Source organism: Gossypium hirsutum, chromosome A11 (assembly GCF_007990345.1).
Source record: "Gossypium hirsutum isolate 1008001.06 chromosome A11, Gossypium_hirsutum_v2.1, whole genome shotgun sequence".
Classification (NCBI taxonomy): domain Eukaryota; kingdom Viridiplantae; phylum Streptophyta; class Magnoliopsida; order Malvales; family Malvaceae; genus Gossypium; species Gossypium hirsutum.
The window spans coordinates 34,234,145-34,306,233 of record NC_053434.1 but is presented as its reverse complement, the minus strand read 5'-3'; positions in this window follow the sequence as shown (position 1 = coordinate 34,306,233).

Sequence of the window (72,089 nt, the reverse complement as noted above, 5' to 3'; positions counted from 1 at the left end):
TCCTCCATATTAATTTCCCAACTCCATGCAATATGGCATGTATATCATGCTCAATCATCACATGTGTATGCAGAATGGCCATGTTCAGTAACAGTCATTTAAACATATATTAAAAGTATATCAGTTTTACAACCATAGTCAAGTCAGTTAAAACCCAGTCATACAATCACAGTCAAATCAGTCAAATACATAGTCTAAGCCGGTCATTTACCCACAAGGTCAAAACAATCATTTTACCTTATAGGGGTATTTCAATAATTTTACACAAGGGTATTTCGGTAATTTTACACTTCAAGGGTATTTCGGTGATTTTACCCTATAAGGGTATTTCGATAATTATACAAATTGAGGGTATTTTGATAATTTTACATACTAGGATATTTTGGTAATTTTACAAATCGAGGTCTTAACGACCCAACTAAAGGTCCATCGTTGCCTCGAGTGACTTAAGTAACCTAAACAGACCTAATGGTGTAAATGGGCCTAAGGCCTATACTTGGCCCAAGTGGGCCCACACACTATTATGGCCCATTTAGCCCAGAAATAGCCACAACTATGCAAACGTCACAGTCCAAACAACATTTACCACATCACATACATTTTATCCGTGTGGGCCCACAAGCCCACTAGGCCTACTAGGTCCATTTCGGCCCAACGAGACCCAGAATAGCCCAAGACCACGAGAGCGCTCATGGTGGCCTCTATAGTCTAACGCCTATGTTCGTGGGCTCGGTTCACAACACGTGCGATCGCATGCTCATGTGGCATCATACATCATATTTTTAGCTTTTTGACATTTTACCGATCTACAGTCATGTAAACAACACATACTTTCGGCTTTTAAACGATTATCGAAAACCGCATACAAATACACACACTTTTAGCTTTTCAACCGATCATCAAACATAGCATACGGGTACACACCTGATCACGTAGAGTACTAAGAATTCCTAAGCGCCGGAACCTATTCAAACATAACAATGGTTAATCACTTATCAACACAGTTAAAAGATTCTTAACCAAACTCCTAGCCGAAGGATTGACTACCACTTGCCTTGCCTCGAACGATCAACTGTGGTTTGCCTACTTAATCCAAAGTTTGGTGCAATCACCCTTCCGTAACTTGGCGAAAAGTCCCAAACCGCCGATACCCTACGTGGCTTAAACTTAAGGGTAGAGGCTACACGTCCACTCCCAGTCGGCACCATTGCCATCACTTTATTGCTAGAACCCCCTTTGCTCATCGTGACTTTAATTAACATAGATTACTTGCTAAATTGAGAATAGAAATGGAGAGAGTATGGGATGTAGAAGTAGAGAATCTGTTAAACCAAGGCTAAACCGAAAGGGGTTTGAGAGGGGAAAAAGAAGAAGAAGTATTCGACCAATGATTGAAAAGGAAATATCAGAGGAGGAGGAGAACAGAGATTCAACAATTAAGAGAAAATATTGAGAGAAAGAAACCAAATTTGGCTCAAATAAAGAAATAAGAATACCCAATATGAGAGTGCCTACTTGGCCAAAGCAAGAAAAAAAGTCAATATTCGATCCCAAAAATTGAGTAAGAAACACAAGAGAATAGGCAATAGAGAATTCGACACACAAGGAATAGAAACCAAAACTAGATGTCAAACACCACCAAAAACTCGAAATTGAGCAAAGAAAAACTGAAATGAGACCACAATTTCTGTGACAGCCCTAAAGTGACCCTGGTTGGAAAGCAGTTTCGAGACCGCTAAATCGAGCCACCAAATTATTTGAATGTGATAACTATTGTCTAAAATATGTGAATATGAATGTGTGAAAGATTTAACCTTCGATTTAGTTAATTGCATGTGAATTTAGTTAATAGGACTTATGTGAGAAAATTTAGAAATGTGCTAGGCAAATGTAAGTGGCCTATTAGTGCATGTAATCAAAGGGGTGGACTTGCATGTCAATTTCCCCCATTTAATTACTAGTGGCCGGCCATGACAATAAGGGTGGACAAAGTGTGATGGGCAAAACATGTCATAAACATGTTGTGTTAATGGTTTATGTTAGAAATGATAAAATAAGGAGCATGGTAATAAAATAATGAAAAGGAAAATGATGAAGAAAAAAGAAAAGAAAAAAAAAGGTTCTCATGTTGTGAACTTGGCCGAATAGAAGAAAGAAAGAGGAGGAAAAGAGCTTGGAGAAAATCGGCTATGGTGGTTCACTAGGCTAAGGTATGTTGATGTTGTTCCATGAGATTCATGCATGTTTTAGTTGTTAGCTTGAGTTCTACCTAGCCCATGGTTTAAATCCTTGCTATGCGATGGAGATGATATTCGGCCATGGGTGTTGTCTTCTTGGTTGGTGTTTGAGGTTGGTGATGATGCATGAAGATGAGTCAAGTTTCGGCTAAGTCATTTGCATGCTAAATGTGAAGCTTTATAATGATACATGTGATGGTGGATTGATGCCTCTTGGATTCTCTTTTTAGCATTTTTTTTGAGATAGACATTAGGTTCTTTGTTTAACCCATGACCAAAATTGAAATGGTATGGTGTCTTGATGCATTCGGCCATAGTAGGAAATATGGTTGTTGTTCATGTTATTTGCATGAGAAATGGTAGTAAGGTGAAGTGCAAATATTAGTATTTGATTACTAGTGTACATACGTGTATTAGCCGAGTTTTGAACTTGAAACAAAATGGTATGTAATTAATACAAGTAACCATATTTGTAGGAAGTATTAAGCATATAATTGGCCTCAACATAGACATGCATATTCGGCCACATGAGATAGATTGGTGTTGCATGTGTTCGGTTAGGGGCAAGCATATTGATGCTTTTATCTTGACTTAGATAATCGGCTCAAGGAGAATTTGTTAAAGTGCTTAGTTAATTGATATTAGGCTAGTGATGTGTGTATTCGGTCATGAAGTTGCACATAAGGAAATGTTAGATTAATTGTATTAAATTGCTCAATGTGATTAAAAATGCGTATGACCACTTTGTATTTGAGTTAAAGGTGGCCATATGACCTATCAACTCCTTGTCATATTCGGCCATAAGCTAGCATAATGAGACTTTAATAAGTTAAATTTGCTTGAATTAGCTCAAGAGCTTAGAGGACCAAAGTTGGACAAGGGAAAGGAAAAAGTGATCGAATAGCCGTTGAAATCGTTCGACAACATCCGAGGTAAGTTTTCGAGTAATGAAACTTAGATTATGATTCGATTAGATTATGTTATAAGCAAATCAAAATCATGCCCTTTGTATGTAGCTTTTGAGCTGAAAATGATAATACTTGATAAGTGACTTGTGTTTGAATTCTAGTTACGAAAATGAAATATTGATGTGTCATGATTTATTGATATGTGCATGGATATTCGGATTGATAACCGGGCTAAGCCCGAAGGCATTCATGCGAGTTACTATAACCGGGCCAAGTCCCGAAGGCATTTGTGCGAGTTACTATAACCGAGCCAAGGCCCGAGGCAATTGTGCGAGTTACTATAATCGGGCTAAGTCCCGAAGGCAATTGTGCGAGTTACTATAACCGGGCTAAGTCCTGAAGGCATTTGAGCGAGTAGCTATATCCGGCTAAACCCCGAAGGTACTTGGTTTGGGAATGAGCGATCTTGCTGTAATAATTTCAATTAATACGCTCGTAAAATCCCAACGATAAGGTACGTTTCGTATATGCATTGGAGTAGTGATTTCGTTTAAATATTATCCGCTCAGTCGATTAGTGAGCTTTCGGGCCTTTGGTTAAGTTGATCCCTTATGTATGAATATAAGGGTTGGAAATGTGAAGTAGGACTGATTTTTGAGAATATGCGTATATGAAATTATCCGTTTAGTTATATGAATGCTATACTTCAGTTGCGCCTAATTTTATTGCTCAAAACTTACTAAGCATTAAATGCTTACTCCGTTCTTTGAATCTCTGTTTTATAGATTTTGGTTCGTCAGCTATCGGGCTCGGGATTGTCGAAGTCAAAGTCATCCACACTATCAAAGCCCCTTTGGTACACTTTTGGTTGAACTCTGAAATGGCATGTATAGGACTACCCTTTTTGATGTTGGTCATGTACCTTTCGGTATTGTACGAATTTGGATAGCCATGCGAAAATGGCTTTTATATATTTTGAGCATAATGTTATAATCATTTTGTATGTATATGGTTATTGAGAGGTGTGGATAAGCTTGGCAATGATTTGCCATTGGAATGGTTAATCACGATCATACTTTGTGCTATATATGCTAAAGGGTTGGGTGAATCATGGAAACTATGTAATAGGTAAAGTCTAGCTTAAAGGCAGATGCTGACAGCAGCAGTGGTGTGAATTTGAAAAATCACTAAAAATATTAGTGATGGAATTAAATAGTAAATAAATTATGAAATCGAACCTTGATGAATCTACTTTCATATGGAAGAAACGAAACAGTCATATGAGTCGTATTTTAAGAGATATTTAAGTTTTCATGGAACAGGGCCAGAACGATTTCTGGATCCCCTGATCCGACTTTAGAAATTCAGTATAAATTAACCAGAGATAATTAGAAGTCATGCCCTATATGTAGAGATTCCTTTTCGAGTCTAGTTTCTTTAGAAACAAACAGCATAAGTATTCAAGCCCTGTACAAGGAGTTATCTAAGTCGCAATGCATGAAGGTCAGAGTAGTCGAACCCTGTAACAGGGGAGAATTTAACTATTAAACTGTACTGATTGGCACGACCAAAAATTCTAAAAAACAATTTATAGATGGATATATGAGTCTAGTTTCAGGGAAAATTTACAAAACTGATTTTCAAGTTTTGGAACTCAAGATATGATTTTTAAGGTGACAGTGACGCAGTTAGCCAGCTAGTCTGAAAATTTTTAAAATGGACTGTGAAAATAAGTGAATTAAGTCTGTTAACCCCTCGTGTCCGACCCCGGCAACGGTCTCGGGTACGGGGTGTTACAATTTTATTGGTATCAGAGCTACGGTTTAGTCGATTCTAGGACTACCGTATTACGTTTGGGTCTAGCTATACATGCCATTTTGTGATTATTTGATAGTGTGGTGATTTCTGACATTTGCAAATGTGTTTATTTATACTAATGGATCCTGATCCCGACCGAGCGGTAGCTGATGATATTGAGAGTGTAGCGCCTGCTCTCGCACAAGGGACAGCGCCGGCGGACTCTCAACCTATTGCTAGCAATCCGAATGATGAGGCTAGGCAAGCTTTTCCACAACCTCCATTCCCGACTAATACGGCTGTTCCACAACCTCCATTCCCGACTAATACGGCTGTTCCACAATCTCCATTCCCGACTAATACCACCCCCGCACCTACAATACCTCCGGCAACCGACCAAATAAGGTCAAATAAGCCCCCAGTTGACAGAATCTGAAAACACGGGGCTACTGAATTTAAAGCTACGGACAGCGATGATGCCGAGCAAGATGAATTTTGGTTGGACAACACTATTCGAGTACTCGATGAGCTATCTTCACACCCGATGAGTGCCCAAAGTGTACTATCTCCGTGCTACGTGATTCTGCCTACTATTGGTGGAATACGTTGACTTCTGTTGTGCCCAGAGAGCAAGTAACTTGGGAGTTTTTCCAAACCGAGTTTCGGAAAAAGTATATCAGTCAGAGATTCATGGATCAAAAACAGAAGGAATTTCTTGAACTTAAACAAGGTTCCATGTCAGTTACCGACTATGAACGAAAGTTTGTAAGGCTTAGCCGGTACGCTCAAGAATGTATTTCTTCAGAAGCCGTGATGTGTAAACGTTTCGAGGATGGACTGAATGATGATATAAAGCTGTATGTTGGCATTTTGGAAATCCAAGAATTTGTGGTACTTGTCGAGCGAGCTTGCAAAGCCGAGGAGCTCAGTATGGAGAAAAGAAAAGCTGAGGTGGGAGCAAAGGAGTTTCTTAAGAGGTCTTCGGGGAAGCCCTTCCAACAGTCATCGAAGAAATTTAGAGATGACTTAGGCCGGTCTAGAGACACTTCGGCTTTTTCTAGACGAGATCGCGGTCGACCCCCTGTGAGTACACGAGTCACTTCGGTCGCCAGTGTTGGAAACGATCGTCGAGACAGAACGGAGTGCCAGTATTGTGGTAAATGGCATTCGGGGAGTTGTGGATTCCATGACCGCTCCTGTTATAAATGCGGATCAGTTGACCATTTTATCAAGGATTGCCCGAGACTGTCTAAACAAAATGTGAATCAGAGTGGGAAACCAGGTGCTACTACTGCTCGGGGTAGACCTTCTAGAAACACGGGCAATACTAGTGGCAGTCAGAGAGGATCTAGAGATGCTACAACCAGATCTGAGGCTCGTGCTCCTGCTAGAGCTTATGCCATACGCGCACGCGAGGATGCTTCTTCGCCAGATGTTATTACCGGTACTTTTACTCTCTTTGATACTAATGTGATTGCTTTGATTGACCCTGGTTCTACTCATTCTTATATATGTGAAACCTTAGCATCCAGTAAGACTCTACCTGTTGAGTCTATTGAGTTTGTAATTCGGGTGTCAAATCCTTTGGGTCGTTACGTGCTCGTCGACAAAGTGTGCAAGAAATGTCCCCTAGTAGTCCGAGGTTCCTGTTTTTCGGCCGATTTGATGCTTTTACCATTTGACGAATTTGATGTTATCCTCGGTATGGATTGGTTGACCGTACATGATACAATTGTAAATTGCAAAAGAAAAACCATCGTTTTAAGGTGTGTAAATAACGAGGTAATTTGAGTCGAGTCTATTGACTTGAATAGGTTGCCAGCTGTAATATCATCGATGTTGGCTCAGAAATATGTAAGAAAGGGGTGTGAAGCATACCTTGCGTATGTACTTGATGACAAAGAGTTAGAAAAGAAGCCTGAATCTGTGCTAGTGGTTTGTGAATACCCGAATGTTTTTCCCGAAGAATTACCGGGTTTACCACCTATTCGGGAGGTAGAGTTTGGCATCGAGCTTGTACCCGGGACTACACCGATTTCGATAGCTCCGTATCGTATGGCACCAACCGAGTTAAAAGAGTTGAAAGCTCAGTTGCAAGAGTTGACGGATAGAGGTTTCGCTCAACCAAGTTTCTCACCTTGGGTTGCACCAGTATTGTTTGTGAAAAAGAAGGACGGAACCATGAGGTTGTGCATCGATTATCGTCAGCTGAATAAGGTGACAATAAAGAATAAACATCTGATACCGCGTATTGACAATTTGTTTGATCAACTAAAGGGAGCCTCAGTGTTTTCAAAGATAGATTTGAGATCGGGTTATTATCAGTTGCGAATTCGAGATTCGGATATACCCAAAACTACTTTCAGAACGAGATACGGTCACTACGAGTTCTTAGTGATGCCGTTTGGGCTCACTAATGCCCCTTCGGTATTTATGGATTTGATGAATCGGATCTTTAGACCGTATTTGGATCGGTTTGTAGTTGTGTTTATTGATGACATCTTGGTTTACTCAAGAGATGAAACCGAGCATGCTGAACACCTGAGATTAGTGTTGCAGATTTTACGAGATAAGCAGTTATATGCTAAGTTCAGTAAGTGTGAGTTCTGGTTAAGAGAGGTTAGCTTCCTGGGTCTCGTGGTATCTGCATCGGGCATTCGAGTCGATCCGAGCAAAATTTCAGCTATACTTAACTGGAAGCCTCCGAGAAATATTACTGAAGTTTGGAGCTTTTTGGGACTTGCCGGTTACTACCGACGGTTTGTAAAAGGTTTCTCGATGATAGCCACACCAATAACGAAGCTACTTCAGAAAGATGTTAAGTTTGAATGGACGGAAAGGTGTCAGAAAAGTTTCGATCAATTGAAAACCCATTTGACGGAAGCTCCAGTACTAGTGCAGCCCGAATCAGGCAAGGAGTTCATCATTTACAGTGATGCATCCTTACTTGGGTTGGGTTGTGTATTGATTCAAGAAGGTCGAGTTGTAACTTATGCGTCGAGGCAACTGAAGCCACATGAGAAATATTATCCAACCCATGATCTCGAATTAGCTGCCATTGTATTCGCTTTGAAAATATGGCGACATTACTTATTTGGTGAGAAGTGCCATGTATTTTCGGATCACAAAAGTCTCAAATATTTGATGACTCAAAGAGACTTGAATCTGTGACAAAGGCGTTGGCTTGAGTTGTTGAAAGATTATGAGCTTGTCATTGATTATCACCCGAGAAAGGCTAATGTGGTTGCAGACGCCTTAAGCCGGAAATCACTGTTTGCTTTACGAGCGATGAATGTACACTTGTCCGTTCTATCCGACAATGTGTTAGTGGCAGAATTAAAGGCCAAACCATTGTTGATCCATCAAATTCGTGAAGCTCAGAAAGTCGATGATGAATTGGTTGCAAGACGGGCTGAATGTGTTCCGAATATGGAATCAGAGTTTCAAATTGATGATGACGATTGTTTGAGGTTCAGAAGTCGTTTGTGTGTTCCAAGAAATTTAGAACTCATTTCGATGCTTCTGAACGAAGCTCATTGTAGCCGAATGTCAATTCACCCGGGGAGTACGAAAATGTACAATGATCTAAGACGTCAGTTTTGGTGGCATGGTATGAAACGAGACATTTCCGATTTTGTATCGAAGTGTTTAATATGTCAACAAGTGAAAGCGGAACATCAAGTGCCCACAGGTTTACTTCAGCCGATCATGATACCTGAATGGAAATGGGATCGAGTCACGATGGATTTTGTATTTGGGTTACCATTTTCGGCAAGTAAGAAAGATGCGATTTGGGTTGTTGTGGATAGACTGACTAAGTCGGCTCATTTTATTCCCGTACGTACGAATTTTTCATTGGATAAACTAGCTGAATTGCATGCTTCTCAGATTGTGAGATTACACGGGGTGCCCATTTCTATTGTGTCGGATAGAGATCCGAGATTCACCTCACGATTTTGGAAGAAATTGCAAGAAGCTTTGGGTACCAAGTTGCATTTTAGCACCGCTTTTCACCCCCAAACCGATGGTCAATCCGAGCGGATAATTCAGATACTTGAAGATATGTTGAGATGTTGCATCCTCGAGTTTAGTGCTTCATGGGAGCGGTATTTACCTTTGATTGAATTCGCTTACAACAATAGTTTTCAGTCAAGTATTAAGATGGCACCTTACGAGGCTTTGTACGGTCGTAAATGCCGTACACCATTGTTTTGGACCGAGCTCGGTGAAAGTAAAATTTTCGGAGTTGATTTGATTAAAGATGCTGAACATAAAGTAAAAGTAATCCGTGAAAGTCTGAAGGCAGCCACAGATCGTCAGAAGTCGTACGCGGATTTGAAACGAAAAGACATTGAGTATCAGGTGGGAGACAAAGTGTTTCTTAAAGTTTCACCTTGGAAAAAAATACTCACATTTGGCCGTAAGGGCAAATTGAGTCCGAGATTCATTGGACCGTATGAAATCTCCGAACGAGTTGGTCCAGCTGCATATAGGTTGCTTTTACCCCCTGAACTTAAAAGGATTCACAACGTTTTTCATGTTTCGATGCTTCGACGATACCGATCTGATCCTTCGCACGTAATAAACCCCTCCGAGGTTGAAATTCAAGCCGATATGAGTTATGAAGAAGAACCAATTCGTATCCTAGCTTGTGAAGTGAAAGAGTTGCGAAACAAAAGGGTTCCATTAGTAAAGGTGTTGTGGCTCAAACACAGGATCGAAGAAGCTACTTGGGAAATCGAGAATGCCATGAAAGAATGATACCCAAACCTATTTACCGGTAAGATTTTCGGGGACGAAAATTTCTTAAGTGGGGGAGAGTTGTGACAGCCCTAAAGTGACCCTAGTCGAAAAGCGGTTTTAGGACCGCTAAACCGAGCCACCAAATTATTTGAATGTGATAACTATTGTCTAAAATATGTAAATATGAATGTGTGAAAGATTTAACCTTCGATTTAGTTAATTGCATGTAAATTTAGTCAATAGGACTTATGTGAGAAAATTTAGAAATGTGCTAGGCAAATGTAAGTGGCCTATTAGTGCATGTAATCAAAGGGGTGGACTTGCATGTCAATTTCCCCCATTTAATTACTAGTGGCCGGCCATGACAATAAGGGTGGACAAAGTGTGATGGGCAAAACATGTCATAAACATGTTGTGTTAATGGTTTATGTTAGAAATGATAAAATAAGGAGCATGGTAATAAAATAATGAAAAGGAAAATGATGAAGAAAAAAGAAAAGAAAAAAAAAAGGTTCTCATGTTGTGAACTTGGCCGAATAGAAGAAAGAAAGAAGGGGAAAAGAGCTTCGAGAAAATCGGCTATGGTGGTTCACTAGGCTAAGGTATGTTGATGTTGTTCCATGAGATTCATGCATGTTTTAGTTGTTAGCTTGAGTTCTACCTAGCCCATGGTTTAAATCCTTGCTATGTGATGGAGATGATATTCGGCCATGGGTGTTGTCTTCTTGGTTGGTGTTTGAGGTTGGTGATGATGCCTGAAGATGAGTCAAGTTTCGGCTAAGGTGGATTTGTGTTGATGTCATTTGCATGCTAAATGTGAAGCCTTATAATGATACATGTGATGGTGGATTGATGCCTCTTGGATTCTCTTTTTAGCATTTTTTTTTGAGATAGACATTAGGTTCTTTGTTTAACCCATGACCAAAATTGAAATGGTATGGTGTCTTGATGCATTCGGCCATAGTAGGAAATATGGTTGTTGTTCATGTTATTTGCATGAGAAATGGTAGTAAGGTGAAGTGCAAATATTAGTATTTGATTACTAGTGTACATATGTGTATTAGCCGAGTTTTGAACTTGAAACAAAATGGTATGTAATTAATACAAGTAACCATATTTGTAGGAAGTATTAAGCATATAATTGGCCTCAACATAGACATGCATATTCGGCCACATGAGATAGATTGGTGTTGCATGTATTCGGTTAGGGGCAAGCATATTGATGCTTTTATCTTGACTTAGATAATCGGCTCAAGGAGAATTTGTTAAAGTGCTTAGTTAATTGATATTAGGTTAGTGATGTGTGTATTCGGTTATGAAGTTGCACATGAGGAAATGTTAGATTAATTGTATTAAATTGCTCAATGTGATTAAAAATGCGTATGACCACTTTGTATTTGAGTTAAAGGTGGCCATATGGCCTATCAACTCCATGTCATATTCGGCCATAAGCTAGCATAATGAGACTTTAATAAGTTAAAATTGCTTGAATTAGCTCAAGAGCTTAGAGGACCAAAGTTGGACAAGGGAAAGGAAAAAGTGATCGAATAGCAGTCAAAATCGTTCGACAACATCCGAGGTAAGTTTTCGAGTAATGAAACTTAGATTATGATTCGATTAGATTATGTTATAAGCAAATCAAAATCATGCCCTTTGTATGTAGGTTTTGAGCTGAAAATGATAATGCTTGATAAGTGACTTGTGTTTGAATTCTAGTTACAAAAATGAAATATTGATGTGTCATGATTTATTGATATGTGCATGGATATTCGGATTGATAACCGGGCTAAGCCCGAAGGCATTCGTGCGAGTTACTATAACCGGGCCAAGTCCCGAAGGCATTTGTGCGAGTTACTATAATCGGGCCAAGTCCCGAAGGCAATTGTGCGAGTTACTATAACCGGGCTAAGTCCCGAAGGCAATTGTGCGAGTTACTATAACCGGGCTAAGTCCCGAAGGCATTTGAGCGAGTAGCTATATCCGGCTAAACCCCAAAGGTACTTGGTTTGGGAATGAGCGATCTTGCTGTAATAATTTCAATTAATACGCTCGTAAAATCCCAACGATAAGGTACGTTTCGTATATGCATTAGAGTAGTGATTTCGTTTAAATATTATCCGCTCAGTCGATTAGTGAGCTTTCGGGCCTTTGGTTAAGTTGATCCCTTATGTATGAATATAAGGGTTGGAAATGTGAAGTAGGACTGATTTTTGAGAATATGTGTATATGAAATTATCCGTTTAGTTATATGAATGCTATACTTCAGTTGTGCCTAATTTTATTGCTCAAAACTTACTAAGCGTTAAATGCTTACTCCGTTCTTTGAATCTCTGTTTTATAGATTTTGGTTCGTCAGCTATCGGGCTCGGGATTGTCGAAGTCAAAGTCGTCCACACTATCAAAGTCCCTTTGGTACACTTTTGGTTGAACTCTGAAATGGCATGTATAGGACTACCCTTTTTGATGTTGGTCATGTACCTTTCGGTATTGTACGAACTTGGATAGCCATGCGAAAATGGCTTATATATTTTTTGAGCATAATGTTATAATCATTTTGTATGTATATGGTTATTGAGAGGTGTGGATATGCTTGGCTATGATTGGCCATTGTAATGGTTAATCACGATAATACTTTGTGCTATATATGCTAAAGGGTTGGGTGAATCATGGAAACTATGTAATAGGTAAAGTCTAGCTTAAAGGCAGATGCTGACAGCAGCAGTGGTGTGAATTTGAAAAATCACTAAACATAGTAGGGATGGAATTAAATAGTGAATAAATTATGAAATCGAACCTTGATGAATCTCATTTCATATGGAGGAAACGAAACGGTCATATGAGTCGTATTTTAAGAGATATTTAAGTTTTCATGGAACAGGGCCAGAACGATTTCTGGATCCCCTGATCCGTCTTTAGAAATTCACTATAAATTAACCAGAGATAATTAGAAGTCATGCCCTATATGTACAGATTTCTTTTCGAGTCTAGTTTCTTTAGAAACAAACATAATAAGTATTGAATCCCTGTACAAGGAGTTATCTAAGTCGCAATGCATGAAGGTCAGAGTAGTCGAACCCTGTAACAGGGGAGAATTTAACTAATAAACTGTACTGATTGGCCTGACCAAAAATTATAGAAAACAATTTGTAGATGGATATATGAGTCTAGTTTCAGGGAAAATTTACGAAACTGATTTTTGAGTTTTGGAACTCAAGATATGATTTTTAAGGTGACAGTGACGCAGTTAGCCAGCTAGTCTGAAAATTTTTAAAATGGACTGTGAAAATAAATGTATTAAGTCTGTTAACCCCTCGTGTCCGACCCTGGCAACGGTCTCGGGTACGGGGTGTTACAATTTCCCCTGGCCAAAATTCTCCCTTTCCACCATCCCAATTCGGCAGAAACAATCCTCCTATGCAACTCTCCTATTTCAAATTCCTTGATTTTCTCCCCGAATAACTCAACATCCAATTCAACTTTCCTTGAAACACTCATGACTAATTCAATGTAACACCCCAAATTTGGGCCTAGAAGTATTGGGCCTTGAGTGGGGGTCCGTAAGGAGGTTGTATATAGGTATTTAATTGTGCAATGAAATGAAACAATTAAATGTTTGCTTTAGTGGTTAATGGCTTTGAGAAGTGTTGGAGAAATCTTGGGTTTAAACTAGGGCTTCAGCAAAAATTTTGGTATTAAGTGAAAAAAAACTTGGATGCTTGGATGAGGGCCTTTTAAATTATTGTGGTAAATAAATGACACAAGGAAGCATGTAGTCTAGTGGTTGTGGCGTCATTAAGGCTGTATAGGAGCCTGGGTTCAAGCCTTGGCTCTTGCAATTTATTTTGGTTTTTTTTAGGGAACCTGGACTTTGGCCTTTAGACCTTATAATTAATTGGGGATAAAATATAACACAAAGAGCCTTGTGGTTTAGTGGCAAGTAGCATGTGGAGCATCTGAGGGGAGGTATGGGTTCGAATCCCATGGCAAACAAGGAGCATTTATTTTGCTAACAGGGGGCGGCAAGAGTTGGTGTTGAATTTAAACTCTAATGTTGGAAGGATCCCACATCGGGAAGCTAACATAAGAGTGGTTGCGAAGCTGGCGTTAAATAGAGGGAACCATGAGGAGAGTAAAGGTACCTTTTCTTGGCTGATCCCTTTCGCTGTATGGCGTGTTCCTTTGCGTTGGGCGTCGGTTAAGAGTGCTCGGAGCGTGGATTAACTCTAGTCTCCTATCAAGTGTGTATTTCTCACTACTCTAGCTATAGGATGGCTACTTCGGGCCGCGATGGGTCGAAAGGGGTCATGTGGGCCCAATGGGCCTACGGGCCCAATTGGATAAGTTGTTTGATTGTGTAGTAAATATTGGACTAGGCTAGGTGAATCTCATATCTGTGGCTAGATTTGGGCTAAAAGGGCCACGCAAGCGTGTGGGCCCATTTGGGCCGAGAATAGGCTTTAGGCCCATTCGTATTGTTATTCCTGTTTAGAATACTTTAGTTTACCAAATTACCAAAGTACCCTTGATTTACAGAATTACCATTCTACCCTCGATTTATAGAATTACCATTTTACCCTCAATTTATAAAATTATCGTTTTACCCTCGATTTACAAAATTACTAAAATACCCTTGGTTTGTAAAATTACTAAAATACCCCCTAATTTGTAAAATTACTGAAATACCCTCAACTTGTAAAAATTACCAAAGTACCCTCGATTTATAGAATTACTGTTTTACCCTTGATTTACAGAATTACTATTTTACCCTTGATTTACAAAATTACCGTTTTACCCTCGATTGTGAAATTACTGAAATACCTTCAATTTGTAAAATTACCAAAATACCCCTGATTTACAAAATTACCCTTGATTTGTAGATTTACCAAAACACCCTTGTAGGATGAAATGACTAAAATACCCCTAATAGGTAAAAAGACCGTAAAGCTCCTGTAGGGTAAAGTGACCGTAATACCCTTGTATGGTAAAATGATGAATACGCCCTTATGTTCCGCATGACTGATGTGCTTAGGATTTACATATATTGATATTGGAATAATTAAGTTTGAGTGACAGGTGGTGGTTATCGTAAGTGATTGATTATGGAAACATTTCAACTTCAACCCGTAACAGGTGTGTATTAACACACGTAATAGCTTAGATTAATATTTGCTGAGAAGCCGAAATGCTAAAATACAGATATTTCGGGAACTTGTGATTTTGCCTTTGCTTAAAGTGCGATAGATACGATATGATCGGTGGTTGGATCGATGGAATAGGTAAGAGCACAATTTTGTGCACGATGATAAGTTGGGCCTCAATTGGCTGAAATTGGGCCCAATGGGCTTTCGGGCCCATTTGAGTAAAATTGATAGAAAATGGAATTTGGATTAAGCAGGCTTAGTGGGCTAAATCGGCATTCGTAGGGCCCATTAGAGGTTTTGGGCCCAAAAGCTCGAATTTGATAAAGTGGGTTAAAGATCATTGTTTAAACACTCAGAAATATTGATAATTGCTGATGAACATGGAAAACCCTGATATTTGGTAAAATTATGAAATTACCCTTATAGTATGAAAATGACTGTTTTGCCCCTAGGTAAAAATGACCATTATACCCCTAAGGTTTAATTATAAATCTGATACGTGGGATATGATATACATGATTGATATGATATGTACATGATATGTATGAAATGCACATGATATGTATGAAATGCACATGATATGTATGAAATGCACATGATGTATTCATAAATGCATTGGGTTGGGTTTTTATATGGATGGAGGAAGTGCAAAAGAGCTTATGCCCCAGTTTATTGAAAAGGGCTTATGCCCCAGTTTACCGAAAAGGGCTTATGCCCCAGTTTATTGAAAAGGGCTTTGCCCCAGTTTACCGAAAAGGGCTTTGCCCCAGTTATTAAAAGAGGCTAGGCCTCCAGATACATGATAAAGCAGCTATGCTGCCAGTGGTGTGTTGGTTGGGTGGGTTGAATCATTCCCCACATGGTGTGTTGGTTGGTACGGGTGGAGAGTAGCAGATGGTGGGTCGAGTAGTCTCCCCAAATGGGCTTGCATACATTCATTGGTATTTCATATGATATTGAAATGGGCTTGCATACATCTACACCATTGACATTACATGTGATATTGAAATGGGCCTATGGGCCATACCGTTTACAGTAAAGGCTTCGGCCCAGTGATATGATTTATGAAAAGGCTTCGGCCCAGTTATATGATTTATGAAAAGGCTTCGGCCCAGTAACCGTTAAACGAAAGGCTTTGGCCTAGTATATGTCAAGACTAAATAGGGCTTTGGCCTAGATTGTACTAATACTGTGTTTTCACTGTTTGTATGTTATTGGGATTACACACTGAGTTTTCGTAAACTCACCCCGTTTCTAACTGTGCAGGTAATCCCTGAGCTTAGATGGTTTGGAGCTGCGAGGGACTCGGAGATGGCCACACTACTGTTTCTGTTTCTTTTAATCACAATAAGTAGCCGATTTGTTTCTTTATAAGTTTTATCTTATTAATATTATTATTTGGTTTTAGGTTGTAATAAGGCCATTTTAATTATTTTTCTGGGATTATTTTATCTTATACCCTATATTTTACTGATAACAATCCAAAATGGGTTAGACTTAGGGCGCGTTTCCAAAATGATAATTGTTTTCAAAATAACGCAACGATACAATTAATCAGTTTATCAAAAATATCTACTTAAATAAATTCCAACTCGTTTTTCTCAAAACCTAACCTCGCACCAAAGTGTGGCAATTGTTGTGGGCATGTCTAGGATTGGATCCATTCGAAGAGCTTGGTACTTAAGCAGCCTTCATGGCTCACCTCCTCTGTTCTGGATTCCTACCTGATGCCCAGCTTCCATTCACTTTGTTAGCTTAACAAAAGTCGGGTTATTTTTAACGCTAAAACGAAAATGGATTTGTACTTCAATTGGCATGTCAGATTCGGCCATAACGTCTAGGCCGGGTTTGGGGTGTTACATTTAGTGGTATCAGAGCCAGGTTGCAAAACTCGGCTATGGTATGGGTAGCAGAAAATTATTATTGTTTTCCTTTTTTCGAAATTGGGGTTTGAAAAGGGTTTTTCTAGAATTTGTTTTGAAATCTCTCAACGAAACTTGACTTGTTTCTAAAAAGATGTTACTGGAGGTGTGGCACACCGAGTCTCCGGCACCAAATTTGTAAGTTCCCTAACTCTGTTTGTAACACCCCGAACCCGAGACCGACACCGGAGTCGGACACGAGATGTTAACAAACTTTGAAAAATTTTTCCAGACACTGCCCAGTCTGAGTACTAGTCGCTTCAAAAATCATATCTTGAGTTTCACAACTCAAAAATCAGTTTTGTGATTTTTCCCTGAAACTAGACTCATGTCCCCACCTATGGATTTTTTTCTAGAATTTATGGTCGGGCCAATTAGTACAGTTTATTAGTCAAAGTCTCCCATGTTACAGGGGTCGACTACACTGACCTTTTCCCATTACGAATGGGATATCTCTCTGCACAGAGCTTCAATACTGATGCCGTTTGTTTCTATGGAAACTAGACTCAGAGAGGAATCCATACATATATGGTATGACCCCTAATTATCTCTGGTCAATTTATAGTGAATTTCCAAAGGCGGAACAGGGAATCCAGAAACTGTTCTGGCCCTGTTCCACAAGAACCCGAATATCTCTTACTGTACTGTTCCTATAATTGTTTCGTTACTTCCATATGAAAGTAGATTCATCAAGGTTCGATTACATAATTTATTCACTATTTAATTCCACTCCTACGAATTCTTGTGATTTTTCCAATCCACACCACTGCTGCTATCAGCTTCTGTTTTCAAAGTGAACCTTACCTAAATTTGGGGTTTCATGGACCAACTAGGGCCTTGTCATACATAAGCCCACATATGATCATACTTAGCCATTCTAGTGGCTGATCATTTGCTCAACACTTCCATTCCAACATAGTTACATCATGAAACCATCTATACATTCACAAATACGAATGGTCTAATGCCATACTCCACTTCTACAAGCCATTTTCGCATGGCTGTACACTTATACATTTCATAAAGTACTCGAAAGACAACAATGGGTAGTCCTATACATGCCATAACAAAATTCAACCAAAATAGTACCCAAAAGAGCCTTTGATAGTGTGGGCGACTTCGACTTCAAGATCCCGAGTCCGATAGCTGGAGAACCAAAAATCTATAAAACAGAGGAGCAATGTAACGAGTAAGCAATTTATGCTTAGTAAGTTTGAGCAAGGAATTCCAGCATGCACAAAGAATAGCACACATTTAGCTAAACGGAATATTTCATAATACGCAATTTACCGATATCAAACTTGCTTCACAACATTAACAACCCTTATGTACATACACAATAAACTAACTTGGCCGAAGGCCGGTAGCTCGTTTATCAACTGAGCGAACATTTATTTGTAAGGGCTCGATTAAATTCAGCACATACGTAACATATCCCCATATTGGGATGTTTTTCGAGTATTCGCTGGAATTTTACAGCAAGCTCATTCATTACCAAATCACGTACCTTCGGGATTTAACCGGATATAGCTCCTCGTTCAAATGCCTTCGGGACATAGCCCGGTTTTAGTAACTCACACAATGCCTTCGGGACATAACCCGGATTTAACAACTCGCACGAATGCCTTCGGGACTTAACCCGGATTTAATAACTCGCACGAATGCCTTCGAGACTTAACCCGGATTTAATAACTCGCACGAATGCCTTCGGGACTTAACCCGGATTTAATAACTCGCACGAATGCCTTCGGGACTTAACCCGGATTTAATAACTCGCACGAATGCCTTCGGGACTTAACCCGGATTTAGTATCTCGCACAAAGGCCTTCGGATCTTAATCCGGATATATTCACTTAGCACAAAGCCTTCGGGACTTAGCCCGGACAGCATTCAATTAATCATGCACATCTAACAATAATTCATAGCACATTCATATTTCATTTTCGTTTACGAAACTCAAACACAAGGCACATATTGTCCCTGCACATTCGGCTCAATAGCCACACATAGAGCATGATTTAATCACATCGAAATTTAAGCTCTCTTACTCAAGAACTTACCTCGGGTGTTGTCGAACGATTCCGCTAGCTATTCAACCACTTTTTCCTTCCCTTTATCGGTTTTATTTCCCCTTTGCTCTTGAGCTTAATCAAACAAATAAATTGATTTCATCATTTTAGGCATCAAAAGATGAACACAAGGCACTTAGCCCATATTTATACATTAGACATTAAAGTCTCATACATGCAAAAATCATGCATCAACACCACATATTAGCTAATTTCTTGCCCTTGACCGAATATGCATGTCCATTTTTGGGGTCGATTTCAACACTTAATACACACATGTACACACTAGTAAAGCATCCTCCCCCTTTTCATCAATTTAACACATGCATTGCTCATTAACATGCAAAGTTACATTCGGCCTTAGCACACATCTTGCTAGCCGATTCTTCTCCATTTAGCAACCAATGCACATATGTGCTCACACAACAAAAAAAATGTTAAAAAGGAGGTTCAAGAATCATCAAGCCATCATCACATGCATCATTAACAAGCTTCATATTTTGCATGCAATGGCATTAACACAACCTCCACCTAGGCCGAATCTTAACTCATCCTCATACCTCATCACCACAACATCAAACATCAACCAAGAATGATGCATCCATGGTCAAGTGCCATCTCCATCACATAGCAAGATTTAGACCATGGGCTAGGTAGAACTCAAGCTAACAACTAAATCATGCATGCATCTCATGAAACATCATCAAACATACCTTGGCCTAGCTACATGCATGGCCGAATCTCTTCACCTTTCTTCTTCTTTCCTCCTTAAAATTTTTGGCCAAGGATGAACCAAAGGATGAGAAAATTTTTCTTTGTTTTTCTTTCTAGTTTTGGCAAGCATGAAGATGAGAAAAGGATGAACAAAATTCCCCCTTTCTCTTGTTTAGCTCACGGCAATGGGGGGACAAACACCACACACACATTTTTTTTCTTTTGTTTTCCATTTCTTTATTACCCATACTCCTTATTTTATTCTTCCACTAACAAAACATGTTTCATGACATGTTTTGCCCATCCTTCCCTGTCATGGCCGGCCACTACTCATTAGGGGGGGAATTTGACATGCAAGTCCCCCCTTTGTCCACATGCACTAGTAGGTCCTCACACATTGACCTATCACATTTTAGAATTTTCTCACATAAGTCCTATTGACTAAATTCACATGAAATCAACCCAATTGAAGCTTGAAATTTTCACACATTCATAATTACATATTCTACACAATAAGTATCACATTCAAACATTTCGGTGACTCGGTTTAGCGGTCCCGAAACCACTTCCCGACTAGGGTCAACTTTGGGCTGTCACAACTCTCCCCCACTTAAGAAATTTTCGTCCCCGAAAATCTTACCGGTAAATAGGTTTGGGTATCGTTCTTTCATCGAGCTCTCGGTATCCCAAGTAGCTTCCTCGATCCCGAGTTTGAGCCATAACACCTTTACTAGCGGAACTCTTTTGTTTCGCAACTCCTTCACTTCACGAGCTAGGATACGCATCGGTTCTTCTTCATAGCTCATGTCGACTAGAATTTCAACCTCCGATGGGCTAATTATGTGCGATGGATCAGATCGATAGCGTCGAAGCATCGAAACATGAAAGACGTCATGAATCTTTTCAAGCTCCGGGGGCAAAATCAATCTATACGCAACCGGACCAACTCGTTCGGAGATTTCGTACGGCCCAATGAATCTTGGGCTCAACTTGCCCTTACGGCCGAACTTGAGTATCTTTTTCCAAGGTGAAACCTTAAGGAACACTTTGTCTCCCACCTGATACTCGATGTCTTTTCGTTTCAAATCTGCATACGATTTCTGACGATCCGTGGATACCTTCAGACTTTCACGGATTACCTTTACTTTCTGTTCAGCATCTCTAATCAAATCAACTCCGAAAATTTTGCTTTCACCGAGCTCGGTCCAAAACAATGGTGTACGGCATTTACGACCGTACAAAGCCTCATAAGGTGCCATCTTAATACTTGATTGAAAACTATTGTTGTAAGCGAATTCAATCAAAGGTAAATACCGTTCCCATGAACTACTGAACTCGAGGATGCAACATCTCAACATATCCTCAAGTATCTGAATTATCCACTCGGATTGACCATCGTTTTGGGGGTGAAAAGCAGTGCTAAAATGCAGCTTAGTACCCAGAGCTTCTTGCAATTTCTTCCAAAATCGTGAGGTGAATCTCGGATCTCTATCCGACACGATAGAAACAGGTACCCCGTATAATCTCACAATTTGATAAACGTAGAATTCAGCTAGTTTATCCAATAAAATGTAACACCCCGAACCCGAGACCGACACCGGAGTCGGACACGAGATGTTAACAAACTTTGAAAAATTTTTCCAGACACTGCCCAGTCTGAGTACTAGTCGCTTCAAAAATCATATCTTGAGTTTCACAACTCAAAAATCAGTTTTGTGATTTTTCCCTGAAACTAGACTCATGTCCCCACCTATGGATTTTTTTCTAGAATTTTTGGTCGGGCCAATTAGTACAGTTTATTAGTCAAAGTCTCCCATGTTACAGGGGTCGACTACACTGACCTTTTCCCATTACGACTAGGATATCTCTCTGCACAGAGCTTCAATACTGATGCCGTTTGTTTCTATGGAAACTAGACTCAGAGAGGAATCCATACATATATGGTATGACCCCTAATTATCTCTGGTCAATTTATAGTGAATTTCCAAAGGCGGAACAGGGAATCCAGAAACTGTTCTGGCCCTGTTCCACAAGAACCCGAATATCTCTTACTGTACTGTTCCTATAATTGTTTCGTTACTTCCATATGAAAGTAGATTCATCAAGGTTCGATTACATAATTTATTCACTATTTAATTCCACTCCTACGAATTCTTGTGATTTTTCCAATCCACACCACTGCTGCTATCAGCTTCTGTTTTCAAAGTGAACCTTACCTAAATTTGGGGTTTCATGGACCAACTAGGGCCTTGTCATACATAAGCCCACATATGATCATACTTAGCCATTCTAGTGGCTGATCATTTGCTCAACACTTCCATTCCAACATAGTTACATCATGAAACCATCTATACATTCACAAATACGAATGGTCTAATGTCATACTCCACTTCTACAAGCCATTTTCGCATGGCTGTACACTTATACATTTCATAAAGTACTCGAAAGACAACAATGGGTAGTCCTATACATGCCATAACAAAATTCAACCAAAATAGTACCCAAAAGAGCCTTTGATAGTGTGGGCGACTTCGACTTCAAGATCCCGAGTCCGATAGCTGGAGAACCAAAAATCTATAAAACAGAGGAGCAATGTAACGAGTAAGCAATTTATGCTTAGTAAGTTTGAGCAAGGAATTCCAGCATGCACAAAGAATAGCACACATTTAGCTAAACGGAATATTTCATAATACGCAATTTACCGATATCAAACTTGCTTCACAACATTAACAACCCTTATGTACATACACAATAAACTAACTTGGCCGAAGGCCGGTAGCTCGTTTATCAACTAAGCGAACATTTATTTGTAAGGGCTCGATTAAATTCAGCACATACGTAACATATCCCCATATTGGGATGTTTTTCGAGTATTCGCTGGAATTTTACAGCAAGCTCATTCATTACCAAATCACGTACCTTCGGGATTTAACCGGATATAGCTCCTCGTTCAAATGCCTTCGGGACATAGCCCGGTTTTAGTAACTCACACAATGCCTTCGGGACATAACCCGGATTTAACAACTCGCACGAATGCCTTCGGGACTTAACCCGGATTTAATAACTCGCACGAATGCCTTCGGGACTTAACCCGGATTTAATAACTCGCACGAATGCCTTCGGGACTTAACCCGGATTTAATAACTCGCACGAATGCCTTCGGGACTTAACCCGGATTTAATAACTCGCACGAATGCCTTCGGGACTTAACCCGGATTTAGTATCTCGCACAAAGGCCTTCGGATCTTAATCCGGATATATTCACTTAGCACAAAGCCTTCGGGACTTAGCCCGGACAGCATTCAATTAATCATGCACATCTAACAATAATTCATAGCACATTCATATTTCATTTTCGTTTACGAAACTCAAACACAAGGCACATATTGTCCTTGCTCATTCGGCTCAATAGCCACAAATAGAGCATGATTTAATCACATCGAAATTTAAGCTCTCTTACTCAAGAACTTACCTCGGGTGTTGTCGAACGATTCCGCTAGCTATTCAACCACTTTTTCCTTCCCTTTATCGGTTTTATTTCCCCTTTGCTCTTGAGCTTAATCAAACAAATAAATTGATTTCATCATTTTAGGCATCAAAAGATGAACACAAGGCACTTAGCCCATATTTATACATTAGACATTAAAGTCTCATACATGCAAAAATCATGCATCAACACCACATATTAGCTAATTTCTTGCCCTTGACCGAATATGCATGTCCATTTTTGGGGTCGATTTCAACACTTAATACACACATGTACACACTAGTAAAGCATCCTCCCCTTTTCATCAATTTAACACATGCATTGCTCATTAACATGCAAAGTTACATTCGGCCTTAGCACACATCTTGCTAGCCGATTCTTCTCCATTTAGCAACCAATGCACATATGTGCTCACACAACAAAAAAAATGCTAAAAAGGAGGTTCAAGAATCATCAAGCCATCATCACATGCATCATTAACAAGCTTCATATTTTGCATGCAATGGCATTAACACAACCTCCACCTAGGCCGAATCTTAACTCATCCTCATACCTCATCACCACAACATCAAACATCAACCAAGAATGATGCATCCATGGTCAAGTGCCATCTCCATCACATAGCAAGATTTAGACCATGGGCTAGGTAGAACTCAAGCTAACAACTAAATCATGCATGCATCTCATGAAACATCATCAAACATACCTTGGCCTAGCTACATGCATGGCCGAATCTCTTCACCTTTCTTCTTCTTTCCTCCTTAAAATTTTTGGCCAAGGATGAACCAAAGGATGAGAAAATTTTTCTTTGTTTTTCTTTCTAGTTTTGGCAAGCATGAAGATGAGAAAAGGATGAACAAAATTCCCCCTTTCTCTTGTTTAGCTCACGGCAATGGGGGGACAAACACCACACACACATTTTTTTTTCTTTTGTTTTCCATTTCTTTATTACCCATACTCCTTATTTTATTCTTCCACTAACAAAACATGTTTCATGACATGTTTTGCCCATCCTTCCCTGTCATGGCCGGCCACTACTCATTAGGGGGGGAATTTGACATGCAAGTCCCCCCTTTGTCCACATGCACTAGTAGGTCCTCACACATTGACCTATCACATTTTAGAATTTTCTCACATAAGTCCTATTGACTAAATTCACATGAAATCAACCCAATTGAAGCTTGAAATTTTCACACATTCATAATTACATATTCTACACAATAAGTATCACATTCAAACATTTCGGTGACTCGGTTTAGCGGTCCCGAAACCACTTCCCGACTAGGGTCAACTTTGGGCTGTCACAACTCTCCCCCACTTAAGAAATTTTCGTCCCCGAAAATCTTACCGGTAAATAGGTTTGGGTATCGTTCTTTCATCGAGCTCTCGGTATCCCAAGTAGCTTCCTCGATCCCGAGTTTGAGCCATAACACCTTTACTAGCGGAACTCTTTTGTTTCGCAACTCCTTCACTTCACGAGCTAGGATACGCATCGGTTCTTCTTCATAGCTCATGTCGACTAGAATTTCAACCTCCGATGGGCTAATTATGTGCGATGGATCAGATCGATAGCGTCGAAGCATCGAAACATGAAAGACGTCATGAATCTTTTCAAGCTCCGGGGGCAAAATCAATCTATACGCAACCGGACCAACTCATTCGGAGATTTCGTACGGCCCAATGAATCTTGGGCTCAACTTGCCCTTACGGCCGAACTTGAGTATCTTTTTCCAAGGTGAAACCTTAAGGAACACTTTGTCTCCCACCTGATACTCGATGTCTTTTCGTTTCAAATCTGCATACGATTTCTGACGATCCGTGGATACCTTCAGACTTTCACGGATTACCTTTACTTTCTGTTCAGCATCTCTAATCAAATCAACTCCGAAAATTTTGCTTTCACCGAGCTCGGTCCAAAACAATGGTGTACGGCATTTACGACCGTACAAAGCCTCATAAGGTGCCATCTTAATACTTGATTGAAAACTATTGTTGTAAGCGAATTCAATCAAAGGTAAATACCGTTCCCATGAACTACTGAACTCGAGGATGCAACATCTCAACATATCCTCAAGTATCTGAATTATCCACTCGGATTGACCATCGGTTTGGGGGTGAAAAGCAGTGCTAAAATGCAGCTTAGTACCCAGAGCTTCTTGCAATTTCTTCCAAAATCGTGAGGTGAATCTCGGATCTCTATCCGACACGATAGAAACAGGTACCCCGTATAATCTCACAATTTGATAAACGTACAATTCAGCTAGTTTATCCAATAAAATGTAACACCCCGAACCCGAGACCGACACCGGAGTCGGACACGAGATGTTAACAAACTTTGAAAAATTTTTCCAGACACAGCCCAGTCTGAGTACTAGTCGCTTCAAAAATCATATCTTGAGTTTCACAACTCAAAAATCAGTTTTGTGATTTTTCCCTGAAACTAGACTCATGTCCCCACCTATGGATTTTTTTCTAGAATTTTTTGTCGGGCCAATTAGTACAGTTTATTAGTCAAAGTCTCCCATGTTACAGGGGTCGACTACACTGACCTTTTCCCATTACGACTGGGATATCTCTCTGCACAGAGCTTCAATACTGATGCCGTTTGTTTCTATGGAAACTAGACTCAGAGAGGAATCCATACATATATGATATGACCCCTAATTATCTCTGGTCAATTTATAGTGAATTTCCAAAGGCGGAACAGGGAATCCAGAAACTGTTCTGGCCCTGTTCCACAAGAACCCGAATATCTCTTACTGTACTGTTCCTATAATTGTTTCGTTACTTCCATATGAAAGTAGATTCATCAAGGTTCGATTACATAATTTATTCACTATTTAATTCCACTCCTACGAATTCTTGTGATTTTTCCAATCCACACCACTGCTGCTATCAGCTTCTGTTTTCAAAGTGAACCTTACCTAAATTTGGGGTTTCATGGACCAACTAGGGCCTTGTCATACATAAGCCCACATATGATCATACTTAGCCATTCTAGTGGCTGATCATTTGCTCAACACTTCCATTCCAACATAGTTACATCATGAAACCATCTATACATTCACAAATACGAATGGTCTAATGTCATACTCCACTTCTACAAGCCATTTTCGCATGGCTGTACACTTATACATTTCATAAAGTACTCGAAAGACAACAATGGGTAGTCCTATACATGCCATAACAAAATTCAACCAAAATAGTACCCAAAAGAGCCTTTGATAGTGTGGGCGACTTCGACTTCAAGATCCCGAGTCCGATAGCTGGAGAACCAAAAATCTATAAAACAGAGGAGCAATGTAACGAGTAAGCAATTTATGCTTAGTAAGTTTGAGCAAGGAATTCCAGCATGCACAAAGAATAGCACACATTTAGCTAAACGGAATATTTCATAATACGCAATTTACCGATATCAAACTTGCTTCACAACATTAACAACCCTTATGTACATACACAATAAACTAACTTGGCCGAAGGCCGGTAGCTCGTTTATCAACTGAGCGAACATTTATTTGTAAGGGCTCGATTAAATTCAGCACATACGTAACATATCCCCATATTGGGATGTTTTTCGAGTATTCGCTGGAATTTTACAGCAAGCTCATTCATTACCAAATCACGTACCTTCGGGATTTAACCGGATATAGCTCCTCGTTCAAATGCCTTCGGGACATAGCCCGGTTTTAGTAACTCACACAATGCCTTCGGGACATAACCCGGATTTAACAACTCGCACGAATGCCTTCAGGACTTAACCCGGATTTAATAACTCGCACGAATGCCTTCGGGACTTAACCCGGATTTAATAACTCGCACGAATGCCTTCGGGACTTAACCCGGATTTAATAACTCGCACGAATGCCTTCGGGACTTAACCCGGATTTAATAACTCGCACGAATGCCTTCGCGACTTAACCCGGATTTAGTATCTCGCACAAAGGCCTTCGGATCTTAATCCGGATATATTCACTTAGCACAAAGCCTTCGGGACTTAGCCCGGACAGCATTCAATTAATCATGCACATCTAACAATAATTCATAGCACATTCATATTTCATTTTCGTTTACGAAACTCAAACACAAGGCACATATTGTCCTTGCACATTCGGCTCAATAGCCACACATAGAGCATGATTTAATCACATCGAAATTTAAGCTCTCTTACTCAAGAACTTACCTCGGGTGTTGTCGAACGATTCCGCTAGCTATTCAACCACTTTTTCCTTCCCTTTATCGGTTTTATTTCCCCTTTGCTCTTGAGCTTAATCAAACAAATAAATTGATTTCATCATTTTAGGCATCAAAAGATGAACACAAGGCACTTAGCCCATATTTATACATTAGACATTAAAGTCTCATACATGCAAAAATCATGCATCAACACCACATATTAGCTAATTTCTTGCCCTTGACCGAATATGCATGTCCATTTTTGGGGTCGATTTCAACACTTAATACACACATGTACACACTAGTAAAGCATCCTCCCCCTTTTCATCAATTTAACACATGCATTGCTCATTAACATGCAAAGTTACATTCGGCCTTAGCACACATCTTGCTAGCCGATTCTTCTCCATTTAGCAACCAATGCACATATGTGCTCACACAACAAAAAAAATGCTAAAAAGGAGGTTCAAGAATCATCAAGCCATCATCACATGCATCATTAACAAGCTTCATATTTTGCATGCAATGGCATTAACACAACCTCCACCTAGGCCGAATCTTAACTCATCCTCATACCTCATCACCACAACATCAAACATCAACCAAGAATGATGCATCCATGGTCAAGTGCCATCTCCATCACATAGCAAGATTTAGACCATGGGCTAGGTAGAACTCAAGCTAACAACTAAATCATGCATGCATCTCATGAAACATCATCAAACATACCTTGGCCTAGCTACATGCATGGCCGAATCTCTTCACCTTTCTTCTTCTTTCCTCCTTAAAATTTTTGGCCAAGGATTAACCAAAGGATGAGAAAATTTTTCTTTGTTTTTCTTTCTAGTTTTGGCAAGCATGAAGATGAGAAAAGGATGAACAAAATTCCCCCTTTCTCTTGTTTAGCTCACGGCAATGGGGGGACAAACACCACACACACATTTTTTTTTCTTTTGTTTTCCATTTCTTTATTACCCATACTCCTTATTTTATTCTTCCACTAACAAAACATGTTTCATGACATGTTTTGCCCATCCTTCCCTGTCATGGCCGGCCACTACTCATTAGGGGGGGGGAATTTGACATGCAAGTCCCCCCCTTTGTCCACATGCACTAGTAGGTCCTCACACATTAACCTATCACATTTTAGAATTTTCTCACATAAGTCCTATTGACTAAATTCACATGAAATCAACCCAATTGAAGCTTGAAATTTTCACACATTCATAATTACATATTCTACACAATAAGTATCACATTCAAACATTTCAGTGACTCGGTTTAGCGGTCCCGAAACCACTTCCCGACTAGGGTGAACTTTGGGCTGTCACACTGTTTACTGTTATAGATTGAAATGCTATATTGAGAAACCACTATAGATTGTAGCACTATACTGAAACTCTCTAGTTAAGAGTAAACTGTAACGCTTGAATTTAGATTTAGTACTTATTTGGTATGTGTTCTGGAAATGTAAAAATTGGTTGCATGTGAAATCTATCCGCTCCAATGGACAAATGTTTTGGGTGTATGTTAGTATTATTAGTATCAGAGTGCGTAGCGGAAGTGTGGTGGTGTAGTCTGAGAGTGGAAAATTTCGAGGACGAAATTTCTTTAAGGGGGTAGAATTGTAACACCCCGAATTTGGGCCTAGAAGTATTGGGCCTTGAGTGGGGGTCCGTAAGGAGGTTGTATGTAGGTATTTAATTGTGCAATGAAATGAAACAATTAAATGTTTGCTTTAGTGGTTAATGGCTTTGAGAAGTGTTGGAGAAATCTTGGGTTTAAACTAGGGCTTTAGCAAAAATCTTGGTATTAAGTGAAAAAAAAACTTGGATGCTTGGATGAGGGCCTTTTAAATTATTGTGGTAAATAAATGACACAAGGAAGCATGTAGTCTAGTGGTTGTGGCGTCATTAAGGCTGTATAGGAGCTTGGGTTCAAGCCTTGGCTCTTACAATTTATTTTAGTTTTTTTTAGGGAACTTGGACTTTGGCCTTTAGACCTTATAATTAATTGGGGATAAAATATGACACAAAGAGCCTTGTGGTTTAGTGGCAAGTAGCATGTGGAGCATCTGAGGAGAGGCATGGGTTCGATTCCCATGGCAAGCAAGCAGCATTTATTTTGCTAACAGGGGACGACAAGAGTTGGTGTTGAATTTAAACTCTGATGTTGGAAGGATACCACATCAGGAAGCTAACATAAGAGTGGTTGCGAAGCTGGCGTTAAATAGAGGGAACCATGAGGAGAGTAAAGGTACCTTTTCTTGGCTGATCCCTTTCGCTGTATGGCGTGTTCCTTTGGGTTGGGCGTCGGTTAAGAGTGCTCGGAGCGTGGATTAACTCTAGTCTCCTATCAAGTGTGTATTTCTCACTACTCTAGCTATAGGATGGCTACTTCGGGCCGCGATGGGTCGAAAGGGGTCGTGTGGGCCCAATGGGCCTACGGGCCCAATTGGATAAGTTGTTTGATTGTGTAGTAAATATTGGACTAGGCTAGGTGAATCTCATATCTGTGGCTAGATTTGGGCTAAAAGGGCCACGCAAGCGTGTGGGCCCATTTGGGCCGAGAATAGGCTTTAGGCCCATTCGTATTGTTATTCCTGTTTAGAATACTTTAGTTTACCAAATTACCAAAGTACCCTTAATTTACAGAATTACCATTCTACCCTCGATTTATAGAATTACCATTTTACCCTCAATTTATAAAATTATCGTTTTACCCTCTTACAAAATTACTAAAATACCCTTGGTTTGTAAAATTACTAAAATACCCCCTAGTTTGTAAAATTACTGAAATACCCTCGACTTGTAAAAATTACCAAAGTACCCTCGATTTATAGAATTACTGTTTTACCTTCGATTTACAGAATTACTATTTTACCCTTGATTTCCAAAATTACCATTTTACCCTCGATTGTGAAATTACTGAAATACCCCTATAGGGTAGAATTACCAAAACACCCCTAGTTTGTAAAATTACCAAAATACAACTGGTTTGTGAAATTACTGAAATACCCTTAATTTGTAAAATTACCAAAATACCCCTGATTTACAAAATTACCCTTGATTTGTAGATTTACCAAAACACCCTTGTAGGATGAAATGACTAAAATACCCCTAATAGGTAAAAAGACCGTAAAGCCCCTATAGGGTAAAGTGACCGTAATACCCTTATATGGTAAAATGATGAATACGCCCTTATGTTTCGTATGACTGATGTGCTTAGGATTTACATATATTGATATTGGAATAGTTATGTTTGAGTGACAGGTGGTGGTTATCGTAAGTGATTGATTATGGAAACATTTCAACTTCAACCCGTAACAGGTGTGTACTAACCCTCGTAATAGCTTAGATTAATATTTGCTGAGAAGCCGAAATGCTAAAATACCGATATTTCGGGAACTTGTGATTTTACCTTTGCTTAAACTGCAATAAATATGATATGATCGGTGGTTGGATCGATGGAACAGGTAAGAGCACAATTTTGTGCACGATGGTAAGTTGGGCCTCAATTTGCTGAAATTGGGCCCAACGGGCTTTCGGGCCCATTTGGGTAAAATTGATAGAAAATGGAATTTGGAAAAGTTGCATGATAACACGGTTAGTACTGTTGTAAAATTTGGATTAAGTAGGCTTAGTGGGCTAAATCGACATTCGTAGGGCCCATTAGAGGTTTTAGGCCCAAAAGCTCGAGTTTGATAAATTGGGTTAAAGATCATTGTTTAAACACTCGAAAATATTGATAATTGTTGATGAACATGGAAAACCCTGATATTTGGTAAAATTATGAAATTACCCTTATAGTATGAAAATGACTATTTTGCCCCTAGGTTAAAATGACCATTATACCCCTAGGGTTTAATTATAAATCTGATACGTGGGATATGATATACATGATTGATATGATATGCACATGATATGTATAAAATGCACATGATATGTATGAAATGCACATGATATGTATCAAATGCACATGATGTATTCATAAATGCATTGGGTTGGGTTTTTATATGGATGGAGGAAGTGCAAAAGAGCTTATGCCTCAGTTTATTGACAAGGGCTTATGCCCCAGTTTACCGAAAAGGGCTTATGCCCCAGTTTATTGAAAAGGGCTTATGCCCTAGTTTACCGAAAAGGGCTTATGCCCCAGTTTATTGAAAAGGGCTTTGCCCCAGTTTACCGAAAAGGGCTTTGCCCCAGTTATTAAAAGAGGCTAGGCCTCCAGATATATGATAAAGCAGCTATGCTGCCAGTGGTGTGTTGGTTGGGTGGGTTGAATCATTCCCCACATGGTGTGTTGGTTGGTACGGGTGGAGAGTAGCAGATGGTGGGTCGAGTAGTCTCCCCAAATGGGCTTGCATACATTCATTGGTATTTCATATGATATTGAAATGGGCTTGCATACATCTACATCCATTGACATTACATGTGATATTGAAATGGGCCTATGGGCCATACCGTTTATAGTAAAGGCTTCGGCCCAGTGATATGATTTATGAAAAGGCTTCGGCCCAGTTATATGATTTATGAAAAGGCTTCGGCCCAGTAACCGTTAAACGAAAGGCTTTGGCCTAGTATATGTCAAGACTAAATAGGGCATTGGCCCAGATTGTACTGATACTGTGTTTTCACTGTTTGTATGTTATTGGGATTACACACTGAGTTTTCGTAAACTCACCCCGTTTCTAATTGTGCAGGTAATCCCTAAGCTTAGATGGTTTGGAGCTGCGAGGGACTCGGAGATGGCCACACTACTGTTTCTGTTTCTTTTAATCGCAATAAGTAGCCGATTTATTTCTTTACAAGTTTTATCTTATTAATATTATTATTTGGTTTTGGGTTGTAATAAGGTCATTTTAATTATTTTTCTGGGATTATTTTATCTTATACCCTATATTTTACTGATAACAATTAAAAACGGGTTAGACTTAGGGCCCGTTTCCAAAATGATAATTGTTTTCAAAATAACGCAACGATACAATTAATCAATTTATTAAAAATATCTACTCAAAGAAATTTCAACTCGTCATAATCTAGTGTGGCAATGGTTGTGGGCATGTCTAAGATTTGATCCAATCAAGAGCTTGGTACTTAAGCAGCCTTCATGGCTCACCTCCTCTGTTACGGATTCCTACCTGGTGCCCAGCTTCCATTCACTTGGTTAAGCTTAACAAAAGTTGGTTTTAAAGCGCTAAAACGAAACGTGGATTTTTAACTTCAATGTGGCACGTCAGATTCGGCCGTAACGTCTGGGCCGGGTTTGGGGTGTTACATTCAACCTCAGAATCTCCACCTCCTTCCAAGCTCAGCCAGCAAAATAAATAATTCCTTTACCTATGCCACGAATTGAACCTTAGACCTCATGCACACCACACACGCCACCATGCCACTAGACCACAAGCTCCTTTTGTGATATATTTTAACCACAAATATTTAAGAATCCTACTTCCAAGGAACAAGGGTTTTATTCACTAAAACAAAAGATTAGCTAAAGCCCAGGTTTGAACCCAAGACTTCTCCAACACTCCCAAATATGCCCAAATACTTAGCCACTAAAGCCAACATGCAATTTGTGATATTTCTCGCACACATAAACTTTTGTGTGTTCCCACGCTCAAGGCCCAATCCTTCTAGGCCCAAATTCGGGGCGTTACACAAACTTAACATTTAAAGCATTTGAATGATTTATATATGAAATAATCTATCAACTTACAAATTATATGCACCTACTTTAATTAGTAAAAACATACATCATTATATCTATTTCATAAGTACTTTACTAATCATTCCACACACATATATATATATATATCTAAGCAAATTCATATATATATATCAATATAATCAAACTAATAAGTTATTCACAAAAGCAATTAAACATAATCACACTATTTTATCCAAACCGAGCATAAATGCATTGTTTATAACCATATTACCTATTTGTTTACCAATACAAAATTTACTATTCATTTGGTCATTTATTTCATTGCATTAACCAAATATAACTATGCTTGATAATCATGCTATGCTCAAAGTTACATTTTCTTCATTTTGCTCTATCACTTCATAAACATATATCTTATCATATACATATATATCATATCAATCCATCTCAATAAATAAATCTTAAAAATAGATCAAATTATTTAATAACATAATTGAATTTACGTTATAACTAACATAACTTCTTTGTCGATTTATGAAACAAACATATCAAATACATATATTCTTTATATTGAGCTCATTAACCTAATCTATTTATAATGCAAATCATATCTTCTCAATACATCAATATAAAACCACAACCGAAATATTCTTGTCTCTATATAATCATCATTCAACTCACTACCAAAACACATGACCAATCACCTCAATATATATATACTTTGAATTTATGTATATGTCAAACTAATGCATCATATGCTAGAATGTAAATATATATACAAATGCCGAACTATTAATCAAATATATTCATTATCTCATTTGAACATTTACTCAAATATACTCATTAACTAATTTTAAACTATTACTAACATATATAAAACATAATCAAATCATTTTAACCAAAGGTTGCATAACAAACATAATTCATACTATTATATATATCATAGCCAATTCACTCATACCATAACCAAAATCATCAACCAACTTCTATGCACAAAACACATATCACAAATACCATTCATCCATGGCACATAACATTATAACGAAAAATGAACCTAAACCATAATAATAATAATAACCGAATTCAAACATAGAAGTTAAGCCATTTTTGCATGGCTTAAATTATACAAACACCAAAATCCAACATTTCAAACTATATTCTAGCATATACATGCCATAAGTTCAAAATTCAACTTATATAATACCGAAGACAGTTGATAGTGTGATAGACTTTGATGATGATCCTCGAGCTCGTAACTTGACTCCAAAATCTATAAAACAATGCAAACAATCACATACAGTAAGCTATCATAGCTTAGTATGTAATATCCTGAATTAGGGCCTAATCAGAATAGTGGTTTCGTGACCACAAATCTGAGATAGAAATAATTATTTTAGGATTATTTTTAGGTTTATGATATGATTGCATGATTGTGTGAAAATTTCGTGAAGAAATTCTATGCATAAAGTGCTTAATTTGAAGTTAGGGACTAAATTGAATAAGTTACAAAACTTGCATTCTAGAAGTTTCTAGTATGAAATTGCTTTGAAATATTAATTAGGAGGTCTTAAATAGCAATTTTACCAATTTCTAAGTTTATGGACAAAAATTGGACATGGATGGAATTTTTAAAAAGTTTAGTAAAAAGGGCATTTTGGTCATTTAGGGGTAAAATGAATTAAAATACAAAATTAAAAGCCAATTTTGTTCATCTTCTTCACCATGGACGTGTTACCTAGGTAGACTCCATGGATAGGGTTTCCAAGCTTCCAAGCTCAATTGTAAGTCCGTTCTAGCCTCGTTTTTAATGATTTTTATGTTTTTGGAGTCCCGGTAACTTGATTTAGCTTATGCTAGCAATAATTCAACCTAGAGTTCATAATTGGAAAAATAACCATTGGTGAAATTTGTGTATTTTGGTGTTTTATGATAGAATATGAGGTTTTAAATTATGTTAGACAACTTGTGCTACTCGGTTGTAAGTGAAAACGAGTAAAAGGGCTTAATAGGTAAAAATACCTAATAGTCATAAGTACATGTTAGAGTGAGAATTTGATGTTGCCATAGAAGGGAAAAATGATCAGAATGTCATAAAACATAAGAAAATAGGATGAAGTTTAATTTCCAAACCTTGGGGCAAAAGTGAAAATATGCAAAAGTTTAGGGGTCAAAATGAAAATTTGTAAAAATATGATTTTTGGACCCGTATGAATAGTGTGACTAATTATTAGGCTAAATGTGATATTATAGATGAAGGAAATTGAGATTCGGGCTTAAATCGGGAAAATACAAGGTTATGGACTAAAATTGTAAATTACCGTTTCTGGATCGAGGTAAGTTCGTATGATAATAATAATGCAATTTTATGTTTGAATTATATTTCTTACTATTATTGCATATATTGTATGATTTAATATATTGGAAAAGTTGATGGAATGGTGTTTATGATGTGGAAATATGACATGAAAGAATGTTACATGAAATGCAAGAAAATGATGATACATGACAAGTTATATTTGAAATATGTGATATATGTTATGTAAATTCTTAAAAGCTGATTTGATATTTGAGTTGTGTCTTATTATACTATGAATGGACAATTGGTACTATGGATAGTGAGATCGACACTTCGAGTAAGTTCGTACATAAATAATCTATTGATTCTTTTTATGTTATTATATTTTGATATCATATGAAATGTGGCTGCCTACCAAATGGTTATTTGATGTAAGTTATGAATTTAAATTGATTACGGACAATTTAGTAAAATGTTGAAAAGTGAGGAATTTCCCGGTTGAACCTTCAGAATAGAAACGATACAAATGAACTATTGTGAGGTCACGTGCGTAGTACTAAGTGCAGGCTACTACGTGTACCGGATAATTGGTAGCATGCGCAGTACTAAGTGCAGGCTACTATGCGTACCTGAAAACTGTGATCACGTGTGTAGTACTAAGTGCAGGCTACTACGTGTACCAGATTATTGGTCGCATGTGTAGTACTAAGTGCAGGCTACTATGCGTACCAGGTAGCTTCGACTACAAGTGTGGAAATGGGAAAATGTGCAGGCAATTGTGTATCTGTTATTATTCCGATGAGTTCAACGGGAAATCGATTAAATGAAAATACATGTGAAAGTATTATGTGATGAACAAGTGCAAGTATATGTTTATTTGAATTTATGAGCAATATGCTCGATATTTGAGCGAACCTCGGTAAAATGGAATAGATTAAGTGAATTGTGTAAAAGTGAACTTTAGTAGTAAAACAGTGTTGAACAGCAGTAGTGCATGACTTTGAAAATTTACCAAAAATTGTGTAAGTTGAATTAAATTTCAAAAAAATTATGGAATTAAAGATTAATGACTCTATTTTCATATAAAAGAAACATGGGGAGCAAAAGAGTTATATATTATGTGATATTATAATTTTTGTGAGAAAGTGTTAGAATAAATTCGAGATCCCCTGTTCTAAATTTATAAATTCACCATAAATTATAAAAAATTATTAAGAGTCAAACCTTACATTAATGGATTTCTTATTGAGTCTACTTTTAAGGGAAACAAATGGCATGGTCGTTGAAATTCTGTACAGGGAGAAACTTGGTTCGTAGTGCACAGGGGTCAGAGTAGTCGTACCCTAAAACAGGGGAAACTTTAATGAATAAACTGTACTAATTGGCTAAACCAAAAATTCTGAACATTTTATGGGAGAAAGATATATGAATTTAGTTTCAAGGAAAATTAACGAAACTAAATTTGGAGTTTTGTAGCTTTAGATATGAATGATTTAGTAACTGTAACTCGATAACACAGCTTAACCTAAACATGTGTAATTATACAATTATAGTGTTTTATCTTGAAAAGCATGGTAGTAATTGCTTATTATTTTCATATGAACATACTAAGCGTAAAGCTTATCCATCCTCTCCATTTCTTTAGTATTGGCAGGTCGGCTTGGGGTTGGAGATCGTCGGAGGCAAAATCACACTATCAAACTATCATTTTGGGAGAATTAATTCAAATATTAGAAATATCAAGTGAGTGGCATGTATAGGAAGTTGGTTTGTGATATGTATTTTATTATGATTTTGACCATCGTATCAGTCTGCATTGAGTTGTCGTATATGATCATGAGATGTAGTCCTTATCCATTATGGTTTATAAGTTTAATTAATCGTGCCATGTCCTATGTTTTGATGTGATGATATAGTTAGCTTTATTTGTTATGCATGTGTTCGAAAAGTTTTGAATTAAATGAAATTTTAGGGCCGGTTTTCGTCTATGTGTATTGTTAAGTCTGGTAATGCCTCGTACTTTGTTCCAGCCTTGAATATGGGTAAGGGGTGTTACATAGTAAGTCATAAGCAAATAAATAACTCAATGTTAACATCAAGTCAACTTAACCAAACTAATTTATGCTATCATATTCACATTTATTTTCAAGATCATAATTTCATATATAACTTATACTTCCATATACAATTTCACAATGGATGAATATACATAATCTTATATACACATATTCAAGAATCATTTCAAAAACATTCACGTTATATATTAAAAAGACCGAATACACATTCCATATTCACATACATTCTTCATTTATATCAACCATGATTTGTAACAAATATTAAGTAAAATACTTACACATTCAATCGTAACTTGTCATTGCCCGATGAACCATTCAGAATTGGATATGACACTCAAATAATCACATATATCGTACAATGCCAACGTCCCAGATGTGGTCTTACATGTAATCACATATCGATGCCTGTAACAGCCCGATTTAGACCCTAATCGAAACGGTAGTTTTGGGACCACGAATTCAAGTCAGAAAAAAATATTTTAACATTATTTTTTGTGTTTATTATGTGTGAATTGATATCCGTAGAATTTTCGTGTTTTAATTTTGATGTTTGAGTGCTCGATTATTAAAAAGGATTTAATTGCATCAAATGAAAATTAAGCATGCTACTATTTAAAATGCTTAATTGCTATGTCTTTTTAATGTGGAGGTTTTATGTTGCAATTTAGCAAAATGAAATAAGGGTGGACGGTTATAACCATGCCTAATAATGGTTGTATATTTTACTTGTAAGATCAAATCGGTAAAATAATTGTTTAGTTAATATATTATAAAACATATAATAAAGAAACCATATTAGTATTCATCTTTAAGAACCGAAAATACCAAAAATAAAAAGAAAAGAAAAAGTTAGGCATTCGGCTACTTCTCAAGTAAATCAAGGTATGTTTTTACTTCAGTTTTTGATAATTTTTATGCTTTTGAGATCGTTGCTTCAAATATTATCCGACCCATGCTTGATTTTTTTTATTTTGATGAATATTTTGAGTTAGGTCATTGATGAGAGCTTGTGATTTTTTTTGTTTGATGATGAAATATGAAAGATATATTTTAGATTAACATGTTTTGAATTGAAATTTTTGATGGTTTTGAGTAATTAGGACTAAATTGCTAAAATAATAAATTGAGGGACTAAAATGTGGAATAAATGAAATATATGGACTAGTATGAATATAAGGAAGATTCGGCCTAGCTATGTTGTTGTGAGATTTTGCATATTTTGTGTTTTGTGCAATAGGGACTAAATTGTGAAAAATGTGAAATATCAGGGTAAAAGTGTAATTTGTTCATTTGTGTGTTTTTGGATGAATTTGATTAAATATTTGATTTAATAAGTTTAATTTATATTAATTTAGATCAATAAAAGAGAAAATTAGATTTAGATCGGGGGAAAACTAAAGTTATCGACTAGCCGATCTGTTCTGATTTTTTATCATCCGAGGTAAGTTTATAAGCAAATAAAAATGTTTAATTGTAATTAAATACTAGATATATATGCTATTATGCAATTTATGGATTTATATTTATTACTTCCAAATATGAAAGGGCTTGATTACTACATTTTCGAATTTATTTCGACTGAGATACGACGTTCGAAAGCCCCGTATGAACCTTAGGAATAGTTAGGATACATATGCCATGACATAAGATTCCGATTTATGTGTGCGAGTAAGACCATGGCATCGATATGTGACTCTGATATATGTGTGCGACTAAGACCCTGTCTGGGACAGTGGCATCGATATGTGATTACATGTAAGACCACGTCTGGGACGTTGGCATTGTATGATATGTGTTATTATCTGAGTGTCCTATCCAATTCCAAATGGTTCATCGGGCAACGCTAAGTTGTGATTGAATGTGCAAAACGAGCTAAGATAACCATGTATGAGTTAACTTATTACCTACTTGAAATAAGGTATGTAAGTTACTTGATATTTGTTGCAAATTATGTATGAGGTAAATGAAAAATGTATGTGTACATGGAAAGTGTATTCGGCATTTGGAACAAATAATATGAATAGTTTTGTAATAACTTAATTTTTGAATATGTGAATATAATTATATGAACATTCGGCCAAGGTAACATTTATGTATGAAAGTATATATATTATTTATGAAATGGTAAGTTCGAGATAATGTGATAATGATATTATAATTTGGTTTAGTTAAAATGAGTTAATCTTATCATTGAGTTGTTTACTTGCTTATAACTTACTAAGCTATGATAGCTTATTATGTGTATACATTTTCCTTTGTTTTATAGATTTCGAAGTCAAGTTATGAGCTCGGGGATCATCGTCAAAGACTATCACACTATCAACTAACTTCGGTATTTTATAAACTGAATTTTTGGAACTATGGCATGTATAGGCTGGGTTATATTTTGAAATAATTTATTTTGGGATGTATATATATTTAAAATTCATACTAAAATGGATTTTTCATTTGCTAAATATGGGTTTATGGTTTGATTAAAAGATGTGGTTGAAATTTTGGATGTGTTTGGCATATTCGGTTATGATAGATATATGTATATAGTTAGATGTGATTATTGCTTGTAGTGGTTGGTGAAAAGTGAATGGCTTGTGAATTTTATCATGAGATGTGGTATAAACATTATTTGTCTTGAGTGATGTTTATATATATATTGATATTTGATATGTGAATTGGACTTATAAATGTACATGATTTAATATGTTTGGAAAGGTGTATCATTTATTGTGGTTAACACTTGCATATAGATTGATGATTCGGTTTGCTTATTGAAATGGTATAGATTTTGATAAATATTTGGTTAAATTGTGTCAATGATTTATACATTTAAAAGTTGATTTGGTCAAGTTATGTGCAATGTTATAAGTATATATCATGAGAGACTTTTTAATTCGGCAATTTTTTTTATATAGGCATTTGATATGTTTGTTTTGACTTGTGATCATAAGTATATAATTGAATGTATGATCATTAAGTTTGTTTTATATAAGTCTTTCGATTCAATACAAAATGGTTGGTAATTAAATTTCGACCTTTTGAAGTCATGAATGTTGGTATTCGGCAATTGTAATGGAAATTTGATTATTATTTGTAATGTCATATTTGCTAATTGAATAATCATGAAAATGTGATTCTTTGAAAAGTTTTTATGTAAATTGAATAATAGAAATTGGTTTAGTAAAGAAATAGTCATTGAATGAAACACATGTATTAGGCATGATCATACTTGGCTAAAGCCTTATAAAATGATTATATGAATAGTAGATTATTTATGTTTGAAATGGAAAAATTTGACATTTCTTGTAATTAAAATTTACATACCGAATGAAGTAGGGTAAACATGGTATGTATCTTGAATATGTATGCTTTATAATTTTCATGTATGAAATCCTTGATTGAATAAATTGCATTGTGTAACATCCTGATTTTCGGGTTTTTCGCAATTCTTGATATTTTAAGTAAGTTTCTAAAATTTGGTATGTGATTATGGAATTCATAATTTGGGTATGTAAATGGGCTTATGGAAGGCCCATGTGTTAGCCAAAACTCGGTAGAATTTTCAAAATTTGGACTTAAGAGCTAGGGGTTCTGGCTAGGTGACCTTATGTAAAGTTGTGGGAGAAATGTATCACAAAAAGAGCTGTAGTAAAGTGGCAAGGGTGACGCCACTAAGCTCCTAAAAAGGTGGCGTGTGGAGCATAGGGGAAGACATGGGATCGATTCCCTGTGTTGGCAAATAAGGTTATTTATTTTCATGAGCAGGAAGGGTAAGTGATGGAACCCAGGTGGATTCTGTTGGAGGAGTTTGAATTAGTCAAGTGCATGGATTAAGGAGTGATAAGGGGAGAGATTTTAGGGATGATGGAGAGATAAGGGGGAGCGTATCTAGGAGAGATTTGAGGAGATTTGAAATGGGGGAGGTGATGGCTGGCCAAGGGGAAAGGCTAGTGTAAATTCGGCTATTGGGTTTTAGGGTGGCATTTTCCTCTTTTGTTTTCTTTCTTTCTTCCCACTTGTGTCGATTTTTATTAAGCAATTCCTCTCTTTTCTCTTCCATTATTTCGTCCATAAACTCTTTACCCCTATTCTTCCTCTCTTTCATTTATAGTAAAAGCCGAACTCATCCTTCTTTTTATTGCAAACCGAATAGCAACAACCCAAATCCCGAAGGAGGCAAGGGAAGTCGTTTTCTCCATAAAGGTATACACTTGTTTTTTTTTTCTTTTAGCTGATTCATGTTATGTCAGAAGCCTTTCAACTCTTTTGTCAACACCATTTTTGGTCCATAACCACTTCTTCTTCAGTGATCCAAAAGTCGAAAGCACAGCACCCTTGGGTGACTTGGTGGCCGATTCTTAGGATCCTTGTGGTGCGATTTTTGCTAGTGTTTTGAAGCTGGGACTGCGTTGAATCGGAGTTGACACGGGATTGGAACCGTTTGGGTAGGTGAACCTTGTGGAAGAGCAGCAAGGCGTGGTGTCGACTTGGATTCGCTTGGATCACCGGAGTGGCTAGATCTCGTCATAAATCTCGGCAAAGGTAAGGTGCCTAAGACCATTATGGATGGTGGCCGAATGTGTAAGTGTTAATATTGGATGGTTCTTGACTTGGTTCAATTATTGCGAGCTGATCTAGTTAACAGTGGATTATAGGAGAAATCGTGTAGGATATCTCGTTGAGGAATATCGCAAAGCAGGTGTGTAGCGAACCGTTTTTCATAGCTTAAAGCGATAAATGCCGAAAAGCCAAAATGCTGAAATCCTGGCATTTCGAGGACTTGTGAGCAAGCGAGCGCTCATTAGTTAGTTAGATTCATTGAGATGATGATTGGGAACATTGGAAACGGTAAGAGCGCGATTTTTAGCGTTCACGGTAAGTTGGGCCTCGAGGGGCCGAAGTGGGGCCCAATTGGCTTTCGGGCCCATTTGTAAAAAAAATTGGTAGAAAAGGAAAACCTGCTAAATTGCGCATCGAGACTGATAAAACCATTATGGAATATAGGCTAAATGGGCCTAGATGACAAAATCGGCTAAGTAGGGCCCATTAGGGGTTTTAGACCCAATAACTCGATTTCGCTAAAAATGGGCCAGAATCACTGTTTGCACACATGAATTTTTAGTAACTGTTAATGAACATGGAAAACCTTAACTTTTGGTAAAATTATAGAATTACCCTTATAATATGAAAATGACCATTATACCCCTAGGGTTTATATATGATTTTAATACATGGGATTTTGATAAACATGGTATTTATGATATGCAGATGACATGTATGATATGCACATGATGTATTCATAAATGCATTGGGTTGGGTTTTTATATGGATGGAGGAAGTGCAAAAGGGCTTATGCCTTAGTTATCAAAAGGGTTTATGCCCCAGTTATTAAAAGGCTTTTGCCCCAGTTATTAAAAGAGGATAGGCCTCCAGTTATATAATAAAGCAGCTATGTTGCCAGTGGAGAGTTATGGTTGGGTGGGTTGAGTTATTCCCCACATGGTGTGTTGGTTGGTATGGGTGGAGAGTAACGGATGGTGGGTCGAGTAGTCTCCCCAAATGGGCTTGCATTCATTTGTTTTTCATTGATGATACATGTGATATTGTAATGGGCCTATGGGCCAGACCGTTTTCAGTAAAAGGCTTCGGCCCAGTGTTATAAAGTATAAAATATGAAAAGGCTACGGCCCAGTATATGTTGAGATTGGATTTGGGCTAAGGCCCATCAGGCTGATATTGATTTGGGCTCTGAAAGGGGCTTGTTGCACACTGAGTTTCCAAACTCACCCCCTTTCCTTAACCTTGCAGGTGAGCCTTGATGTGGGGACTTGGAGCCGGAGGGGATTCAGAGTGGCCGCGGTGATCGCCTTTGGGCTTTTAAATAAGCATTGGTTTTCTTTAAATTTCCTTTAATTATTATTTATTCTTGGGTTATAATTAGGCCATTTTACCTGTTCTTTATTTCTTTTCGGGATTTTTTTATTTTTAATAACTTTAAAGCTGGTTGATAATTATGCAAATGGGCTAGACTTAGGACGTGATTTCAAAACGATACTTGATTTGAAAATATCACAACACCACAATTATTCAATTTAACAAAGAGGTCCACTTAAACAAATTTAAACTCGATATAACAAAGTGTGACAACGGTTGTGGGCATGTCTAGGACTTAAGCAGCCTTCATGGCTCACCTCCTCTGTCTCGGATACCTACCTGGTGCCCAGCTTCCATTCACTTTGTTAACTCAACAAGATATATGGTTTTTAAAACACTAAAACGGAACATGGGTTTTCAACTCCAATGTGACACGTCAGATTCGGCCATAACGTCTGGGTCGAGTTTGGGGTGTTACATTTAGTGGTATCAGAGCCAAGTTGCAACAACTCGACTGTGGATCGGGTCCAAAAATTTTTCGAAAACTTAGGCCTAAGAAGGGTATTTTTGGAAATGGTTTTTGAAAATTCTTTTCAAAGATGTTTTACAGAGTATACATGTTAAAATGGTTCAAGTTTTTCTGTTTTTAATCGGGGTTAAAATTAAGAGTTTCAAAACAAGGGTGTTTCAAATCGAAATTTTAAATTCCTATTTTTGGTGATCAAATGGTTTTTGAGTTTTAAATGTATTGAGAAAGAAGTGGTGCACTAAATCCCCGGCACCAAGTCTGTAAGTATATTTTCTTTACGATATGTGATAATGATATGATGCTATGAATAGAATTGAGACCCTACTATAATACTTTAGATAGGGTAGAGCTGTAAAACGGTAGGAATGAGACTATAGCTAGGCTACGATGATACGAAAACAATCCTTGAACTGCTATATTTCCATAAGACATTTTCGTAATAAACAGAGGAACATTATACTAATATCATAAAACTCGTAATCAGATAATTCGATATGAGTACAAGAGGAGCTCGTGGACGAGGCCGCGGACGTGGTCGCAGAAGGGTGCAAGCTGAATCTTCATCCTCAGGGCATAGGCCAGCTGAGGAGGCATCTGTGCCACAAGCAACAGAGACTGGGTCTTATGATCGGGCTGCGGGGGATGACGCTTTTTCTCCAGCCATGTTAAGGGTTTTGGAAAGGGTTGCTGGAGCTGGAACTGGGACAGTGAATAGGGGGTCCATATCGGAGCGACTCAGGGCCAACGGAGCAGAAGTATTTAGGGGTGTATCTGGAGTAGCCCCAAGTGTGGCAGAATATTGGCTAGAGGCAATAGAAAGGATCATAGACGATCTAGACTGCTCAGTGGAGTAGAAGCTGAAAGGAGCTGTGTCACTGTTACGTGACGAGGCATACCGATGGTGGATCACCGTAAGGGAGAGTACCCCAATTGAGCAAGTAACCTGGGAATTGTTCAAAACTGCTTTTAAGGGGAGGTATGTTGGAGCTAGTTATGTGGATACTCGTCAGAAGGAATTTTTGAACCTAACATAGGGTAATAAGACTGTAGCGGAGTATGAGGCAGAATTTTTGAGGCTGAGTCGATATGCTAGTGAGATAGTGGCAACTGAATATGAGTGCAGTGTTCGATTTGAGGATGGCCTCCGCGATGAGCTTAGGATATTGATAGCTCCACAGAGGGAGCATGGTTTTGCTGCATTGGTAGAGAAGGCTAAGATAAGAGAAGAGGTGAAGCTGACTGAGTGACAGAATCGTGACAAGGATCGACCCAGGTTTAAGAGGGATTTTAGACCCTCAAGTGCAATGAATCGAAATGTTAAAAGAGCAAGGATAGAGGAACCGGTTCGAGCAGTTCTAGTAAATACTTATAGACCGCAAGCTTGCAGGGACTGTGGTAAGGTGCATATGGGGAGTGATGGAAACGAACTGGATCATGTTTTCGATGTGGGTCCAAGGAGTATAAGTTTAGGGAGTGTCCTCGGAGGACAGCTCAGGAGCTAGCCGCAGAGCAAAGGGATGTCCAACCACGGCGAGGAGGACCACCACCACAGAGGGGTCGTGGGCAAGGTAGAGGTGGCAATGGTAATGGACGAGGATGTGGGGCACCTGGCAGGGGTGCTGGACACGCTGAAGCTCGACAACTGGCGTTGGTTTATGCTGCACGACGTCGTGAGGAGGGTGACGCTCCTGATGTTATAACTGGTACGTTCCTCATTCATAGCACGCCTTACACTACTTTGATTGATCTGGGTTCCACTCACTCGTATGTTGCTTGTGATGTATCTGGGGCTTTGGATGTGCTTCCTGAGGAGACTGTGAGTGGGGTATCGGTGATAAGCCCTTTGGGACATTCGGTTAAGGTAGATAAACTTTTTAGGGCAGTGCCTTTAATGACACAAGATAAAACTTTTGAAGGAGATTTGATGGAGTTGCCATTTGGGGATTTTGATCTTATCTTGGGAATGGACTGGTTAACTAAGCATAAGGCGACGTTGGTTTGTGCTGCAAAGAGGATGGTACTAAGAACTGCTGAAGATGAGGAGATAATGGTCATAGGGGAACGAAGGGATTATTTGTCCAATGTTGTTTCGGCTTTAAGAGCCGAGAAGTTGATTCAGAAAGGTTGTGAGGCGTACTTGGCCTTTGTAAGTCAAACCGGACTTGAGGAGATAACAGTGGAGTGGGTTAGGACTATTAAGGACTTTCAGGATGTATTCCCAGATGAACTTCCTGGATTACCCCCGAATAGAGAAGTCGAGTTTGGAATCGACTTATTACCTGGAACAGCTCTTGTGTCCATTGCGCCTTATAGGATGGCACCAAAGGAGTTGGTAGAATTTGAAGCTCAGATTCAGGAACTGTTGGATAGAGGGTTTATAAGACCAAGTGTTTCCCCGTGGGGTGCACCGGTACTATTTGTAAAGAAGAAAGATGGGACTATGTGTATGTGTATTGACTATTGGCAGTTGAATAAACTTACTATCAAGAACAAGTATCCGTTACCAAGAATCGACGATCTGTTCGACCAATTAAAAGGAGCCTCAGTATTTTCTAAGATCAACCTTTAGTCAGGATATCATCAATTAAGAGTTAAAGAAGTGGATATTTATAAGACGGCATTCAGAACTCGATACGGTCATTACGAGTGTTTAGTAGTTTCAAATAGAAATCTAAATGAGGCTCTAAACCAGTCTATTATGTATATGATTCAGTATGCCAACTATTAAACAACTTATTAGAAATGCAAGACAGCCAATTAGAAATGTCACGAAATCCCTCCAATGTATAAAATAAAAATTCCAATGGCTTTTGCTACTCTAACCGTCCCGACCACGATTTTTCTGGTAATGCCTTTTGGTTTGACTAATGCACTGGCAGCATTCATGGATTTGATGAATCGGGTGTTCCAGCCATACTTGGATCAGTTCGTAGTCATTTTTATTAACGACATCTTGGTGTATTCGGAAACAGAAGAGAAGCATGGTGAGCATCTTCGTGTAGTGCTACAAGTGTTAAGGGAAAAGCAACTTTATGCAAAATTTAGTAAGTGCGAGTTTTGGCTGAAAGAAGTTACCTTCTTGGGGCATGTTGTGTCTGCTGAGGGGATCAAGGTGGACCCTCGAAAGATTGAGGCAATTTTGGAATGGAAGCCACCGAAGTCGATAATAGAGATCTAAAGTTTTCTGGGGTTGGCAGCACCGTTAACGAAACTTATAAGGAAGGGAGCACCTTTTATTTGGACAAATAAGCAGCAGGAGGCTTTTGAGAAGTTGAAGAAGGTTTTGACAGAAGCGCCAGTGTTGATTCAGCCAGAGTCTGGTAAGGATTTCACTGTGTACAGCGATACGTCACATGTAGGTTTGGGCTGCGTGTTGATGGAAGAGGGTAAAGTGGTCGCTTATGCTTCACGACAGCTTAAGCCGCACGAGGTGAACTACCCTATACATGACTTGGAATTGGCAGTGGTAATCTTTGTGCTTAAGATATGGAGGCATTACCTGTATGGGGAGAAATGCATCATCTATACGGATCATAAGAGTCTTAAGTACTTACTGACTCAAAAGGAGCTGAATCTTAGGCAACGAAGGTGGATAGAGTTGTTAAAGGACTATGACTGTTCGATTGAGTACCATCCAGGTAAGGTAAATGTCGTGGCTGATGCGCTAAGTCGAAGGGCTGTGGTGGAGTTGAAGGCGATGTTTGCTCGTCTAAGTTTGTATGACGACGGAAGCTTATTGGCTGAGCTACAAGTGAGACCGACTTGGGTAGAACAGATTAAGAAGAAACAGTTGGAGGACGAGTCATTGGTTTCTCGGTTTCAGCAAGTTGAGAAGGGGGAGAATCCAGACTTTGGGTTAAATAGTGAGGGAGTTCTTTGTTTTCGAGAGAGAATTTGTATGCTGAAGAACTCCGATTTGAGATTGATGATTTTGGAAGAGGCACATAACGGACCTTGTACTATGCATCCAAGAGGGAGTAAGTTGTATCGAGACTTACGAGAGCTATATTGGTGGCCTGGGCTTAAGTGAGAAGTGACCGAATTTGTAGGGAAATGTCTGACATGTCAACAAGTGAAAGCCAAACATCAACTGCCTTTGGGATTGTTACAGCCGGTAAAGATACCACTTTGGAAGTGGGAAAGGGTAACTATGGATTTTGTCAGTGGGCTGCCGTTGACACCTTCTAAGAAGGATTCGGTTTGGGTGATTGTGGATAGGCTCACGAAATCTTCTCATTTCATACCTGTCCGAACCAATTACTCACTTCAGAAGTTGGCCAAGTTGTACGTTGCGGAGATAGTGCGGTTGCATAGTATCGATAATTTCGGGCCGAGACCCAAGGTTTACATCTCGGTTTTGGCAGAAGTTGCATGAGGCACTGGGAACGCAATTGGATTTTAGTACGGCTTTTCACCGTCAGTCGGATGGGCAGTCGGAGAGGGTTTTTTAGATTTTAGAGGATATGTTGAGGGGTTGTGCTATTGAGTTTAGGGGCAGCTGGGAGGACCATTTGCCATTGGCGGAGTTCGCGCATAACAACAGTTACCAAGCAAGTATTCAGATGGCTCTTTATGAGGCACTGTATGGGCGAAGGTGCCGTTCGCCTACTTGATGGGCAGAATTGGGGGAAAGGCAAATACTTGGGCCAGAGTTGGTAGTAGATACTGAAGACAAGATTAAGGTGATCCGGAATCGGTTAAAGGAGGCAGCGGATCGAAAAAAGTCTTATGCCGTTCTGAAACGTAAGGATATTGAATATGTTGTAGGGGACATGGTCTTTTTGAAAGTTTCACCTTGGAAGAAGATATTGAGATTTGGTAAGAAGGGTAAGTTGAGCCCACGGTTTATTGGGCCTTACCGAGTTATTAAGCGGATAGGGCCGGTGGCTTATCAGCTAGAGTTACCTCCAGAGCTGGATCATATTCACGACGTTTTCCATGTGTCCATGCTAAGGCGATATCGTTCTGACCCAACTCATATCGTGCCAGTTGCAGAAATCGAAGTACGGTCGGATTTGACTTTCAAAAAGGAACCTGTGCAAATACTTGATTGCGATGCCAAGGTGTTGAGAAGGAGGTCAATCCCATTAGTGAAGGTACTTTGGAGGAACCATGGCAAGGAAGAAGCTACTTGGGAGACCGAAGAGGCAATGCGTCAACAATACCCTCAACTGTTTGGATCAGGTAAATTTTGAGGCCGAAATTTCTTTAAGGAAGGTAGAGTTGTAACATCCTGATTTTTGGCTTTTTCGCGATTCTTGATATTTTAAGAAAGTTTCTAAAATTTGGTATGTGATTATTGAATTCATAATTTGAGTATGTAAATGGGTTTATGGAAGGCCCATGTGTTGGCCAAAACCCGGTAGAATTTTCAAAATTTGGACTTAAGTGTTAGGGGTTCTGGCTAGGTGACCTTATGTAAAGTTGTGGGAGAAATGTATCACAAAAAGAGCTGTAGTAAAGTGGCAAGGGTGATGCCACTAAGCTCCTAAAAAGGTCGCGTGTGGAGCATAGGGGAAGACATAGGATCGATTCCCTGTGTTGGCAAATAAGGTTATTTATTTTTATGAGCAGGAAGGGTAACTCATGGAACCCAAGTGGATTCTGTTGGAGGAGTTTGAATTAGTCAAGTGCACGGATTAAGGAGTGATAAGAGGAGAGTTTTAGGAATGATGGAGAGATAAGGGGGAGCGTATATAGGAGAGATTTTAGGAGATTTGAAATGGGGGAGGTGATGGCTGGCCAAGGGGAAAGGCTAGTGTAAATTCGGCTATTGGGTTTTAGGGTGGCATTTTCCTCTTTTGTTTTCTTTCTTTCTTCCCACTTGTGCAGATTTTTCTTAAGCAATTCCTCTCTTTTCTCTTCCATTATTTCGTCCATAAACTCTTTACCCCCATTCTTTCTCTCTTTCATTTATAGTAAAAGCCAAACTCATCCTTCTTTTCATTGCTAACCGAATAGCAACAAGCTAAATCCCGAATGAGGCAAGGGAAGTCGTTTTCTCCATAAAGGTATACACTTGTTTTTTTTTCTTTTAGCCGATTCATGTTATGTCAGAAGCTTTTCAACTCTTTTGTCAACACCCTTTTTGTTCCATAACCACTTCTTCTTCAGTGATCCAAAAGCTGAAAGCACAGCACCCTTAGGTGACTTGGTGGCCGATTCTTAGGATCCTTGTGGTGCGATTTTTGCTAGTGTTTTGAAGCTGGGACTGTGTTGAATCGGAGTTGACAAGGGATTGGAACTGTTTGGGTAGGTGAACCTTGTGGAGGAGTAGCAAGGCGTGGTGTCGACTTGGATTAGCTTGGATCACCGGAGTGGCTAGATCTCGTCATAAATCTCGGCAAAGGTAAGGTGCCTAAGACCATTATGGATGGTGGCCGAATGTGTAAGTGTTAATATTGGATGGTTCTTGATTTGGTTCAATTATTGCTAGCTGATCTAGTTAACGGTGGATTATAGGAGAAATCGTGTAGGAGATCTCGTTGAGGAATATCGCAAAGCAGGTGTGTAACGAACCCTTTTTCATAGCTTAAAGCGATAAATGCCAAAAAGCCGAAATGTCGAAATCCTGGCATTTCGAGGACTTGTGAGCAAGCGAACGCTCATTAGTTAGTTAGATTCATTGAGATGATGATTGGGAACATTGGAAACGGTAAGAGCGCGATTTTTGGCGTTCACGGTAAGTTGGGCCTCGAGGGGCGGAAGTGGGGCCCAATGGGCTTTCGGGCCCATTTGTGAAAAAAATTGGTAGAAAAGGAAAACCTGCTAAATTGCGCATCGAGACTGATAAAACCATTATGGAATATAGGCTAAATGGGCCTAGATGACAAAATCGGCTAAGTAGGGCCGATTAGGGGTTTTAGGCCCAATAACTCGATTTCGCTAAAAATGGGCCAGAATCACTGTTTGCACACATGAATTGTTAGTAACCGTTAATGAACATGGAAAACCCTAACTTTTGGTAAAATTACAGAATTACCCTTATAATATGAAAATGACCATTATACCCCTAGGGTTTATATATGATATTAATACATGGGATTTTGATAAACATGGTATGTATGATATGCACATGACATGTATGATATGCACATGATATGTATGATATGCACATGATGTATTCATAAATGCATTGGGTTGGGTTTTTATATGGATGGAGGAAGTGCAAAAGGGCTTATGCCCCAGGTATCAAAAAGGCTTATGCCCCAGTTATCAAAAGGGCTTATGCCCCGGTTATTAAAGGGCTTTTGCCCCAGTTATTAAAAGAGGCTAGGCCTCCAGTTATATGATAAAGCAGTTATGCTGCCAGTGGAGAGTTATGGTTGGGTGGGTTGAGTTATTCCCCACATGGTGTGTTGGTTGGTATGGGTAGAGAGTAGCGGATGGTGGGTCGAGTAGTCTCCCCAAATTGGCTTGCATTCATTTGTTTTTCATTGACGATACATGTGATATTGTAATGGGCCTATGGACCAGACCGTTTTCAGTAAAAGGCTTCGGCCCAGTGTTATGAAGTATAAAATATGAAAATGCTACGGCCCAGTATATGTTGATATTGGATTTGGGCTAAGGCTCAGCAGGTTGATATTGATTTGGGCTCTGAAAAGGGCTTGTTGCACACTGAGTTTCCAAACTCACCCCCTTTCCTTAACCTTGCAGGTGAGCCTTGATGTGGGGACTTGGAGCCAGAGGGGATTCAGAGTGGCCGCGGTGAATTGCCTTTGGGCTTTTAAATAAGCATTGGTTTTCTTTAAATTTCCTTTGATTATTATTTATTCTTGGGTTGTAATAAGGCTACTTTACCTGTTCTTTATTTCTTTTCGGGATTATTTTATTTTTAATAACTTTAAAACTAGTTGATAATTATGCAAATGGGCTAGACTTAGGACGTGATTTCAAAACGATACTTGATTTCAAAATATCACAACACCACGATTATTCGATTTAACAAAGAGGTCCACTTACACAAATTTAAACTCGATATAACAAAGTGTGGCAACGGTTTTGGGCATGTCTAGGATTGGATCCAACTGAAGAGCTTGGTACTTAAGCAGCCTTCATGGCTCACCTCCTCTGTCTCGGATACCTACTTGGTGCCCAGCTTCCATTCACTTTGTTAACTCAACAAGATATATGGTTTTTAAAACACTAAAATGGAACATGGGTTTTCAACTCCAATGTGGCACGTCAGATTCGGCCATAACGTCTGGGCCGGGTTTGGGGTGTTACACATTGTATTTGTTTTTTATTTAATAATGAAATGCCTTGTATAGGAAAGCATATGGTAATCGGCTAATGCTTATAAAAGTGACCAAATAAATAGTGATTTTAGTATTATAAGGTTTTAATGGTTTGCATGCAAATTTGGTTTTTGTGCTCTTTGATATTTCATGCTTATAATAACTGATTTAAATTATTTTATAAAGACTTTGATATGCGCATATGATTTTTGTCAAAATGATATAGTTGACATTATTTGTTTATGATTTAATATTAGATTCAAGTTGATTAATATGTTATAAATTGTTTCATAAAAAGGTTAAATTGATTATTTAAGTTTATAATTGATTTGAATCTGAATTACATGTTTGAGTATTTTTGTGATTGCCTAAAAGCTTTGTCTCTTCTAGTAATACCTCGTAACCCATTCCGGCGATGGATATGGGTTAGGTTGTTACAATGCCACTGTCCTAGACAAGGTCTAACTCGCACAAATATATCAGAGTCACATATCGAAGTCAACGTATAAAACGTGGTCTTACTCGCAGACATATATCGGAGTCACATATCGATGCCAACGTATAAAACGTGGTCTTACTCGCACACATATATGAAGTCACATAACAATGCCAACATATAAAACGCAGTCTAACTCACACACATATATCGATGCCATGGTCTTACACGCACATTACTTATCAGAATCCTATGTCATGACATATGTATCCTAGCTATTCCTAAGGTTCATACATGGCTTTCGGACGTCATAACTCAATCGAATTAAACTTGTAAACTTAATTCCCTTGTACATATACATTCGGCTCTCACATATAAAATTTCTCATAATTTGATTTCAACATATAAACTCATACATAATTAGAATTAATGATATCTATTTGCTTATAAACTTACCTCATACGATGAAAATCAGAACGAAACGACTAGTCAACAACTTTAATTTTCCCCCAATCCAAATCTGATTTTTTTGGTTTTTGATCTAAACATATTTAAATTAAACTCATTCAAACATATTTTTACTCAATTTAGTCCAAAACAAATAAATGAAAAATTTACTATTTTACCCCTGACATTTTACACTTTTTACAATTTAGTCCAAATTGCACAAAACACAAAACATGCAAAATTTACACATACCATGCTTATGACGAATATTATCCATGTTCATACAAGTCCATATATTTCATTTATTTCACATTTTAGTCCCTCAAATTATCATTTTTCAATTAAGCCCTAATTACTCAAAATCATCAAAAATTCCAATACGAAACACGTTATTCTAAAACATATATTTCATATTTCATCAACTAACATCACAAAACTCAATTATTCATCAATGGCATAACACAAAATATTCATAAAAATAAAAAAATTCAAGCATAGGCTTTGTAAATAACACAGCAACGATCTCAAAAACATAAAAATTATCAAAAATCGAGCTAGTTACATATCTTAATTAAGCAAAACCATGACCGGAACTTTCAATTTTTTTTCTTTCTTTCTTTTTGATATTCGGTCTTATAAAAGATGAATGCATGTCATTTTTAGTTTATGTTTTATATTATATAACTTATTTATCATTTTAAAATTTTAACCTTTATTAAATAAATGAAAAATCATTATAACATATGTTCATCGCCGTCCATCACATTAAATATGGTCAAATTACAACTTAAACACCTCAAATTATAAAGGCAACCACAATTTGGCCATTACACATTTAACCATCAAATTTTTATTTTATGCGATTAAGCCCTTTTTATTAAATCGACATCTAAACGGTAAAATTAAAATACAAAAATTTAACACATGTAAATTCACACATAATAAACACAGAAAATAATTTTTCAAAATTTTTCTGACTCAGATTCATAGTCTCGAAACACCGTTCCAAATCAGGTCTAAATCGAGCTGTTACATTTGTGGTCTCAAAACCACTGTTCTAACTAGACCATAATTCGAGATGTTACATATGTTTATCGGCTTCCACTGTATTTAATAGGTTGTTAGAGCCAACGACCAAATAAATTCTTGGGTCAAACCACTAAATTTTAAACTCGACTTTCATTAGTAATGTTGAGATACTCCTCCTAAAAAGTTTATTCAAAAAATAGTTTTATCATGCACATATTTAAATAAATAAAATGTAATATAAAAGTCGCATGTCGTGCAATTGCGAGATTTTCTTATTTTAGGTTTTTATGCTGTGTGGTTTTCATATGAATCATTAGAATGATCTTTCATGCTGGAAACTTGAGCTCCTCGTACAATAAATTAAGTTATTATTTTATTTAGATGATATTATGTAGATAAATTCTATTTAAATTGAACTAACTCTAGTGATAGAGTAAAATATAATTTCTCTCTAAGTTATTGATTAACTCTTATAAGGCTTCTATTGTAGGTCCCTAGTATGGTCTATAAATTGCCTATAAATCATCAAAGATAATTAACTAAAAATGAATAAATTAAAAGACAAATACTAAACTTCTGATATTTAACTTAGATTCAGAGAGTTGTTTTCTTGATCAACAATGGTTGGAGGTACTCTTAAGATATTTGTAATAGCCCAAATTTGCCCGGGCTTTTAAAATATATAAATAAATGTTTGTTTAAAATAGTCCAGCTTACAAGAGCCCAAACACTATTGGCCCAATATTTAAAACCTTCAAAACTAAATCCCACTACCCGTGTACCCAAATACACCCGTAGCCCAACTTAAACCGGACCCATTACAACAGACCCAAACAGAACCACCTAATACCAATAAACCCGAAGGCCCAAATAGTAGGGGGGCCAAATGACTTTCAGATAGGGTTAGAAACCCTAGCTCTCTTTCTCCTCGCGCCGCAAAGGATTCTGGAAGCTTCAGGCGCCTCAAACATCATGCCCAATCAGCGCCCTTTCGTTTCACGAAACTCCAAAATTTTTGGGGAGCGTCTATTGGCCTCACGTCAATGCTCCATCAGCGCGCTACACCTCAGCCTTGTCTCACCACTGAGATCCTCGCAGTCACCTGCAGGAAAAGGAAAGAAATCAAAGCAAAACTACAACAAATAGATTAGAACAGGGTTTGGAAAGAAATCTTTTAATTTCTTTCCAAAATAGGTAGTAGATTAAGGCTATAAAGCCTTTTCTTAAATCTGTAAGAACACTTACGCTGATAGATATACAGAGAAGCATAGAAAAATCAAAATACATACACAGAGAGAAACAGAAGCATATATAGGCACAAATATACAGAAGATACCACAAAATTTGTATCCGTTCAAAAGACAGAGAAATAAAGAAAATCTTTGGCAGGGTAACTAATGTGTCTCTTTAATTTTGTTTTTACTGTTTTGTTTCTCTTGCATGCAGATATATAAAATCTTTTTAAAAAAAAACTCAGAAAGGAAATAGAAAACAGAAAATACCTTTTGTTTTGCAAGAAAAAGCGAACCTTTCAGGTCCCGACCGCCGTACACGGTGGGATCGGTGACGACGCGTGGAAGGGAACATGGTGGTTCGATGATTGGAGGACCACCGACCAAAGGTCGAAGCTCGGAGAGTCGGAGGGATTTGAAAGAGATTTCTCTCGTTTTTTTTTAGAAATGGGTTAAAATGAATTTCAAATAAAAGAAATCGGCCTTATATAGTGTTGACTAAACGGCATCGTTTCTGCTTAATCTAATAAGCTTAAAACGGCGTCGTTTTTAGACTAAGGATCCGCGCGTTGACCCGATTACCTGGGGAGGATCCGCGTGTTTTTGAGGATTAGGTTAATTACTCAACTGGTCCTCTTGCATTTTTAATATTTATAATTCCATTTTTATTTATTTCTAATTTAGCCCTAATGATTTAATTTTGTTTCAATTTAGTCCTCTCGGTGATTTTAAAACAGTATCCAGAAAACGGCGTCGTTTAGGATTAGGGCAAATTGCCCAATGAGTCCTCTGAATTTAACGCGCATTTCAAATCAGGCCCAGAATTTTTATTATATTGCAAATTAACCTTAGATTTTCTAATTAAATTCAATTTTAATCCTTTTTATATTTTAATTTACTTTAAATACTTTATATATTTTTTATAAATATTAGTTATATATTATTATTACTATCCATTATTCTTATTATCATATATTTTATCTATAAATTATATTATATTGTATATTTTATTTTATATATTTCTTTATATATTTTTTATAAAATTGTTTTATTATTTACTAAATTTATAAATGGCAAATAAATTTTAAAAAAAAATTAATAAATAATAGTATATATTATCCTTATTTATAATAGTATTCATGTTCCATTTATATATTACACCTTTTCTTCATTTATATATTTTATATATGTATATTATTTATTTTATAATATTCTTATGAAAATTACTCATATCCTATTTATTGTTATATATTTTACCTATAACATGGGCAATACATTATATATATTTTTAAATTCTATTATATGTTATATTTTTATATACTATGTTTCTATATGTAAAATATTTGTTACTTTATTATTATTATACGTATACCATATTATATTTCATTATAATTATTTATGAATTTTTATTACATACTATATTTTTATTATTCAATATTCCTTATAATATCTATCTTTCTTATATATTTTTTATTATATATTATATATTTTGTTTTTTTATACTAAGTATTTTACCATATTTTTATATGCAAAATACTTATTATATTCTTCTTATTTTATATTATATTTCCTTATATTTTATTCATATTATATTATTATATATAACTCATTTTAAACTTTTTTAATTTATATTTTAGGTATTTTTTTCAATAATTACTCACTTTATTTTATATTTTAATATATATATTATATTATGTCAATATATTAGATGTTGGTCTCACAATTAAATGTTGAGTGCTTGACTTATTATTATTTTTATTGTATTTTTTTTATATATATGTGTCAAATTGTATATCATGCATCATTTTTATTATCAATATGTTTAAATATATGATGAATTACATGTTTATGTGTTTTTACCTATTCTTCTTAAATATATATCGTGTTTTATGTATATTTTACTTATTTAAAATTTGCCATGTTTCTTATATGTATATGTTAGTTAATGTATGATATTCATGCTATTGTGCTTTTACTATAACATGTTATCTCGTATGTTATGTTAATATGCTTCTTCATACATCAACAAAAATGAGATTCCAAAATTTTCAAATAAAAATGCAATGCTTGGTATTTGGAAACTTCGAGAAAGGTAGTGCCCTAACTTACTGGGTTGCAACTTTTCTCGTTGAGTTCGAATAGTCAAGCACCCTTCTAGGTTTTAAGGTTTTCAAAATACAAGTAACTGTCTTGAAATTTCAAAGCGTTGTGTCCTAACTTACTGGATATGGCGTTTTGTCATTGTAAGATAGGGATTTTCAAAAGGGGCTAGCTTAGCTTTGAATGTCTTAAAAATATTACTTCCTAACTTATTGGATGTAATATTTTGATTCATTTGATACAAGTGAACCCTAATTTTCAAAATTAAAATATTCTAAAGAGGATTGCATCTTAAAACTTTCAAATTTCCGACATTAAAGACACTTGATAATCAATTAGGTACCAATTTTTGGGCGTTACGAGGGTGCTAACCCTTCCTCGTACGTAACCAACTCTCGAATCTATTTTCTCGACTTTCGTAGACCAAAATTAATGTTTTAAAACAAAACATTTTATAAGGTGATCTAATCACGCCTAAAAAGATTGGTGGCGACTCCCGTTTTTGTTTTTCTTAAAGTCGATTCCCGTTTTCCAAAACCCGATTTTACTATAACATGTTATCTCGTATGTTATGTTAATATGCTTCTTCATACATCAACAAAAATGAGATTCCAAAATTTTCAAATAAAAATGCAATGCTTGGTATTTGGAAACTTCGAGAAAGGTAGTGCCCTAACTTACTGGGTTGCAACTTTTCTCGTTGAGTTCGAATAGTCAAGCACCCTTCTAGGTTTTAAGGTTTTCAAAATACAAGTAACTGTCTTGAAATTTCAAAGCGTTGTGTCCTAACTTACTGGATATGGCGTTTTGTCATTGTAAGATAGGGATTTTCAAAAGGGGCTAGCTTAGCTTTGAATGTCTTAAAAATATTACTTCCTAACTTATTGGATGTAATATTTTGATTCATTTGATACAAGTGAACCCTAATTTTCAAAATTAAAATATTCTAAAGAGGATTGCATCTTAAAACTTTCAAATTTCCGACATTAAAGACACTTGATAATCAATTATGTACCAATTTTTGGGCGTTACGAGGGTGCTAACCCTTCCTCGTACGTAACCAACTCTCGAATCTATTTTCTCGACTTTCGTAGACCAAAATTAATGTTTTAAAACAAAACATTTTATAAGGTGATCCAATCACGCCTAAAAAGATTGGTGGCGACTCCCGTTTTTGTTTTTCTTAAAGTCGATTCCCGTTTTCCAAAACCCGATTTTAAAAATGGTTTCGACAGCTTGGCGACTCCGCTGGGGACTAATAAGAGAGTCAAGCCGTATAATTGATTACCTTTTGTCTTAATGTCGAAAATTTGAAAAATTTTAAAATTCAATCCTTTTTGGATTACATGTGTCTGTATTATTGCATATGTTATATATTCTGATACGCATTGCATTTGCATGACCGTTGTGGTAACACCCCTAAGTGAGAGTGAGAAACTATGCTTTCGTGAGGTTTTCACCTCCGTGCAGGATAGTGGATCACTTTCGGGATACATCCGTACCTATGGTTTCGTGAGATTTTCATCTCCATGTAGCCATAGGGAAATGTATTCCCCTGAACTGAACTCGTTTCAAATGAGCCTGTAATGGGCGAGAACCGAGGAATGTGCTAGTTCGGGTACCTCAAACTTTAGAACTAACCTCATATAGAAAAACTGTAAGAGCCCAACTTAGTTAGAGCTATACTTTAGATATTACCCTTATAAATTATCGTTGAGATTTATTGATATCATGTGATACTGACTATTTCTTTTCTCTTGTTTGCATGTCATTTTGTGTTTACAAAGGTATCGATTCACAGTCAGTTTCTAAGTTAGGAAGTTTTATTATGGAGGACGGACTTCTTGATAGAGTGGAGGGCAACGCTGATGTTCATAGATGGTCAGAGCAAACTCAACTAGAAAAGGGAGACAGTATAACTATGGGATATGTGTTGGAGCTGTCAGATTATACTCGTATTAGTGTCACACAGAATAATCTCCAAGAGTTTAAGGAAATTTGGGATCAGTGGGGCAATGAAACCAAGTAGTTATCTACAATAATCACGGAGATTTACCTTACTTGCTTGTTATTCAGGTAGATGAGCACTTGTTCCGAGCCCTTGCTTAATTTTGGAACCCGGCGTACAGTTTTTCACTTTTGGGGAAGTAGATTTGGTACCTACCGTGGAGGAGTACACTGCCTTACTTCGTTGTCCCAGGTTTCAAAGTGATAGGATCTATTCTCGAGCTGCTTGTGTCCCTACCTTTTGGAAGAAATTAATGACCATTATGGGAATGAGCGAGTGGTGGATCACGACCAGAATTAAAGAAAAGGGTGAGTGCAAGTGCATTTCGTGGGACGCTTTGAAAGATCTGATTTTGACACATCCCGATGAGACGAAGAAGGTAGACGTTTTTGCCTTAAGTTTGTATGGACTGGTGGTTTTCCCTAGGGCTTTGGGATATGTGGACGAGGTAACCACGGATCTTTTTCATCGACTCAGTAAAAGGGTCACTTCCGTCCCTGTGATTTTGGAGGAGACATTCAAGTCCTTAGGTGCATTTAGGAGGGCTGGTGCAGGCAGGTTTATAGGGTGTGCTCAGTTACTTTTGGCTTGGTTCTACAGTCACTTTCAATTGATTGATGGGATTGTTTGTCGGGTTTTCTTTGAGAACTACTCCCCGTTGAAAGATATAGTAGCCTCATCTAGGAAAGTGGATGTGCCGGAAGAGAATTGGATAGCATTACTTCAGAATCTTCAGTCGGAGGATGTTGAGTGGAGAGCTCCATGGATGGTTCCTGGTGAGATACTTTATCGATGCGGTAGCTTTGATTAGGTTCCCCTGTTGGGAAGTTGGGGTGCCATTGGTTATGCCCCTTTGCTCGTGCTAAGGCAGCATGGATTGAGACAGTTCGTACCAGCGACTCATGGGTTGGCTCAAAGTGAGTTTGTATACAGAGGAGCCGATTACAAGAAGAAGGTTAGCGAGGTTTCTAGTGCTTGGAACAAGACTTGTCGGTTGAAGGGAGTGGCCATTAATCCTGCTACGACACCAGAATATGTCGAGTGGAGGAGTAGAAAGATTAACGATAATGTCCCTATAACAAAAATGGAAGAAGTTCGACCAATGGAGGAATATTTACAAGTGATACCCTCAGAGCTTGATATCATGAAGCAAGAATTTAAGAGAAAGAATTTCGAACTTGAAAAGAAGATAGAAAAGCTTGAGGAGGAGAAGATGTACCTAAGTCTAGATGTACCTAAGTCTAGATGTTGACCTGCAAAAGAAGGAGGTTGAAAAAGTTAGGAAGGAAAAAAGGAAGGTTGAGGAAGACCGAGATGATTTAAAAGAGGAGTATAAGAAGGCACAAGTATCTTTAAAGTGAGTGGGGTTAGGAAGGTCTTTGGAACAGTGGTAGAAAGAAGTTCAAGTGGGAAAACCAAGAGCTGAGTATTGGGAGAGGAAGTTCAAAGAGATGCGGTTGCAGAATTTGGCATTAGAGGAAGAGAATAAAGGGTTGAAGACCAAGGTAACTGAGCTTGGAAGATCCCTTCGTTGGCATCGAAACCATGATCCTACGGTCGAGTTAAAGGAGCTAAAAAGTAAGGTTGAAGATTTGGAAGTGGCATTGCATGATGGTGAACTTCAGATTGAGCAGCTCGAGGCGCAAGAAGATTGTATAAAAGGAGAGCTCCATCAAGTTAAAGGTCAAGTCAGAGACAGGGATTACGTTATTGGGGAGGCTATAGCCCAGATCCGAGAGATTGCTAAATATGTTCGAGACTTAGCAGTACTAGCTGATGCGTTGAGTATGATGTATGAGTTAGTGTCTGATAAAGGTCCAGAGTTATCCCTTTTATTAGATAAAGTTAGAACTTTGGGCATTAAGGCAAAGGCGTATATGTAATCCATTTGTATGTAAATATATTATTTTTCTAAATAAAGTTTTCTAAATGAGATTGAATCGAGATCGATGCCTTTTTGCATTCATGCATTTGCATTACATCACATCATCTACATTCAAAGTTATAGAAAGACCCTAATTAGTTAAAGTTTACTTCCAGAGAGGTAGAAAAGAAAATCTGGAAATCACACATCCTTACGGCACTCGCACTAAAACTAAGGGTATGGATTAAAGGTTTGAACAATTGCAAAAGGATATACAAGACCAATTGCAAGAGCAATTAGCCAAAATGCAGAATGACATGAGGGAGAAAATGCTAGAGGCTCAGAGGAATATGATGGCTGAAATGGCTCAGCTACTAAGGGCTACTGATAAAGGGAAAGCCCCCATGGCTATCACTAGTGAGGAAGGTGAGGATCATCCTTCGGGTTTTACTCTGCCTCATGTGCCACTGCAAATCGAGGCACCTCCTAGAAAGTCATCTGTCACTGTAAGGCCTCAACATGGACCGATTGATGCTGGAATCCCCGTGAATTTCCCATCTGGGTCGGGAAATAATTTGGGCGATAACCCGATCAACCCTATCACTCTTGATCTGGATATGATGGAGAGGGAAAGAATGGCAACCGAATCCTCAAAATAGTTGGAGGATCATTGCAAGTGGTTGGAGGAGAAGTTTAGGGTTTTGGAAGGCACTGGCAATCATCATATTGATGCTAAAGACTTAAGTTTGGTCCCAGACTTGGTACTTCCTCACAAATTCAAGATGTCAAAATTTGAAAAGTACAACGGGACTACTTGCCTAGAGGCCCACATAACAATGTTTTGTAGGAGAATGACTGGGTATGTGAATAATAATCAACTATTGATCCATTGTTTTTAGGATAGCTAAGTAGGAGCAGCGGCTAGGTGGTACAATCAGTTGAGCCGTGCAAGAATCGGTTCATGGAGAGATCTTGCACAAGCCTTCATGCAACAGTACAGCCGTGTGACTAATATGACGCCAGACAGGATCATGCTTTAAAACATGGAGAAAAAGCCTAATGAAAGTTTTAGGCAATACGCACAATGATGGAGGGAGGTGGCAATGCAAGTACAACCACCACTGTTAGAAAAGGAGACCACCATGTTATTTATCAACACTTTGAAGGCGCCGTTCATCACTCACATGATTGGAAGCACCACGAAAAGTTTCGCGGATATAGTTATGGCAGGAGAGATGATTGAGAACGCCATAAGGGGCACTAAAATTGAGGGGGAAACGGCTAAAAAATTGGCCCCAAGAAGAAAGGAAAACGAGGTTAATAACATGAATAGTCTCAACTCGAGGACAATCACAGTTGGTCAACCTAAAGCAGCTACAGTCGAGCAACAAAGTACTCAAAGACAAGAATCGGGCACAAGACAAAATTTAGAAAGGATGCAATTCACGCCTATCCTTGTAACGTATCATGAGCTTTATCAAAGCTTATACGATGCACATACCATCCTCAACAAACATACAATCGTAGATATCCTTAAATAATTTCTTACATATTCGCAAACGTACCAAACTATAACTTTTACAATCTCAACATCACCTTTTTAACTAGTTTTTGTATATATCCTCTGGTATGAACAGTACATATACAAGAGTCAGTATAGAGACTCACCTGACAACCACAAATAGTAGCTTGAACTCCATATCTAATAAGAAACTACAACAATCACTGCATATAAAATAGTAGAACACCATTAAAGCTCATTCATAACCTTTACCTTCATCTCAAATCCAAATAACCCTCATATAAAGCTTTACTTTTTCATTTTACTATTCATGTACTTATTCAGGCTTAATCTCTCATACCTTTAATATGCAGAGTCACAATACCTACCTTAACATAAAGTAGTCACTAACAAAGATCTAGATTTACAACTCTAGCTTAAAGGAGAAAGAAATAATTTTGGTTCCTCCAGCTTCAGATAACAATACTTTAGAATAAAGAAGAAAAACTCTCCCTTTCTCTTCCCTTAATATCCACATTTTTAATTTAAGTCCTTATTGGAACTTGAAACATGTCACAACTTTCTGAACTGCCTTTATAAATGGTTTACAACTATGAAAATTCAATAGTTTATATGTCATTGGTTCATCCCTTTGTTTCATTCCTAACTTCCTCGCTAGAATGTAACTGGCACAGTATTCCAACTAACTTGGCATACAATACCTTCAGCGATATCCCTAATTTACCCAAACATCCTCAATACTCTCACCAATCTCTTCTTCGATACAACTCAACACATTCTGAGATCAATCCTTACAATATATTCTAACATTTTCTATTTGCCCGACTTATATGCCAAAACAACAATTGGGTATATAGAACTGTGTCTCACAAATTACTCCTAGACTACTATCCAGAACTTAGGACCTACCAAAACTGGGTGTTATACACTGAACATCAAAGAAGTTTGACCAAATAACTTAAGAAGAGCTTTCATCTTATGTCAAATTCCATAGGAACGGGAAGGGACATTGGTGCTTGATAATGAAGTCGGATGTGCTATAAGATTATCTTGAACAAGTTTGCTAATGATGAACTTTTTTTAGCCCATCGCAACTTTAAACTTTGACTTTTTTAGAGAAGAGATGAAAGTTAGAGCTTGTCCCATCGAGTGTGCTAGAAATTTGCACACAGAAATTTCAAGTCGAAAGTTAACTTGAAAATTCAGAGTCAAATTTTGCTGATAACTTTGAAAAGAAAGTTACAATCTCTGGATTTTTCTTTACAAAGAAAACTCATTTGATTCTTCTCTCCAGTTTGGCTTTGATCCAAGGGTCGTCTGACTTGATCTTAGATAGACGTGTATTGCTTCAAGGGTCATGTTGGCTTGCTTTTGAACGGGTTTGAACCTCATTTTTTTAATTAATTTGGATCGAAATATGACTTTATCTAGAAACAACTTTTGACTTCTTCCTTACAATTGAATTGGATTGGCAAATGGCTTTTCTTAAGAACAACTTGTTGTTTGTCAGGATTTCTTCAATTCCTTCAATTTCTTGAGAGAATTCTACAAAGATCTTCTAGGATTCTTAAACTTATGTTTATGAAGAATAAATTGAGGTGACCTCTTTTTATAGTGCCAACCATTTAAATAAAAGAGAGTTCTTGTAAAATTGAACTAGTTCATTTGATTATTTTACAAAAACTAAAACTCTTTTATATATTATTTATCTCTTATTAATTTAATTAATTAGAGATAAAATATTTTTTTAATATTATCACTTAATTATTTTATTTTTAATTACTAATAATACAAAATTTTAATATTTATCTTTTAATTAAATTAAATTACTTAGAGAAAAATAATTCTGATACATATGATTTATCATTTTTACCCATGTTAACTTTGACTTTATACATTAATTTTAACTTGACACTTGGCATTTTCTAATTATTCTAAACATTTTTCACATCCATAGTGTGACTTCTTATAACATGCTAAAGTTAATTATTTCCACAATCTAGAGTTTATGTACATGTTTCGATGTGTACATAAATTTTATATGTTCAGTTGGACATCGAATGATTACAAACAATTCATTTATAAAGTTTTATTTCATATAGTGTTGTTTTAGGATGAATGTGCATTATAATATATTGAAGGAAATATTTTACTTAGAATCTTTCTACCATGATTTGTGCTATTTGAATCTTTAATTGAGTGACAGTTAGGCTAGAGTGTTGTATCGCTATATTAAAGTTTGGATTTAAAATATCTATAATATGATCACAAAATGTTGGAAACTGATGTTGTCCATGCAATAAATTTATTTAATTATTTAATTTGGTGGCCATTTTACCTGAAAAGGCCCTTTTTTAAATTTAATTATGGAACTGGGTTGTTTTTTGTGTTATTTACTGGATTAGGCCATTTTCCACGAAAACGCGTCCACGTCAATATGTTTTCAGAGTACGTATCAGCAAAACGCTTCCCTGGGGGAGTGTTTTGTCCACATCAACAGAAAACACTTCCTTGAAGGCGCGCTTTGCTGACGTGGACAAAATGCTCCCCCAAGGAAGCGTTTTGCCCGTGTTTTTTAGGGTTAGGATTTTTAGGGTTTAATTGATTTAGGGTTAGGGTTTTTTAAGATTTAGGGTTAGTGTTTTTAGGGTTTAGATTTTAAGGGTTTTAGGAAAAAATTAATTGAATTTGGGTTTAAATTAACTATTATTTTAAAATACTAAATACTAAATTAGAGTTTAGGGTATTAGGGTTAATTGATTAAATTAGGGATTGATTAAATTAGGGTTAATTGATTTAATTTAGGGTTAATTGATACATAATCGTTTAAACATACTATTTTAATATTTTATTTCTTATAATATTTTAGTAAAAAACCCTTAAATAACTCTTAACGTGTAAAAAACAACTTGATAATTCGATTACTTCAGCGTTTAGGTTTTTTTCCCTTATCAATAGCTGAGATCATTTTATTTTTGATTCACTGGCTAAGTTTCTTTTACCTTGTAACAAGCTCATTTCTGATTTTTTTAATTATAATTTCCAATAGACATACATAAAAAAGAAATTCTCAAAGAAAACATGCTTGCAGCATATATACATACTGGCGCTATGCTAAGTTTATGTTTCAGGAAAAAAATTAATTGAATTAGGGTTTAAGATTTTAGGGTTAATTCATTAAATTAAATATTAATTTTAAATACTAAATTAGAGTTTAGGATATTAGGGTTAATTGATTAAATTAGGGTTTAGTTTTTTAAATAAATTTGTGTTTAGGGTATTAGAAAAAACATATAAGCAATATATTTTTTTTTGTCTTAAGGTTTAAGGTTTAAGGTTTCTACAAGAATAATTTGGAGTAGACGTTTCTGAACAAATAGTGTCGAAAACGCTTCAAGTAGGATGCACTGTCAGTAAAATTTCTGAAAAAGGCTCCTAAGTGGACGCTCTTTCGCTACAGTAGGTTGTAAAAAAATAATTCTGAATAGACGTTTCTGAAAAAATAGTGTCGAAAACGCTACAAGCAGGAAGCACTGTCAGAAAAATTTCTGAAAAAAGCTCCTACATGGATGCTCTTTTGCTACAGTAGTTTGTAGAAAAATAATTTTGAGTAGACGTTTCTAAACAAATAATGTCGAAAACGCTTCAAGCAGGATGCACTGTCAACAAAATTTTTGAAAAAAGCTCCCACGTGGACGCTCTTTTGCTACAGTAGTTCGCAGAAAAATAATTTCGAGTAGACGTTTCTGAACAAATAGTGTCGAAAACGCTTCAAGCAGGATGCACTGTCAATAAAATTTCTTAAAAAAAGCTCCCACGTGGACGCTCTTTTGCTGCAGTAGTTCGTAGAAAAATGAAGCTATAAATGAGCCAAATTTTATTCTCAGGTTGCATAACTTACAGCAAAAAAAATTAGAGAGGCTAAGAAGAAAAGAAAATGAAGATGAGTGAACGTATTAGTACTATTATTTACTATTATGGTGAGGTCTATAACACTGAGAACAATGTTGTTTTTTAATTGGAAACACTGCGAGACTGGTTTTTAACCAGAACATAGATTTGACAGAACTTCGTGAAAGAATTAGGCATAAAATCTTCGAAACGATGCCAATGAAAGTCTTGTCTATTAAGTATCAATTTTGTGCTTCAGTTGATCCTGTGATATATGACTCATTCAACATCAAAAGCGCTCGTAGCTTGGAGGCAATGGTGCAGACTCATCTTGCAAGTGGATCACCCTATCTTGAGTTATATGTACAATTTTCATCACCAAATAAAGCATTTGCAGCTTCAACATTTACTGCTAGTCGAGAGGAAAACACGACCCCTGCCTGACACTCTGTTAGTGGGTGGCAAAACATGGAAGTGCCCGTGTTTAGTAGCAGTATGGAATACCTAACCCCTGCATGACACTCCGTTAGTGGATGGGACATGCACCTTAGTGGGTCGATGTTTGATGCTGGAAATACGTATTGGGGAATGACATCAACTTCTAGTGGTTGGCAATCCACATCTGATTGGAGACGTTGCGAAACATCCATAAGGAGGGATGATGTACTTCCTACGACATCTACCAGCGAGGGGACCTTGTACATTACACATGATGATGGGTCAGATGATGAGTCCGATGCGGATCCACCTCAGGAGGCCACTCCCGGTGGTGCAAAAGTTGCATTATTTTCTAAACTAGAGCCTGTTCCAACCATACCTGAAGATGTTGAAGGGGGTTCAGATGATGAAGAAGAAGATCCGTGATTCAGGGCGTACTCGCCTTCAGCCCACATGTATAATGCCGATCTATCTCAAGATGATGCATTGGAGTTTCTAGATCTACCACACAGAAGGCGTGACCATACAAGTTCCTTATTGGATTCGGGTGAATTAGAAGTTGGTAAGGAGTTTTCCAATAAAGATAGTTTTTTCAGTGCACTAAAACAACATAGCATCATGAACGGGGTTAACTACAAAGTGGTTAAATCCAAATCCGATAAGTTTGAGGCTAAGTGTGCAGTGAAAGACGGTACATGTTCATGGAAAATCATGGCCTCGTTGAGGAAAAAGACAGGCTTGTGGGAGATAAAAAAGTACAAAGGTCCACATATATGTGTTGCTGGTACAGTATCACTAACTACTTAGAGTTTTTTAATAGTATTGTTATTACGCACTGTTGCATTTTTTAACGTACTTCATTGACAGGTGTTTCAGAAGATCATCCCAAGATGGATTCAAATATGTTACCTACCTTAATACTACAGACAGTGAAGGCGGATCCCAGAACTTCAGTGCCGATCTTAATTGCCAATATTCGTAGCCAGTTGAAATACACACCCTCTTACCGCAAGGCTTGGATAGCTAAGTAGAATGTGTTGGAAAAGATGCATGGTGGGTAGGATGCTTCATATAATGAAGTGTGGCAGTGGTGTCAGGTGCTGGAGAGATATGTCCCAGGTTGCGGAACAGACCTTGAAACGGAACCTGTGTACTACAACGACCGATTGCTCCGTGGATGCCAAGTATTTAAGCATCTATTCTGGAGCTTTAAGTAATGTCGAGACACATTTCTATATTACAAGCTATTGGTACAAATTGACGGTACCTTTATGTAAGATAGATATACCCATAGGCTATTGCTAGCTGTGACACAAGATGGCAGTGGGAGAATCCTTCTAATTGTATTTGCAATAACACCGGGGGAGTTAGTTGATGACTGAGATTTCCTTCTTTCTAGGGTAAGGAGGCATGTCTACACCCAACCTAATATCTTCGTCGTATCGAATCGGGGCACCGAAATACTAGCCGTAATTGAATGACAGGGAAGCCTGTGGCATCGCACACACCATCGGTATTGCCTAAGGCACATTCCGTTCAACTACTACGGGCAATTTTAATTTACAACTGAAAAATGACAAGTGAGAAACATGTGTATTTAATATCTATTAATTTAATTTCGTTTGTAATATGGAATTTATTTTAAATGGAAAACTGGTATGTAATTTTCGCTATCAACTTATATTGGTAGGGTATGAGATAAGTAAGGACCATTTTCATGATATGTTGGCGGTTTTGCGTCCAGTTAACAAAGAAGGTGCAGACTACCTCTGTAACATACTTTTCGAACAGTGGACACAAGCATACGACGGCGGCCTACAATATGGTCATATGACCTCAAACCTAGCTGAATGCATAAATTCTGTTCTAAAAGGAACAGTCATTTGCCGATAACATTGGTTTTTCGAGAGACATAATTTCGTTTAGCGGCATTATTTTCGAAGCGAGCAGCAATTATAAAGGCCAAATGCAAGGAGGCCATGTATGGTGCGCAAAGGTATTGCAAGAAATTAACAAGGTGAAAGCGCGGGTGAACACCATACGCACAGTTTGTCACGATCGAGACAACCTATGGTTTTGTGTGACGGAGTTTGACAGACCTCACGAAGGTATTATTGGCAGGCAATATCGTGTACACTTGAGAAATAGGACTTGCAACTGTGGGAGGTTTGACGCACTTCGTTATCCATGCGCTCATGTAATTGCATCTTGTCAAAATCTCCGTCTAGATCCCATGAGCTACGTCGACGTAGTGTACAAACTAGAAAATCATGTTCAATGTATAGAGACACGTATTCCCACCTGTCCTAGATGAACGTAAGTGGCCACCTATATCTCTTGCTCCGTTTAAGCTATTACCAGATAGAGAATTGAGTCGAAAACCAAAAGGTCAACCTTGCTCGACTAGAATACGTACCAATATGGATATCCGAGAAACAACCAATCAACAGAAGTTGTGCGGATGGTGTAGGAACCCAGGCCATACAAGTAGATCATGTCCAAATCGAAATAGTTGATAGTTGTCGTAAAAAACTATTTTGTATTATTTATATTTTATTGAATGAAACTTTGTTGTATTGTAATTGTCTTATTCAAAAGAACTTTTATTTTATTAAATGAAACAATATAAAAAAGTTCATACAAATATATTAAAAAATAAATGTCCGTGGCGGTCAGATTCAGTGCCACATGGGGGTCGTCGACGGGTCCGTGCTAGATTCCTCCTTGGATCAGCTTCTGGGGGGTTGTGGTTCCTTCGGCAGGGGATCTGGTTGTGGGTGTTAGGAGGGTGACCCACCTTGATAGAATAATTACTGCGGCGGAGTTTGCATCACCCATGGCGGATGTGTTTGAATCTCGTAAGGTGATGGAGATTGGTAGAAAGAAGAGCTCCCCGATGGCACCTCATGTGATCCCTCATGCGACGATGGCCTATAGATCGACGGTTGACTCGGAGTAATCGGGAACGGATATGAACCGGGCCATGGATTCCAACCTGTCATAGAACTAGGAAAAGGAAACATATAAGGTTAGGATACATATGAAGGCTAGGATACGCACCTAGCATAATCTGAAAAGGCTTTTGATTGGTGTCGTCGGTTAAACTGTTGGGTCTAGTGATTGTGTGGGTGCTGTTGATGGGCTTGCGTCATCATCCCTTCTTCTTGGATTTAAAGAGCCCCTCTGTTCCCTTTGGGCATGAATTTTTCATTGCCTCTCCTCTTCCGATAATAAATATGGCTTACCATGGATCCTAAACCATAGCATGTATTCTGGTACGCACGCTAACTCTAGAACGATGATCGTGTAACATCCCGAAATAGGGCCTAGTCAGAATGGTAGTTTCGGGACCACAAATTTGACATTAAAATATTTATTTTATGATTATTATGAGGCCTAAAATATGAGTATATGCATGTGTTAAAGTTTCATGAAGAAATTCTTTAAGTAAGGTGTTCAATTAGAAATTAGGAATTAAATTGAATAAATTGCAAAACTTGCATTTTAGAAGCAATTTGTATGAAATTGCTTTAGGTTATTAATTAGAAGGTCTTGGAGAGCAATTTTCCCAAATTCTAAGTTTTTTGGACAAAAATGGGCTTGCATGGATGGAATTTTAAGGAAAGGGCATAAGGGCATTTTAGTCATTTGGTATTTTAATGAAATAAAATGGGAAACATGAATCAAAATCAGCCCATTCTCTTCCTTGTCCAGCTGAAATTTCAATGCTTTCCATAGCTAGGGTTTTCAACCTTTCCAAGCTCAATAGTAAGTGCTCCTAAGCCCCGTTTTTCATGCTCTTTGTATTTTTGAAATCCCGATAGCTTGCTCTCTCCATTTCTACCCATATTTCATGCTAGGGTTCATGTTTAAAAATTTACCCATGCATGAGTTGCTTGTATCTTGATGGATTATGGAGGAATATGAAAGATAAAAGTGTATGAAACATCTTTTCCTAGTTGATTTTCATGAAAAACCCTTATAGGGACTATTTTTACAAAAGAGGTAAATGTGTGGTAGAAATGAGAAAATAATGGAAAATGTGGGCTACCATAAGAAGGAAAAGTATTCGGCTAGGCTTGGGTAAGATTAAGAGTGCATGTGTTTCATTATACGAGCCTAGGGACTAAGTCGTAAAAATGTGAAAGGTTAAGGGCAAAACGGTCATTTGGACCAGGTGTAGATAATAAACTTGTAATGTATAATGTGGGGTATTAATGATATAATTTTTTATTATAGACCCCGAGGAACAAATTTCGGAAGTTGATCGTGGTAAACGCAAGTTTTCAGAATAACCGAAACACAACTCCGAAAAGAATACCAGGTAAGTTTAGATAACTTAAAGTAAACCCCTAATATGTATAATTGAATGATTTATGAATGATTGATGATTGCATTTATTATTGGCATGAAATATCATAGAAATGCATATTTGATGACTAACATGTGAAAAATGTTTCGGCTGAGGTTGAAAAAGGGAATTTGATAAACAAACCCTGATTGACATGTGAACTGAGATCTTGCATGTGCTGCAGTAAGGATTTAGCCCGGACTGGTAATCTGTGGTCTCCACTATGAAAAGACTCTAGCCCAGACTAGTTTTCCTTGAATGATCGAGCCTCCCGAAGAAGATATGTGCATTGAGGATTTAGCCTGGACGGGTAATCCGATTAGGGTCTTAATTTAGCCTGGACTGGTAATTCAGATCTGAGCTCATTAAGCGTATTTGTTGCTATAAGGGATCTAGCCTGGACTACTAATCCCGACGTCACCTTATGAGTTCATGATATGGGGGATTTAGCCTGGACTAGTAATCCTACCTTCAGATGTGAGGTTCGCGGGAGTCCATATATGTGAAATGATCATTCGTAAGAATTGACGGACAATGGGCATTCCATTGAGATTTCCTAGAAACTCAACGGGATTAACATGAAGTATGTCAATAAGATGATGAATGATGAGCTTATCTACATAAATTACATGATGCTTTGTTATGTGACTAACTCATTGACCGAGAGCATGTGATAGGGAATCATTTCATAATTGATGATTTCATGATTTAAATATGGATGTATGGTAATTACCCGGTAAGTTACTTTCCAGTTATTCAAGCTTACTAAGCATGAAAATGCTTACCCCTCTCTTTTTCCCTGACACATAGAGCTCGAGGATTCGAAAGGATTGGATGACAATTGGAGAGTGAACACACTATCGACTAGACAAACTTTGGTATAAAGACTTCGTTATTTTGTT